The sequence below is a fragment of the Cydia strobilella genome, chromosome 4 (genome assembly GCF_947568885.1).
Source record: "Cydia strobilella chromosome 4, ilCydStro3.1, whole genome shotgun sequence".
In the NCBI taxonomy this organism is placed as follows: domain Eukaryota; kingdom Metazoa; phylum Arthropoda; class Insecta; order Lepidoptera; family Tortricidae; genus Cydia; species Cydia strobilella.
This window is the reverse complement of record NC_086044.1, coordinates 15,662,569-15,734,657: the sequence shown is the minus strand read 5'-3', so window position 1 is coordinate 15,734,657 and position 72,089 is coordinate 15,662,569. Positions and strand designations below refer to the sequence as shown.

At 36.4% G+C, this 72,089-nt stretch overlaps 3 protein-coding genes and 1 long non-coding RNA gene across 4 annotated transcripts in view; 2 read left to right on the top strand and 2 right to left on the bottom strand.

Moving 5' to 3' along the window:
• Positions 1-19,444: 19,444 nt before the first annotated feature.
• On the top strand, positions 19,445-45,235 carry LOC134740671 (zinc transporter ZIP10). The gene is made up of 4 exons (XM_063673220.1): positions 19,445-19,976; positions 38,932-39,070; positions 43,697-43,891; positions 44,027-45,235. Exons 1-4 carry the CDS (start codon positions 19,797-19,799, stop codon positions 44,953-44,955), a joined length of 1,443 nt encoding a protein of 480 aa, XP_063529290.1. The 5' UTR covers positions 19,445-19,796; the 3' UTR covers positions 44,956-45,235.
• A 5,400-nt stretch (positions 45,236-50,635) lies between these two features.
• Positions 50,636-52,331, top strand: LOC134740670 (uncharacterized). Its single transcript, XR_010127829.1, has 4 exons — positions 50,636-50,827; positions 51,393-51,442; positions 51,880-51,953; positions 52,120-52,331. It is a non-coding gene; the product is annotated as an uncharacterized LOC134740670 (long non-coding RNA).
• Positions 52,256-53,074, bottom strand: LOC134740669 (ER membrane protein complex subunit 4). The gene is made up of 2 exons (XM_063673219.1): positions 52,884-53,074; positions 52,256-52,805 (listed from the first exon to the last, which is right to left on the bottom strand). Exons 1-2 carry the CDS (start codon positions 52,937-52,939, stop codon positions 52,343-52,345), a joined length of 519 nt encoding a protein of 172 aa, XP_063529289.1. The 5' UTR covers positions 52,940-53,074; the 3' UTR covers positions 52,256-52,342.
• A 10,417-nt stretch (positions 53,075-63,491) lies between these two features.
• LOC134740668 (tyrosine aminotransferase) overlaps positions 63,492-72,089 on the bottom strand; it is a 14,059-nt gene continuing 5,461 nt past the window's right edge. Inside the window, exons 2-5 of the mRNA XM_063673218.1 lie at positions 66,911-67,239; positions 66,165-66,638; positions 65,624-65,806; positions 63,492-64,617 (exon numbers count right to left, since the gene is read on the bottom strand). Coding sequence (XP_063529288.1) covers positions 64,429-64,617; positions 65,624-65,806; positions 66,165-66,638; positions 66,911-67,239 — 1,175 coding nt within the window. The 3' untranslated portion in view covers positions 63,492-64,428. The remainder of the gene's footprint in view (positions 64,618-65,623; positions 65,807-66,164; positions 66,639-66,910; positions 67,240-72,089) is intronic.

Sequence of the window (72,089 nt, the reverse complement as noted above, 5' to 3'; positions counted from 1 at the left end):
TTGACCTGCGTTGCACCTTTTCAAGTAAAGTTATATCCTTCTGAAAGTATGGACTCCAAATTTGGTAAGCATATTCCAGAAGAGGCCTTATGTACGTCTTATATAGTTTTAGAAACAGTGCTTTATCAATTGTCTTGAAGGTCTTCCGTATAAGGTATACTAGTGAGTTGGCTCTTTTTGTTATTTCCAGAATGTGCTTATCCCACTTCAGGTTGCTTGTTATAGTGACTCCAAGGTCTCTTTGTGAGTTCACTTCTTCTAGGACCTGCGTACCCATGGTATATGCAAGCTGAGGATTTGTGGGCCCAATATGAAGAATGGTACATTTATTCGAATTAAGTGACATGAGCCAGTCCTGTGTCCACCCGCTAATTCGATCTAAGTCTTCCTGAATGATATTATGCGAGATGAGAGGGTTCCCCATTATTTTTGTGTCATCGGCAAACAGTGACAGTTTAGATTTGACAATGGACTTAAGATCGGTGACAAAAATCCCAAAAAGGATTGGACCGAGGACAGATCCTTGTGGGACACCACTAAGAACCTCAATGGGTTCAGACAGCTCCTCCCCTACTCTGATTTTCATTTTTCTTGCACTTAAGAAGTCTTGAATCCAGTTCAGAAGTCTTCCACGGATCCCGTAATGCTCCAGCTTACTAATGAGCCTTTTTATAGGTACCCGGTCGAAGGCTTTCTCGTAATCTAAGTAAACCACGTCCGTTGGGAGGTGTTCGTTCCAGTTCTTAGTCCAGTAATCGAGACAAATCAGTAGATTAGTAACCGTTGACCGTCTAGGAATAAAACCGTGTTGTTCTTCAATTATGATTTGCTCTTCAGATAAAAATTGTCTAATACATTTAGCGATAATTTTTTCCATTACTTTACAGGCAATGCACGTTAGACTTATTGGTCTGTAATTCGCTGCAGTCAGTTTGTCGCCTTTTTTGTATATGGGGGTAACGGTGGCTTCCTTCCAATCATTAGGCAATGTACCCGACGTAAAAGACAATGACATTATATGTGACAGCTGTTCACCTAATACATGACTACATTTCTTCAAGAATATTGCCGGTATACCGTCTGGCCCCATAGCTGTTTCGTCTTTAAAGGTGTTTATCACTTTTTCCACCGCCGCAGGGGTGAATTCAATTTCTTCTAAAGATTTCAGCACTCTTGTAGTACTCACTGCGGGTATTGGTACAGTATCTGGTTCCATAACAAATGATTTCCTGAACTGGTTTGCGAAAATGTTTGCTACTTCTTTACTATCATTCGCGATGACGTTCGCGCTCTCGTCGCGTAATGACGGAGGTACTGAAACCTTTGATGTTAGGCTTTGTCTTATATAGCTGTAAAAGCGCTTAGGGCTGCTTAACACAACATTCCTTTCAAATTCCACCCTTGCTTTTCTCACTTTGTCAACAATTTGATTGTTTAATTTCCTGTAATTCCTGTAATTTTCTTCAGATTTGTCAAGTTGGTATAATTTCCATTTCATCACTTTCTGGTTAGTCAACTTTATAATGTCTTGTCCAATCCATGGTTTATTAATATTCGACTTTTTAAGCTTTCGTTTTGAAGGTACTACCTCTGTTATGATATCGTTAATTCTGTTTTTGAGTTGAGCCCAAGCAGATTGACAATTAGAACAATCCCTGATATTAAAATTTGATTCTGTTAGTAACGAATTTATCTTATCAAAGTCAGCTTTGAAAAAGTCTTTACGTTGCTGTTTCATTGGCATGCTCTGAGAATGGTTGATCTGGAATTGTAATGTGGTTAGCAAAACCATATGGTCACTCTTACCAATCGGCGGATGATGAACTACATTGCTGCAAAGGCTTTCTTCATTGCAAAGAAATAAATCCAAAAGTGATTCTTCATTGTTTCTTTTTCGCGTAGGCTCCGTCACAAGCTGTTCAAGATTAGTATCGACTAAGATTTCTACGAACTTTTCATGTAAAACATTGTAACCGTCAAATTTACATAATGGCCAACTGATGTCCGGTAGATTAAAGTCTCCTACTATGAGAAGCGCTCCTTTACAAGTCGTCGTAGCTTTTTTAATTGTTTCGAATAAGGTTTTATCGCTTTCCTCAAAAGCATAGTGCGTGGGGCGGTAAACACCCGCAAGTAATAACTTAAAGCTACCATATGTAACATTTACCCAAAGTGCTTCAACATTACTCTGATTGTTGTACTCTGAGTGTAATGCTGAAAGAATCGGGATATTATTGTGTTTATCTGCTACGTATATCACTACTCCTCCCCACCCTCTGCCAGTACTCCTGTCATGTCGAAATAAATTATATCCTTGAATGTTTATTAGGCTGCTGTGGATTGACGGTTTCAAATGTGTTTCCGTAATAATGATAAAAGCTGGTTGCAATTTGTCTATCTCTAATAAGAATAGGTCTCGTTTAGCCATTATGGATGCCAGGTTCGTGTAGAAAAGAGGTAACTGTATAAAACCATTGCCTAGTTTTTTCCCGTCTGATTACCTTGATGAGCTTTAACAATGGTAGGTTTGCCATTCAAATATTTAATAATAAGGTCAGACTCACCTGCCTCAATCCTGTTTTCGAGTTCAGTGCGAAGATTCTTAAGGTTTTAAATTTGACAACATTTAAAATATATAACGAATTGCTGTCATCCTGAAAGATAATAAACTAATAAAGTATATTTCACTATATTAGAATGTAAATTATGTTTAGTTTTTGGAATATAAACGAAAGAAAATTTAATATTTTTTGAAATTTCATCAGGGACGTGAACGCTCTGTGATTGGTCAACGCTCGGATGACGTCACACGCGGGTAAACATTCTTGATTGCCTTGAGTGTTTTAACTGTTTTATTTGTATTTAGTTAATTTTAGTTATTGTTCCACAGTTTTCTGATATATTCCGATTTATCCGTATATCTGGTAGCACAATATTCATAAGAATCTCAAAATGGAGACAGACATAGACGCATTAATGGTTGCACTTTTCTTTAAAGATAATCCGGATTACTATGCTGCGGAACTTAGAAATGTAAAAACAGCTGTGTGAGTATACGTAGAAATTGTTTATTTACGAACATTTCGATTTCGATGATACGAATACGACGACGATATATATAGAATACGATGACGAGAATAGTATCTCCATACTGCACTTTAGTTTGAAAGAAAAAGTATGCTACTAACTACCTACTAATGCTGAAAGAGCTATGTTATGAGGTTATGTAATATTAAATACCTAGATCTTGTTTCGTTAAATACAACAAAATCCGCTGCTTTAACTACCATATTTATTTACAGTTAAATATAACTTACATCGAAGTGGTCTTCACACATAAAAACATTTGTATGCGCTAAAATGCTCTTTAAGTCTCTTCGCGCTAGTTTTAACCACATTTTTTTTTTGGGATTCGTTGGAACGGAAACAAACAATTTATCTGGATTTTTTATAGTCGTACTTGAACATTGCGGCACTATACACCATTTATATACCATTTTACAGTGAAATAATCAATTCAATGCACATAAACCATAAGATTTACTAAGGTCATTGACTGAGTTTACTCGCGTGTGACGTCACACGTGTCACGTGATTAGCCCCTTTGCAAAAACAGCGTTTAAGGCGCGTTCAAAATAAATAAACTTTAACATTGTTTTTTATATTTAATACAGGAAATTTCACGGAAATATCAATGTAGTGTAATTATTAAGTCATAAACAATCAATTAAAACCATTTTCAAAAATTAGTCAAATAGCCTATGAAAACCCCGGTTCTTCTGTACTTTTCGGTACTGAAAAGTTAGTAAAATAAACCGCATTAAAAGATAATCCGGATTACTATGCTGCGGAACTTAGAAATGTAAAAACAGCTGTGTGAGTATACGTAGAAATTGTTTATTTACGAACATTTCGATTTCGATGATACGAATACGACGACGATATATATAGAATACGATGACGAGAATAGTATCTCCATACTGCACTTTAGTTTGAAAGAAAAAGTATGCTACTAACTACCTACTAATGCTGAAAGAGCTATGTTATGAGGTTATGTAATATTAAATACCTAGATCTTGTTTCGTTAAATACAACAAAATCCGCTGCTTTAACTACCATATTTATTTACAGTTAAATATAACTTACATCGAAGTGGTCTTCACACATAAAAACATTTGTATGCGCTAAAATGCTCTTTAAGTCTCTTCGCGCTAGTTTTAACCACATTTTTTTTTTGGGATTCGTTGGAACGGAAACAAACAATTTATCTGGATTTTTTATAGTCGTACTTGAACATTGCGGCACTATACACCATTTATATACCATTTTACAGTGAAATAATCAATTCAATGCACATAAACCATAAGATTTACTAAGGTCATTGACTGAGTTTACTCGCGTGTGACGTCACACGTGTCACGTGATTAGCCCCTTTGCAAAAACAGCGTTTAAGGCGCGTTCAAAATAAATAAACTTTAACATTGTTTTTTTTATATTTAATACAGGAAATTTCACGGAAATATCAATGTAGTGTAATTATTAAGTCATAAACAATCAATTAAAACCATTTTCAAAAATTAGTCAAATAGCCTATGAAAACCCCGGTTCTTCTGTACTTTTCGGTACTGAAAAGTTAGTAAAATAAACCGCATTAAATCACTTTAAAATTTGACGCTTAACTTCCGTAGCTCCCAGTAGCACCCGTGTAGTACTCTCAACTACCCAAGGTTTGTCCCGCTCGGTATTTTCCGGCTACGATTTGGGCTTTGGCGCGATAACTACCCAAAGTCCCCAACCGGGACAGTCGGGCTAAAGTAGTCAGATAAACGCATAAGTGGCTCCTCTGGTGTTGCTTATGTCCATGGGCGGCGATGACTGCTTCCCATCAGGCGGCTCGTCTGCTCGTTTGCTTCCTATTACATATTTTTATTTATTTATTGTAGCTTGTAGTTTGATGGTGTTTGCTGAAAGAAGACTTTATGTTATTTTTCATTTCTCATGCTATGAAAGAGGGTCGTTGTTGTTCTAAAAGGTGTGCAGAAAATGATACGTGTCTGCACTAGAGCATTTTACATTCGAAATACGATTTTTTTAATTTTTTTTACAGTACAAGCGATTGAAATTTGAGTTTAAATGGATTTATTATACCATGTTATACAATTTTCAGTCTGATATTTGACTCTCCATTCCATAAATAACGATACTTTTGCCTAAATTGTTAATTGAAAGTACCCTCAAGAAATACTATAAAAATGTATACTGTCATGTTTAAAAAAAAAACACATTTATTTTACTTTCCTCGTATTCGAAATGAAAAGTAAAGTGTTTAACTCGGGTGAAAGGCATCATTTCAGCCTCGGACTATTGGCGCTCTCACTGCGTTCGAGCACCAAAATACCTCGGCAGAAATGAGTGCCTCTCATCCCTTGGTTAACAAACTACTATTTAAAAGTTAGTAATACTGCATTCAAAGATTTTCTAAAAATTACTTGAATCGTCTGGGTATCGAACCGACTTAAATGTGAAACAAAATCATCCGTATTTTTATGATACCAATCGAAAGAATGGACAAAAAATAATAATTTTTCTTAAGTATTAACATAGAAAGGAATAACGTAAAATTTATCATCAAATTAAAAACATACTTGAAACTGCTGAAGTCAATTGAGTATTTTTTGACACTGCAATTGGTTTCAATATTATTTATTCACAAATTAAAACTATACTAGTTTTTGCTCCAGTCATGGGATGTATATATGGCGCCGTTAATTTTAAAACTAACAAAAATCAATGAAAAATAAAACTTAAGCAACTCTATATGGCTCTTGTTTATGGTCAAATGTTGCCAGTGTTTAAGAACTGATGATAACTACATATTATACAGGATTTGTCTATTATAACACCCCGTTATTGGTGCCAGTCCCATTACAGGGGTGTTTACTATATATGTATAATCTAACAGGTTATGAGCCAAGGAAAGAAAGCTAAAAAACTAAATAAATAAGCATTTATTAAAATTTACATTAATTGTATAAAACAAAATTAAGACTACTTATAAAATAAAACGATTAAAACTAAACCTACCTTAAAAAAAAAAACCATAAAAAACCCTGACCTCTTGGCAAAGTGCCCATCACGCAGGCAGCATTCCCGCGCTGTATCGCGATAGCAAGCCTTTGCGCGAGAAAGCTGCCCGCGCGAGGGTCCCCCGTTGCCTCCCTCAACCGCTTTCCGAGCTCCTTGTGGAGCCCGCGTGCACCCCTGCCCCATGGACCGAGTGTCTCGACACCAAAAGCTACGAATTCGTAGTTGGCGCCGAGACAGCCATATTTATTTGCTTTAAAGCGCTCTCGGGCGTCGGCCGCCGCCGCGGCATTTCTGCTGGTTGATGAAATGTAGGACGCTGCCAGCGTATCGGCGCAGGTAGCGTCCCACACCAGTGCACGGCCCATCCTCCATGGGATCAACGACATCCCGTCGGGGCGCTTGCCATCGTCCCGCGCGATCTGGGGCTCCAGAGCAGCGGAGACGCCGGCGCTGACGAGCGCCCTTCTTATGATGTCGTTGAGTGCCGCATGACGAGATAGGCGGCCGGCGCCCGAAGAGCAGGCAAGTCCATGGTGGCCTAGGCGATCAACGTTAGCCCCACAAGAGACGCATTTATTTATTTTTACAAATAATAATATAGAGGAAATAAACGAAACGTGTTTTCATTGTCAGTAGAGCACATTTCATTGGCGCACAAATCGTGACATGGTTTGTACAAATTGTGCTTCCTACGTTATTGTTATGTCAACAACAAAAGAGCTTAAAACCGACATTGTCAACATTAAATGTTGTTCCGACGAGGAAGCTGTTTTCAAATTTATATATTTTACTGGTACTGTCAATTACGTAAACACGTAAGCAATTGTACACCTTACTTCATTGATATAAGTATAAAAAAGTATATAATTATTAGCATACAAGGAAACAAAACCACAAATAAAAAGACAAATTAAACACATACCACTTGTACTTGTTACATTGTATACTTATAGAAAACACCCATGACTCAGGAACAAATATTTGTGTTCATTACACAAATAAATGCCCTTACCGGGATTCGAACCCAGGACCATCGACTTCACAGGCAGGGTCACTACCCATCTAGCCAACCCGCTAGGCCAGACCGGTCGTCAATATGTAGGATTTGTAGCTATGACGCACTGTCTATTTGTTATTTCTTCACAAATATCCTCTCTATTGATTATTGACTAAATATAGATTTAACAATAGGCTTATAATTACACGACTACGAAAATATTTATAGGCAGTTTTCCATTTTTTCGAATTCGATTGTCTTTACAACAATGACTCGTTCTATGTTGTGTCGCCATGTTCGTCCGTCAGTGGCTTAGCTCAGTTAGCTCATGGCTAAAACTGAATAACATTGCATTCTGGAAAGCTGTAAATTATACTAATTTACCAATCACGTTAGTAAAAGAAAAGGTTTTAGGATAGGTATATATATACCTACTTCTTGCAGTCATTGGCCTATAAGCAAAAGCAAAAGGCAAATTTCTTCATTTAAAGCGTACTGGGCCCATAACCTTTTATAGGGTTACCTATATTTAAAAAAGTGAAGTAATTAAATGATCAGCCATTTTTAAAACTGATCTGCAAAAAAAATAGCCATTAAATCATTTGGGCAGCATACAAATATGTTGCCGGCAATAAATAAAAATCGAGCTGCAGCTCTTGTTTAGCAAATAATTCACAAACGGTCAACATTATAACCAATATCCATCTGCTTAATAAATAGTTGAGCTGCAAAATTATTATTTGGTCAGCAAGATTTAAAAATTGGTTGGCAGCTTAATTGAGACGTATGCATTTTAAACAAATGGTAATCTGATATAATAAGATGGGTTACGTTTGATTTGAAAAATCGGCAGGGTTGCAGGCGGAGCGGAATCGTGTGCGTGCATTTCATTCGATGATTATTAGCAGTCACATTGCGGTGTTCTAACGTATTTTTTGGTGATATATCCGTTTTGGTACTTTGAGAGTATTTATAGGTGTAAAATGGAAGATATTAGCTACTAGAAAAGTGGGTTAGGTTAGGTTAGAACTGCGTCCTTCACTTACAACTGCTACTAGAAATATGGGTTAGGTTAGGTTAGAACTGCGACATTTACAGAAACCAACTGCTACTAGAAAAGTGGGTTAGGTTAGGTTAGAACTGCGACCTTTACAGAAACCAACTGCTACTAGAAAAGCGGGTTAGGTTAGGTTAGAACTAATTTTTGCGGATCAGTTAAATTTCCGTTGTAATCCAAAATGAAATAATCCGCTTACCCACTCACTGCTTAACAAAATTTAATTAATGGTGGATCGCTTACTGCCGATCAAATAATTAATTTGCCAACCAAATCAATTTAGAGCAGCTCATTATGACATTAATTGCGAACTGATTTTGAAATACTTGCTAACCTTAAGTTGCTGATCATATACACATTTTGGTTGACCAAATATATATTTTTGTTCATCAAAATAGGAATATTTTGCAGATCGATTAAATAACACCCTTTAAAAATATCATATTTTTATCACTGATAGGTACCTTATACCTACATATCTGCTTACCTACTAGATTTTCTTACGCATAAAAGATAAAAACCTTTTAAGCAGTTTGAAATGATATTAAAAGTATAGTGTATCTTCTAAAATGTACCTACAAGTAGTTTGAGGTGTTACATGTTACATTGTGGTCTTGATCACCAGTTCCGTTTCACCAAATAGCACCGGTAAAATGGAAATGCTTGATTAGTTGATGAAAATAGAAAAATCTCTATAAGGTAGGCGTATAAGACTAGAGGAGTTCCCTCAATGCAAAACGAATGTGCAAAATAAATATATTGTGATGATAGATGGTACGAAAAGTCACGTGACTATTTCCATACATTGTTTAAATTGGCGTTTTCTATCTTGTATTGTCGAGATGAGAATCTTTGCTAGGCCCCCTTGTCTTTACCAGCAGTTTCACTTTAACAAATGGTACTTAGTTGAATGCAAATGCTTGACTTGTTGATGAAAATACAAAAATCGCTATATATATATAGAAGATGGTCTAATATTACGTCGACAAAAATATTTACTGCGGCATATTGTTATTACTTTTAACAAACTTTCGTGTCAAATAGACACCAAAAGTTTGGTGGATGAAACAGGCAATAATTCGGTATTGTACATCGATGACCACCACAAATAGACTGCGAGCCAGGCGCAAATGTCGTCAGTCATCGCCTACCGGGCGAATACTCGTATAGCGGTTAACGGCTACTATGAACCCTCGTGAACGTCAGCTGCCGCTCCGTTGGTGGGTTGAGGAATGGCAGCCACCGAAACGCGAACACGGTCTTTCCACCGCGATACAACCGGCTGACGATTTATTTTATTAACAATAGCATCTAACCTATCATCTGACAAAGTATCAAACGGGAGGCGATGACAAAAAAAAATTATAGACTTTATTTGATGACGCCGATGACTGAAAAGAAATTTCTTTTTTACATGTTCATGTGACCAGCTGACGGTCTTTCCACAGCAATACAATCGGCTGACGATTTTGTTTATTCACAATAGCATCTAAACTATCATCTGACAAAGTATCAAGCGGGAGGCGATGACAAAAAAAAAATTATATACTTTATTTGCTGCCATTCCTCAACCCACCCACGGAGCGGCAGCTGACGTTCAGGAGGGTTCATCATATATAGCCGTTAACCACTATACGAGTTTTCGCCCGGGAGGCGATTGGTCATGGAAATCTGTTGCTGGCTCGCGATCTAAAATAGAAATGAGTTTCAAGAAGTATAATAAAAGGTAAGATGACATTCTAAGATGCGTACAGCTTGTAAAAATATAAATACAGTTGTGACATTGTAGCAGCAACCGAGTGAAGATTGTCAAACAAGTGCGAGTCGAACTCGCCCACCGAGGGTTCCGTGCTTTTTAGTATTTATTGTACTCGCTACGCTCGTGAATCTATTATAGAATCTCTCGCTTGCACAGGACGCAAAATAAACACTCGAAGAAATATTAAACTGCTCTCTTATTGTACAAATAAAATAACTATTACTTTCGTGTAATCCTTCTGATTGCTCCATGTATTTATACTTACCTGCCGGGCTAGCCATGATTGGCGCGAGAGTATCTCGCCGCGACATAGCCTACCCGTCCTCCTTTAATTCATACAGTTAGTAAAATACGGGTAGTCTATCTCGCGGCGAGATACTGTCGCGTCAATCATATGCTCGGCCTACTGGGTATGCTGAGCGTGAGCAATATGCTACGTCCAAACAATTGATTCATATTTTGCTAAATTATGTATACCTGTAATTTACCAAGAAATTCATCTTAAATAGGTATTATGTACATATATCTTAATGCCACATAAATTAAATATTATCACATTAAGCAAACTTCCTGTTCTAATGTTTAACGAATTCTACACTCTATTATCGCATCCGTAGACATATTTGAGTTAAAAGAAAATATCATAGTACGACCTACCATAGAGTAGATAGGTAAGTAAGATATGAAAACGTAGTTATTGACTTGACAATCAGAGTCGGTGGTTGGAAATGTTTGTTTTGGGCGCAGTCGGTAAATACTGCAAACATAAACATAGGTATAAATTGCTTGTCATTTAATGCTTTTATGTAAATTGTAAATAGCCTGACAATAACGTAACGTAAGTATGTAGGTAAATAATTTGTGGAAAAACGAAGATATCGATATCAAATTGGATACATATGCAAACTTTAAAAGTCTTAGCGCCACTTGCACCATCTCACTAACCCGGGGTTAACCAGTTAAACCTGGAGTTCCCATGCTTACCAGTACAAATTTACACTGGGTTAACGGTTTAACCGCTTAACCCCGGGTTAGTGGTATGGTGCAAATGCAAGTGGCACTTAAAATCTTAAGTTATCTTGATATGTAGCATGTAGCTCGTTCGCATTCGCACCTATTATTATTTACCTACTACTGTAGTCAGTGGGCGAGATGCACTACTTAACATATACTACGGATCAATAATAGATTAGGGTTTCTTTTTAGGGTTCCGTAGTCAACAAGGAACCCTTATATATATATATAGTTTCGCCAGGTCCGTCTGTCTGTCTGTCCTAGGCTTGTCCTGTGCTCCGTGATCGTTAGTGCTCGAAAGCTGAAATTTGGCACGGATATATAAATCAACCAATCCGAAAAAGTCGTGAAATAAAATCTAAAAAAAATTTTTTTAGGGTACGTACACCCCATACAAAATTGTTTTCCCCTCACTATTATTTGTCAAAAGTCAAAAGATAATAAAACTTAAAACGCTCATAATATGGTTCGTTCAATATTAGTTATCATTACCTAGTAGGCCTTTGATACCGTCTCAGTGACCATTCTTCTGAGGAAACTGGAGGCCCTTGGAATCCGAGGCTTGGCCCACGATTTGTTCTCTAGTTATCTAACAAGCAGACAACAAGTAGTCAAAATCGGAGAATCCAGAAGCAGCAGGTCAAATATACAGTTTGGTGTCCCGCAGGGAAGTATCCTTGGCCCAACGCTCTTTATTGCGTACATTAACGACTTGCTGCTTCAGGTCATACCCAGCTTCGAAATTTACTGCTATGCTGACGACACCGTTGCTCTCTTTAGCGGCAAAACTTAGGACGATGCGTACCATTCAGCTGAGATGGGTCTTGCTGCGGTGTCGAGGTAGCTGGATTAATTCCAATCTGCTTACTCTTAATATAGACAAAAGCTGCCATATTCCCTTCTTAAAAACAGCTATAGCCTCGGCTCCTACCACTTACAATCTTAAGATGTACTCATGTGGCACTAGAAGACTGACCTGCTCCTGCGATGTCATAAAGGCCATAAAGCGTTGCAGCACCGTGAAGTACCTAGGTTTAATCCTAGATGAAAATCTATCTTTTAAGTGCCATATTACAGCTCTAGCAAAGAAAACAAGAAAAGTTATTTGTTATACAAGGGTGCAAAGTTGTATTTTACCCGCGAGTGTTTCAACACACGAGAAGTAAAATACATTTGCACCCGTGTGTAATAAAACTTTTCGCCTCACTATAGCGAGGAAAGTGCAACATCCACAGGCGTTAGATCATCTATATGCAACATTATTATAAGAAAAACACATATTTCGTATGGAATTTTAAGGTTTAGGACTTAAACTCATTAAATAAAGCTATATTTTGTATTTTTTATTAAATTCTCAAACCATTTATTTAATAAGAATAAGAATAATTTATTATTTTAACAGAAACATAGTATAAGTTGCCCAATTGTTGAGGCTGAGCCTGTATCTTGGGCTTGGGACGCAACAAGTCGGTTTTACATGAACATTTTATCCAATGATATCTACATTAGGAAGTTACATTACAAACAACAAAAAAACAATAAAACACAAACAATAAAATTTAAATATTACATGAAAATGAATCGGAATTATGGATCTACTGATGTCTATTTCATTGAAATTCACTCAATAGTTTAGGCGCTAGAAGTAAAAATATGATTTACTATTCGACGTCCTCTCAAGGCGGCTGTATTGATTTTTCTTTAATTAAACAAGTGTAAACTGGTTTTGAAGGGCAAGAGGAATCTACCGATATGTCATTTTAAAAAATCCGTCCAGTATCCTGAGCTACAGGGTGTACTGATTTTCAGTATTTAAACCCATAACCCTACTTTCTGTTTAAGTCGCAGTCGAGTAAAATGTTGATATTGGGCTAGAACGTGTACAAATGTATAGACATAAGTGGAATTCATGTTCCTCCAAGTTTCATATAGAGAATATCCCCTGAAAGGGTATAAGCGCTAAATCTGGATTCAGCTATTATTTTCTATAACAAGATGTATTTTTTCCGCAAAGATACCTAGGACTTTTTTGTGTAGAATTTAATAAGATTTAATGTTGCCTTACACCATATTTTCATAGAGAACGTATATTTAGAGTAAAACGCAAAATTTCTCCAGGATGGTACACATTTTCCAAGATGGCTGCGATTTCTCGAGGTCCCCAAATGTCAAATAGTGTGGACATGAAAAAGAGACCTTTAGTTAACATACATACCAAATTTCATAACTTTGGAAGGATTTCGAGGTTACACTTAATCCGATTGTGCTAATATATCAATACTTTTATGTACTCTTATAACAGCACTCATTATAAACAATTGCCTGACTCTTAGAATCCCTGTACCTTTGTACAGTTTTTCTGTAGAGAACCGAAAAGGTTTCCTCTTCATAACCTTTAGGACAGCGCGCTAGGCACGTTCAACTTCAATCATTGCCGACTTGCTAGCGCTGCCCCAGACGCTAATACAGTATTGTATTATAGACTGGCACAGCGCTAGGTATACTACCCTTAATACTTCTGGGGGTGAACAGTCCCGCAATCTCTTTACCAAGTAAATAACTTTTTTTCCCTTTAACTCAATAGTGAGGCAAAATGAATAAGGGTCTCCAACAACCATTTTTTGATAAAGTGATTATTTTCGGAAATAATCGCTACGAAACAAAAGAAATAACCCGAGGTTAGGTTAGGTTAATTACAAATTTTGAATTACCTGACAAAATTCCTGATTTGTGAATTTAATTCCATATGGCCGCATTCCTGACAAACGGCCAAAATTCCTGACGTCTGGTAAAAAGAAGTTTGTCCTAAACTCCTAATACGGGAACACCTACACCTAATACTAAACTTACCTTTACTTCGTCTATATATATGTAGAGCATCCCGCTCTTGATTTATCATTTGTCCGTACCCTTGCCCTTGGTTGGAGTACACACACAAAGATACTCCATCGAACTAAAACGACTGAAAAGGGGATTACGTACTCTAATGTAAACTCTAGAGTGGTCTGATTACTTCGAGGAGAGTGGGTGTACATGTATACAATATTAAATACATACCTTTTCCCCTCACTAGCTTGGAAAGCCGTCTATTATCCTTTAAAACAAGCGGAGAAAAACGCATTTTATCCACTAGTGGGGAAAGTAATTTGACCTTGGATGGAGCGTGTTTAAGTAGCTTGACAGATAACAAAACGTAAAACGCTCATGATAATGGTTCGTTCGATATTAATTATCATTAAATAAATAGTTTGAGAATCTAATAAAAAATACCAAATTTAGCTTTATTTAATAATTTTAAGTCATAAACCTTAAAATTCCATAAGAAACGTTAGATTTTTTGTAATGATGTTAAATATAATTCTGAACGCACAAGTTGAGTCGATGCAATTTCAAAACGCATCGTTGACATTTCTGAACGTCAGAACAGAAATGTCAACATTATCAACAAAATTTTTACTGTTCTTCTCACCGACTCACGTAAAAATCGAATTTCTAGTGTTTTCTGTTATAATATCATAAAAAAAATAGTGATTCCAGTGATGAAGATGATCTAACGCCTGTGGATGTTGCACTTTCCTCGCTATAGTGAGGGGAAAAGTTTTGTGTTACACACGGGTGCAAATGTATTTTACTTCTCGTGTGTTGAAACACTCGCGGGTAAAATACAACTTTGCACCTTTGTATAACAAATAACTATTTTAAGGTTCCGTATCTCAAAAAGAAAACCGGAACCCTTATAGGTTGTCAGTTCGTCCGTCTGCCTATCAAGACCCTTTATCTCGGGGTCTACAGTCTCTTTAAGCTGTGAAAAAAAATTTAACTTAAAAACTTACAAAAAAGATATGGCCGTTTATGCCGCAAAAACTCAACGAGAGTGTTAGGGTCGGCAACGCGCATGTAGCTCCTCAGGCGTACATAGGCTACGGAGACTGCTTAACATCAGGCGGGCCGTATGCTTGTTTGCCACCGACGTAGTATAAAAAAAAACAGGGAATTAATCAAAATTATAGGGTACTTTCCGTTGACCTAGATCTATGAGATTTGGCAAGTAATGCCGTCTTATGCTACAAGTATAGGAAAGAATCTGAAAACAATACACTTGTAAATTATTCATAAAAAATATAGTCTTTATTGAAAGTACGTAGGTAGTCAATCATGGAGTTAGTAACGGTATGCGCGGTCATAATTGAATGAATCTTTTAAAAGATTTTTTTTTAACTTTTACAAATTTGTAGTAAGTACAGGGTGCGTAGACAAGATGCTAATCGTTCACGCTCCGTATCGTAGTGTAGTTATCTCTCTCTATCACTCTTCCATATTATTGCGACACAACTGTCTAGCGTTTCGTTCGCTAACGATTAGCATCTTGTCTACGCACTCTGACGAAAAAAATCTGAAAGCCGTATATTTTTATGTACCGAACGAGTGGGCGGTGGTGGGTGGGCGAGTCCGACTCGCACTTGTCCTGTTTTTTTTAGTCTGACTGACTGTGGTCTGGCCTAATTCGCACTGTGGTCTGTGATCGATCGCCTCGGTCTACTATGTTGGTTATAATTTGCTTATTAAAGTTTTCTTAATTTGCGTACCAACACGACCAACTATAAAATCCAGAGCCACTTGAAGGCACTTGCCTACCTATGCGTCATACTTTGCTGTACTTAATCGAAACAAGGTTTTTTTGCCCTGACTGATTAGCAATTGTAGCATTGAAGGCTGACTAGACACTTAATTTTTTGCTACCTTAATAAATTATTGGCAATGGCAACCATTCACTTTCTATATCATTACGTAAACAAAAAAGACATATTAAATAAAAAAACGGTCAAGTGCGAGTTCGTTTAACTCGCGCACCGAGGGTTCCGTACAAACATTCAATTTTCTCATGTAAATAGAATCACGAAAGACTTGGCCAGAAGTATACTAAGCGTAATTGTGTACAGCGCCATCTATCGGCAAATTGGCTAACTAATTTGCCCGACCTGTATGACTATGACCATCTATGACTGTTTTTTTTCAAGGATACTTCATTCTTTATCATGTGAACCGATTGCAACAATTTTTGTTAAATTTCTTGTTGTGTGTAATATTAAGTATTATAATATTAGTATGGATTATCATCCGCCGCTCTGAAGTCAATTTTAAGAAGAAATACCAGCTGAGCCCCTTCTCAGATTTGAGAATTATAGGTAAATATCTACGTCGCGCTGACGATTAGTGCGATAAGGACAACTGCAGCTTGCGTAAAATTCTCTGAAATCGAGGTTTCTTTCTGGACATTTTCCTCCTCCAAAAATTAACCAAACATAACGAAATTTTGGGAACGGAATGAGAAAGAAATTCTGTGTCTGTCCGTATTTATTTATTTAAACTTTGTTGCACAAAACATAAAAAGATTGTACAAATGACGGACTTAATGCCTAATGGCATTCTCTACCAGTCAACCATCGGGCCAAACAGAGAAGTCTAAAAATGGTGAAAGGAGAACAAAGGAAAACAAAATTATTAGAACTATGGTAAACAACAACTAATAATTCTGATAAACTACATACAGAATATACAAATAAAAATACTAGAATAAAACAGAAATAGAACCATAGGTTTTTATAGAATTTTTGCGTTTATTGTTGTCGATTTTGTATGCTAGACCAAGAAAAGTCTGCAGAGATTTTGATAGCATACGCAGTGCACGTGTTATTTTAAACGTCAAACTAAGGATGGTATAGAAAGGATGCCAATCTTTTTTTTTTTTTTTTTTAACATTTATGGCCTGGAGGATGCCAATCTCTTATGGCAGAATTGTTGCAAAAGTGACCGCTTTCAGCTTTAAATAATAGTTCCTAATCTCTCCGGTGGCGCTAGTTAGGCTCTGGGACATGAGTATAACATGAACCATAATATAAGGCAATAAATAACCCGACCAAATTACGTAAGTTGTTTTTGGTAGTATTTCGGTATATGGTGGCGCCGCCTAATTACTGTTTTTTGATGGACACTTTTCATACATAGAGATTTGGCTCCTTTATATAGTCTCCAGGCGTCAAACTTATATGAAATTATGACGTATAAATTACACTTCTTGCCATGGAGACTGTATAAAGGAGCCAAATCTCTATGTATGAAAAGTGTCCATCAAAAAAAAGTAATTAGGCGGCGCCACCATGCACCGAAATACTACCAAAAACAACCTACGTAATTTGGTCGGGTTATTTGTTGCCTTATGTCCCAGAGCCTAACTAGCGCCACCGGAGAGATTAGGAACTTTTTTTTAGAGCTTATTTAAATTATTATTTAAAGCTTAACGCGGTCACTTTTACAACAATTCTGCCATAAGAGATTGCGATCCTTTCTATACCATCCATACTTCTTGCACTGCGTGTGTTATTAAAATCAATGCAAACTTTTCTTGGTCTAACTTTAGGCGTCTGTTTACGGCGGATTTTTTTTTTGCCATTTTTAGCGCTGTTTGAAGTAACCTAGTTCTTATAAAAACCAGAATATTAAGTATAGAAAGCAAAACGCTGACACAGGTAATGGTAATATTGAACTCATAAAAAATATTCATCTATGATCAAAAAAATTCAGAGACGTAAATGTCGAGAACATTTGTATGGAAAAATGACCACTAGGGGCAATGTTTCCCCTTAAGACCTGACGTTTCAACGTGTCACGTACGTCTTTTTCTGTCAGAAAATGTAAATTATTGAAATGACAGGGTCTCCAATCCAATTACAGTCTGGCAAAAAAGAGAGTAGAAATTTAAAAGTGGCAACACTGTAGTGTCGTCCCGTTTTCCTTAGATCGATATGAAAGGGACGACACTACAGTGTTGCCACTTTTTAATTTCTATTCTTTTTTGCCAGACTGTACCTACTTCTACGCGGCGGCCAAATTCGGATAAGGCAATAATACTAGAATTTAATTCAAAATAATATTGGCAGCCTAAAATAGTACCTATCATTTACCTACTGAAACCTAATAAAATAACTGTATCTATGGTTGGCATCAACAACGAAATTTATATAGTCTCCATGAACGAAATACCGGAATTGACTTTAAACTATTTTGTGTTAACGTACCTAATTTAAAGATTAAACATCCCTAATAAGGAAAATAACGCCTATTTTTTCAACGTCGATTTCATCACGCTTTAATGCGAGAAGTAAAGACACATTCGCAGGCGTATTCGAATTTTAGTTATTCGATCTGTTTCCGATGTGTCAGTCTGATCTGATCTGTCAGTGTCAAATGTGACATTTCTTCAACCAAAAACATCACTTTTCACACTTAAAGATCAGTATCATGTCGGAAACAGTTCGAATAAATAAAATTCGAATGCGCCTGTATGCGCTTATGGACGACGGACTGCGGCAATGTAACGATGATTTACAACGGGCTGGATAGGATGTGAGCGAGCGAGCGAGCGAGCGACCTTACGTTGCGTACAAACTTACAAAGAGAATATTTAGGATAGAGGGTAACTGCCATAGTAAATTTTGTAGTCACAGTAAATTTACTGCCGTCTATCGACACACGATTAAAACTAAAAATGAAAATGTATAAAAATACCAAAAATGTATATAATATATATATATGGATAAATGATTTTTTATTTTTTATTTTTACCTATATGATTTTGACCCATGTTCTTTCACTGATAGGTATGTGTTAAAATTGTTCAATGACAAACGAAACCATCAACGCCATCTAGCCGAGAATAGGCCAAAGGTGTAGGCGCCATCTGACCGAGAATCACTTTTTCTTGATTTCCACGTTTTTTCCTTAGATTTTATTCATCTTCGGAGTTACATAGGTCTTTGGTTTCGTACGAGTAGAACAACTCGTTCGCTCGAATTCTGGAATGTCGTAAACCCATTAGTGGACATAGTCTCGTGTCTGGAGGGACTGTTGTTCACAAGTATCACTAAGCGAAGGTGAACAAGTAAGTGTGTCTTCGATTACACGTATTACTCATGTATCTGGAGATCAAGTTATAATATTGAGATTGAACTCGCAATTCAAGACAAAAATGTGTTGTGAATAGGGTAACTGCCCCGTAGTAGGAAACTCACGTGTGCTAGTCCACACGTGAGCTGACTACGTAACGTGGAGCAGGGCATACCAAATAATATGTTAATTTGGTCGATATTATGCAAACATTTTAAGCACAAAGGTATAAGGAAGTCTTTTATTATTTTTTTAATAAGTAGGTACTTATTTCGAAATAATAAACTGGCTTTCCTTAGAAAATATGCATGCTTTGCCAATTTTGCCATGCATAACAGTTACCTGTTAGGCTACTAATAACGTAGTGATATTTTATAGCAGGCCCAGAACTAATATTAATATATTTTCGGTTATTCTGGGCTAGGTATGTTATATAATCAATACCTAATTTATATGCATAAGAGGCAAAACTTATCACTTTCGACTAAATAACCCCCTCGATAGTGTAAGTAAATATGACTCTATTCAATATATAAATAAGGAGCACTCAATTATTTGGCTGCCATCTATTCTATCCATCAGTCTGGGAGGAGCGATCTTGGTCGGCACTGACGTTGTTTTCGCGCACAACCAGCTGCGTCCGCGCAGACCACTACATCACATTATCAGTAACGGTGTTACGACCGGCCTCGGGACTCGAGCGCCAGGAGAAAGTATCCGAGTCTCAGACGCACAACTCACCTCGACTCAACAGCACGCGTTCAATTTCGAGTTTAGCAAGCGCGAATTACCCGAAGTTAGATAAACGCGAGTAAATAAACAATAGGTCGTGCGCGGATCTGTCGGTTACAGCCGGTGCGCAAGCGTCGCGTCATATCACGCCTGACGAGTGCACGTTGGGCGGCTGATAGTGCCGCGAGCGCAGCTCAGTCTCGACCATGCTGACGACGGGTGTCGTCGTAGCGCTGGCGCTGCTGGCCGCCGCCGGCGCCGACGTCGGCGACAACAAGCTGGACCTGAACGGCACGCGGCAAGACCCTCCCGCCGAAGTTGCCGAGAAATACTTCATAAACAAGATCTTCGACAAGTACGGAGACAAGGGTTTAATTACATTCGAGGTGAGTTTTTTTGGCAATTCAATAACATAGAAATATCGATTGGAAACAAGCACTTAAAGGCAGCACAATTTATAATCATTGGAGTTATTATATATGCATTCGATTATGAATAAGTGATGGAAAGTTAGTCAACTTTCTACATGATATTTATAAGCGCACGTAACTTTACGTAAACAAATTCATAAATATAGCTAGTTGGATTGAAGTGACACTTCACGGTAATTAGTACACATTATAGTATTTCAACATCTTGATTGCCAGTGATGTGCCAGCGAGAATATACTCGTTCTCGAAAGTTCCTTCCTCTGGAAATTCTCAATGATTCTCGAGAAATTTCTCTTGGACGGAAATTTCTGAGAAAGTACATATAATCAAAACAGTATCAAATTTCATGGTTTTTGTTTAGTAAGTAAGTAATAACTATGCGTAACGTAAGGTATTGGAATCAATTGGACGATTCTAAAGGCCAAACTCTCTTTGTTCTCGAGAAATTTCCGAGAAATTTATTGGGAACGTTCTCTATAGTTCTCCTTCCAGGAGAAAATTTCCGGATTGGATATTTAAGAAAAAATACTCTTTATTTCGAATATTATCGTTTAGAAGCTCAAATAGTCTGGGTTTATGTTATATACCTACAGTTGTTGGCTTGATAAGTTGGTTTCTTCCAAATGAAATGAACGTTCTAAGCGATATTTTTTTTCCGAGAAATTTCTTGAAATTGTTAAATAAATAAATATTAATAAATAAATAAATATTATAGGACATTCTTACACAGATTGACTTAGTCCAGGTAAACCTAAGGAGGCTTGTGTTATGGGTACTCACACAATGATATATATAATATGTATATAAATACTTAAATACATAGAAAACACCCATGACTCAGGAACAAATATCTGTGCTCATCACACAAATAAATGCCCTTACCGGGATTCGAACCCAGGACCATCGGCTTCACAGGCAGGGTCACTATACCTACTGACTAGGCCAGACCGGTCGTCAATACACATACATTGTTCTCGAATACATTTGGCGTTCATGAAAAACAGCCAATAGTGCAATAAAGACAAATAAAAACATGTTAAAGACAGGGTCCACTGAAAACTGAGTGGATAACAAGTTACAAAACTATGTTATATAGGTATTTAATTATCTGTTAAGATTGTTGTTTCAAATAAATTATTCATTTCAAATTAATAACTATTTTATCCAACTCTAATAACATGGAGTTAATACAAAATGACTCATTTCTATAAATTCTATAATAAAATGAACGATAAATATTACATGAAACGCATTTCAAATATTTGGCAGAGAATCATGATCATGTCATGAACTATCTCAGGTACCTAGTTTATAAAATAAAAGAATGCCCCCAAACGTTTATGTACCCTGTGGATAACGCTTATCGCCAATAATATTCCATTGTTTTATTTGCATGATTTTGTTGTCATTATTTAGGTAATTTATTGAATAGTATGTAGGGAAGGGTACAAATGCTCTCTTTTCTCCCAGTCACATCAATGCTAAGACATTAGGCGGTTGTGACATATTATCCGTGTTAATAAGTTAAAACAAAAAAAGGTAAAGTGTGTGTTTATTTTGTGATGCAGTGTATACATGCAAAATATAACAAGATTTGTACAGTATAATGATACATTGCGAAAAAAGTCCGGTTGTAAAGTAAAACGCGAATTAGGAAAGAAAGAACCTGAATTGATTAATCAGTCTGGTGTTTCTGATGAGCCCTGTGTGGATAGCGTTCCAGTGAATACATTTATTGAGGTAAGCTTTAATATGTGTCTCCAGTAGCTAATACATAATAGTATATAACGATACAAGTGCAAAAGTAGAAAATTCGCAACGAGTGGTGATAAATTAAACCACGACCGAAGGGAATATTTTAAATCGACACAAGTAGCGAATTACCTGTTTAACAAAAATGTGTTTCATTTATTAACTCTTTACCATTTAAATGGTACTGGGTGAACCCGAGGAAGTTTCTCGAGAAGAAATTTCTCGAGAACGAAGAGAATTTTGCTTTTAAAAGTGTAGGAAGAATTAAAATATATTGCGAATACATACAAATTACTAATATCAACACACAAAAACCAAATAATCAAAAATTTTGTATATTTAAAGTACTTTCTCGGAAATTTTCTTTCTCGAGAACTGCCCATGCATGACATGCTTCAGTGATAGCGAATGGGACTGATGTTTCCCTTAACGTTATAAGTGTTACCTAACGGAAGTTCATCAACCTCAGGTACACTGCGATATTTTTATCGTAATCATTTGTCAATATTTAATTTTTCAGTTGATCAGAGTGTAAAATATTGATAGCTCTACGTGATTGGGAACTCGCAGAATCAAATAAACCATCATAGAAGTTATAAACCCATAATACTTTTAGCATTAATTATATATAATAATAATAACATTTCAGCCCATATACGTTCCACTGCTGGGTACAGGCCTCCTCTCATGCGCGAGAGGGTTGGGCTATGGTCCCCGCGCTAGCCCAATGCGGGTTGGGGACTTTACATACACCTTTGAATTTCTTCGCGAATGTATACAGTTTCCTCTCGATGCTTTCCTTCACCGAAAAGCTGATGATATTCCTTACATAAGTTCCAAAAAACTCAAGTTCCAAACTTTGTTGTTCTTATTATACATAAATGACCTTCCACAATCAACATCGCAAAGGTGTATAATTTTTGCAGATGATACTACCTTAATAGTAAAAGGAACTGACGTCAATACTTATGAATTGGACATAAATAAAGCATTAGCAGATGTTAATACATGGATAGAATGTAATGACCTAAATATTAATGTTAATAAAACTCTGTTTACACAATTTCATCATCATAATTCGAATTCAACTGTGAATCTTACTATTAATCTTAATAATCCTCCAATTGTAGAATCTCATAGTGCCAAATTCTTAGGATTAATTATTGATGAACATTTAAACTGGAAACATCATATCGACGCAGTGTGTTCTAAACTAGCGCGGTTTGTTTTTGCCCTGAGAAATCTTAAAAATACAATTTCCACTCAGGCCGCGTTAGCAGCATACCACGGATATGTGTCATCTACCCTTAATTACGGCCTGCTACTGTGGGGTTATTCTGTTGACGTCCAGAGGGCATTTATGATCCAGAAATATTGTATACGAGCATTGGGTGGCGTTAAATTTGATGACACGTGCAGACCTCTTTTTCCAAAAGTTTCACATTCTCCCCCTAGCCTGTATCTACATCTTAAAAGTATGTATTTTTACAATAAACCACCCGGAGTACTTTACAAAGCGCGAGGAAATGTTCGCAAGACAACTCCGGGCTCAGTACCAACATCTACTATACCAGCCAGCCTGTACCTCTGATATATATAGGAGAAATGCTTTTAATATGTGTGTTGTAATTTGTAATATTCAATAACCTCCCTATAGAGCTGAGAATGTTGAAAGGGCACGTATTTAAAATAAAATTGACTGAATGGCTACATGAACATTGCTTTTATAGTGTTAAGGATTATTTAAAATTTAAAACATAACATTTAAAATGACAAACGCCGATTTTTATTTGACATATGTAATTTATTTTATTTTATTTTTGACTAATGTAAAACCTTTCTCTCATTTTTTTTTTCAATTTAATTTCATTGACATTGTTTTATTATGATATTAAATATTTTGCATGTTGATGTTGTGTCGACTGAATACTGTGTCTAACTATTTTATAAGATCTGATTGTTACGTATTCAAGCAAATAAATATATTCTATTCTATTCTATTCATTAATGCGAGCCAGGATTTGAACCCGCGACTTCCGGATTGAAAGTCGGACGTCAGATCCACTCGGCTACCACCGCTTGCCACTTTTAGCATCAAGTATGGAAATTAATTAAATGTAACTGTTTCATACAAAAAATAATATTGACTATCATCTACCTTTTTTGTCAGTTGTTCCTATTATTTTCTATTATTCATTAATTGGCTAATCTAACAAGCTACATTTGCATCTTTATTAATTTAGATGAACAAATATATTAATTAGTTAATATCATTGCACATTATGAGTAAGTATTAAAGGTAGATAATTTTTCTTACCATCTTTAATTTATTATGGTGTAGTAACTTTAATTATAGGTACAGTTTAATACATTTCTTACTCACTGTTAACGGGTGCATTCGAAATATTATTTACAAAAATACAAAAGCGCTATTCCATTCGAGGCTAAAATGGCTTCATTAAAACAGATATTAATGACATCAGCAACAATATACGACTAAACTAATTATTCATATAATTTAGCAACACCCCTCTATACTTAATTATGAATTTACGTGTTAAAATGTACTTACACTCAAAGAATTTAATTTCCGTACCATTTCGTAAGTACCTTGTCACAGTGACAATCAATATGAAAGTCGTTAGAAATCTCATACTGTTGTCACTGTGACAAGGTACGAAATGGTACTGAAATTTAATTCCTTGACCGTACTATGGGTACAAGGCCACGATATATTTTTATTTATTTAAACTTTATTGCACAGTTAAAGTTGTACAAAAGGCGAACTTAATGCCAGAAGGCATTCTCTACCAGTTAACCTTTGGGCCAAACGGAGATCAAATAGTAATAGGTGCGGGAAATATTGACACTAGCTAGGTAGAAGAGAATAAATTAAATACTAAAATAGCGATTTTAAAATATTGGCACAAATTTCTTAGCAAAATTATATTGTAACATTTGTAACGTTTCTTTAATTCTAGGAATGGTAACCAAAAATTTTACATTAACAAGCGTTCAGCCTTTACCTCTCAGTATAGACTAGGTATATCAGTGTGGAATTTTACATTAACAAGCGTTCAGCCTTTACCTATCAGTATAGACTAGGTATATCAGTGTGGAATTTTACATTAACAAGCGTTCAGCCTTTACCTATCAGTATAGACTAGGTATATCAGTGTGGAATTTTACATTAACAAGCGTTCAGCCTTTACCTATCAGTATAGACTAGGTATATCAGTGTGGAATTTTACATTAACAAGCGTTCAGCCTTTACCTATCAGTATAGACTAGGTATATCAGTGTGGAATTTTTTTAATGCAGTTTTGATTCATTTTAAAAATAAAAGAATATTTCCTTTAAGTAAAATGAGCTAACTAACTTAAGTTATCGTATTATTACATAATTATAAAAATCCCAATGTCTACCCTAATAATTTATAAGTAAGTATCAAAAAAACTGATTCCAATCAATCGATATTTCGATCGAATCTACTCAAAGGTTAACTGGAAGAGATCCCTCAAAGGGATAAGTTCGCCTTTGTACTTCTTACTAATTGTATGTTAGTTTTAATGTCTTTTTGTAGAATAAAGAGTTTACTACTACTAATAAAATTTATATTATGAGAATCTCGACAATATTATTCTACCGAAACAAAACAAAAAATTGTTTTTAAATGAATAATCATCCATCTCATCATTACTATTGTGCGATTCGTAGGCACGTCCAACTCTAATTAGGTGCAAGCCCACAAACCAACACAATACACAAACAAGACGATGCATTTTCCATTCTTGCTACTACTCTTACCTAATCCTTACTGAACAATATGACACTCCTCTATTTCTAAGTTAGACGGCAGTTGATTAAGCGCCTAAAAATTACAGTCGGTATTGTTCTCTACAGAAAAGATAAACATGATACACGTCGCCGTCGCCGCAGATGCATTGGCCCGATTTATGAGCAATGACTGAGCAGTGAGCACGGGTTGAAAAAAAAACATTGCTCATTCCATAGTATAATATTGGTAAAAACAGTTACTTACTTAAGTTAAGCGTCACGTTTCGAGCAGCTATTATAGATTTCCGTGTTACAGCTGATTCAATAATGTAAACAAACAAGATACGTACCTATTTATCATTAATTTCATGTTTAAGTAGTTATAACTTGCCCTGAAATTAATAATTTGTAACGGCTTCTGTAAAATTTACATTACCTACCTATACTTACCTATATCAAAAATAAAGCAACATTGTTCTTGCCTTTAAAAATACGGCACACACCTAAATACTTGCACAGAAATATATTGGCTGCACCTGGTTAATGGGGCTAATTTATGCCACATCTTAACACAAAAGTTGTACAAAATTATAATATTTTGCGATATGGCAATTATATATTATAGGTACTTATTTAATGTATTTACATACTTTTTTCCAAGTTTTAAATACATTTATTTACATACAAGATATATACATACTTAGTTATTGGATTCAAATGTTTTGAATCAATTTGCACCACTTTGCAAAATTTTGGTAGGTGGATAGCAACATTAGCAACAATTTGATAAGTATGTGACTATGAAACAAGATGCAAATTTTGGAATTTAAGTTCGGCTTTTTACATGCGAGTTGATGAATGCTCTTGATCCATTAGTTATACCTATGTTACCCACGTAGTATGTTCCCTACACGTAGTATGTTCGACTGAAATTTCTATTTAGGTAAAAAATGTAAAAATGGGACGGACCTTGGTTATCACAACCAAGTATTACTTATATAAGTACCTAATATTAGTAAATAACCAACCTATTAAATAAAACCTGGGCTGACTCAGAAATCTCTTCAAAAATTAAGTTTTTTTTGTAAACTAGACCGCAGGCACTTTACGTTTAGAGAGTCTCAAAACAATCATTAAGGCCGTGCCAGGATAAGCTAAGTGATTCTGCCCCCCTTGAGTTTGGGCTTGTAATTTTTATAGATTGTGTGGCTCTACATTAGTCATTATTGTGCCAAATTTGAGCACCGTAAACGTTATAGTTTTTGTAAAAAAAAACGAAATCTTATTTTTCTTTGATATTTTTTTTCTAGTTAACCAATTTTAACGAGCTTGGCATGTATTGTACATTTAAGCAAGATGATTAAGTGACCATAATTATATTTTCATTATGTTATAGAAAAAAAGTAAAAAAAATCCAATTAAACGTTTCAGTTTTTTTTTCTTTGGATACATCTCTAACAAAGTATCTAATATTTCATTGATTCCATTTTTGTAATTGTTTTTTGTAATTTTTGGTTTTATTATTGCTTGTCTAAATTTGACATGTAAAAGTGCCCCTATTTGCTGAATAAATGTTTGATGATGTTTGATGTTTGACTTGTATGCGCGTGATGTAGTAGAATGTACAATTTTCATTAAAAAAATTGGGTTTTTTTTTTATCATCACAGTTGAAAGAACCCTAAAAAACCGGGATCTGTGAGAATCAGGTTTTCAATATTTATTTTAGAAAACGCCTAAGATATAAATGCAGTACGACTGTACATATGTTCACGATCAGTGGCAAATTGGTCGCACGTCACTCCCCGCTACACAAGGAGCACTTGATTCACCCGTCACCGTACCCGTAGCGAGCGCCTAGGCACACACCACAATATCACCTAAATATTTTCACAATCACTAGCCGGTCAAATGTTTATTGAAACATAGTTTTAAAAATAATCCTTTACTACATGTCAAAATACATTGGGTGTTTATTTAAGACGAGTTCTACGTAAGACTATGAAACGCTCTTAAAACTATTTGGTACCAAAGATTTCAAAAATAAAGATATAATGAATGGCCCGTTGATATAATGCCGACCCAACTCAACATGCGTACCAATGAACATAACATACTGTGCACAAACGCAATTTGATCCACGAACTGGCCCACTTCATAGTGCCCGTAAGGCCCATCTTTACGAAGTAATAATAAGTTAATGTTTGGAACACTTAATGAATATATAAGTAATTAGTTAATTAATTGTGTTTAGTTAACTATTTCATATTGTTATAACAAGTATCGCGTCAAAAGCAACACAAACAATAACTAAGTATTATAAGATATTCTGAATCATCAATTTATTAAAATACAGCAATACATTAACTTCAAGTGTGCGTCCCATTTTATTTTTATTGACTTATTTTTAGAACGCAATAAATCAATTATGTACAAGTTTTTTTTTAATAAACAGCGTCTTAGGCCGCGCTGGGGTTCTATTGTATTGACAACTGACAAGTTCTATTGACTACAATTGATAACTGACAATGAGTGGCATTTACCTACATAATTATCAAATACAAATTTCAACTGATTTATTAGGATTAGTACACCTAAAATATGGCTTATTTGTTTTAGAATATTATGATGAAGCGTTATTCGCTTACATATACGACACTCCCTATAATACCCTACACCCTAACTCTTCTACCCCATATATCCCCAAGAACCCATAGAACCCAAGTACTAACCTAAATCGTAAGGAACCCTAAAAGCAACCCTACTTTAGCTAAGGATGTTATTTATCTCTGTCTTGCATTTAAAATGTTGGCCATAAAATGATGTGATCGTCTAGGAAGTGGTAGGACCCCGTAGCTGTACCAAAGATAGATGCCTCGAAAATCACGAAAATTAGATTCTCGAACAGATGGCGCCACTACCTTTGGCCTACTCTCGTATAGAGGGCGCTGACGGTTTCGTTTGTTATTTAATAAAAATAATAATCATAAAAATAATTAATGCAAATAAAAAAAATCATTTTTTCCATATTTCAATACATTTTATCGTATTTTTATAAATCTTTATTTTTAGTTTTAAAGTGTGTCGATAGATGACAGTGAATTTACTGTGGTTACAAAATTTACTATGACAGTACCACTCTATCCTATTATATCCTCTTTGGCTGTACGTAATAACCCCTTTTACAAAGAGGAGAGTTACAAAACTACAAACCTAGCTAAAAGCACAGTAATAAAATGATATTAACCTGTAGAAATCAAACAGTAGCATACTTAATAAGAAAGGTTGCTAACTAAACCACAGATTATATAATAGTTCTTCTAAACTAAAAATAGGTAAAAAGGAAAAGCAATTAAAGCAAGCAGATAAAGAACATATTTTAATAAATGTCAGATTACAAACATAATGATGAAAATTATTTTGATATAAAAGTATTACAATACTGCTTCCAATTGTTGATGGAGTTCTTGATATTAGTAGATAGCGATGAGAAGTTCTGCCTCGCTGGAGTACTCGCAGTCCATCCAAGCTAGGGTTTCTGCTCGAGATTTCAGGAACTCGAGACATCTCGAGAATTTTGGCTTTATTCGAGGCCAGAAAAAAATGTCCGGAACTCGAGAATTCTCGAGTTCATAACGGTACAAAAAAATTATTTTGTTTCTTTATTTTACCAAAATTGTACCGTTTATACAATAAGACTCGAGACTCGAACTCGAGAATTGGGGCTCGAAAATTCTCGAAACTCGAGAAATAAAAAGGGTTCAGGTAATCGAGAAATAAAGAGAATTCAGAAACCCTAATCCAAGCGCAGTGAATAATAGAATAAATAAATAAATAAAAATATTTTTATGGTAATAACCCCCTACTCCTATTGACCTTCGGGATAAAGGCAGCATTCCTGGGATAAGCCTATTAGTTAGAGCCCTTTGAACATTTAGAAACAACATTATTTTTAGTTGTCTAGTTTCTGTTTTATTCACACTTCTTGCTACCTCTAACGCCAGATGGGGGATTGAACGGCTTCCTGATCCCATCAGTTCAGTCAATGGGGCATCCTAATCCTACCTCCCTAGTCCTAGGAGTTTAGGACTCAACGAAAGGCTAGATAACTACCTAAGTGGTATCTTTTTTTTTTTTTTTTATACCACGTCGGTGGCAATCAAGCATACGGCCCGCCTGATGGTAAGCAGTTACCGTAGCCTATGAACGCCTGCAACACCAGAGATATTGCACGCGCGTTGCCGACCCTTTAAAAACCTGTACACTCCTTTTTTGAAGAACCCCATACTGTAGCCCCTCGGGAAAACCTCGGCAGGGAGCTCATTCCACAGCCGAAGCGTACGCGGGAGGAAATTCCTCTTAAACCGCACAGTACGCGACCATTTAGGTGCTAGGGTGTGAGGATGAACACCCTGCCGATGGCGAGCGGTGCGGTGATAGAAAGCGGCCGTTGGCATCATGTCAAACAATTCTTCAGAGCACAGCCCATTGTACAAGCGGTAGAACACACACAAGGAGGCGAAGTCTAATGAAAACAAACGCCAAGTATTCATCAGCCACTCTACTCTACCTACTTCTTTTCACACTAAACTAAAATCTCTCAGCGTTCGAACATGCGGCGATCGGCGACGTCGGCGTCCACTAGCCGTGGCGTCTATTGTAAAATTATAAGATATGATTACTTGATGACTAGAGAAAAGATGAGCTACTTATGAGTTACAGTGCAGTTTAATCCTGTTTGTATGATACGTGGCAGTCGTCCGCCGCAGACAGCACCGTGACAAGCACACCACCGCGGCGGGCAGCGTATCAGTCGCCTGTCGTGACGTCACGCCACGCTGTCCGTCGCTGGTAAAAATGTAAAATTGATACCTTGTTTTACCTAATAGAAATTACAAGTACCGTAAAATGGGGTGAGTAGGAGCAAAACTGACATTCAATCCTCGATAACGTTTTATTTTTTTACATATGCAAACTGAATGGTATGATATTATAAGTTTTCCGGACGTTTGTATTTTAGTTTTTGTTTTATTTTGGGTAGTTCCATTTCATAGCTTGGACGATAAACAGGAAAACCCACCTCAACCCCTAGTCCCTCGTAATTAGAGTGAGATACTAAAGGTGATTTTGGAACATTGTTGGATCGATTTTTTTTATTATTAGTATTACTATAGCCCCATTTTAAATTGGAACACATTATTTTTGTAGCATTAGCCTTAAAAATCCATCTCACCCCCATTTCAATCCTTCTCTCCCCCCATTCATAACCCAACTCTCCCCGCGAACCCTACTCACCCCATATTACGGTACTGGTTTCTATTAGCAATATTAGCATAGAGTAACTTATACTAGAGCGGTACTGTCATAGTAAATTTTGTAACCCCAGTAAATTCACTGCCATCTGTCGACACACTTTAAAACTAAAAATGAAGATTTATAAAGATACGATAAAATGTATTTAAATATGGATAAATGATTTTTTTTATTTGCATTAATAATTTTTATGATTTTGACCCATGCTCTTTCACTGATATGCGTTAAAATTGTTAAATAACAAACGATGCCGTCAACGCCCTCTATACGACAGGAGGCTAAAGCTAGTAGCGCCCTCTGAACGAGAATCAAATTTTCTTGATTTTCGAGGCACGTTTTTTCCTTAGACTGTATTATATCCATCTATTACGGAGTTATATCTATCTTTGCTATTAGCACGTCTTCTTTCTTGCCCTTTGTGACTAAATTAGTAGGTAATGATTTTTTTTCTGATGGACGTTTAGGTAAACGCGCGTAAAGCACTGATTTTGTCGCTCTTATTTGTAAATTTCGTAAAGTTTGGGCTTAAAATGGTAACGGTACTTATTAGTTATTACACATACCCTGTACTCCATCTTTAATACACTTCATTTTTCTTATTATGACTTTGAAGTAGGTAGTGTAAATAAAAGTTAGACGATATCAATATTCTCCAGAAATTACTTCAAAACAAGTGACAATTTCTATCAAAATCGACTTAATTTTGATACTTAAATAATCTACAACATTAGTGAAACTGTTCTTATACATCATGTTGTATAATTTGCCACTATATAATTTTTTGATAAATTTTTAAAAACTGCCCTTCTTGTCATATATTACCGTTGACGCACGCTCGCGAGTCTCGGTAACTCGTTGTTTCGCACAGGGGTCCGGTTACTGTGTAAAAATTGTTCCTTCGGGCGTTTTCAAATCGTTAGTATTCTTAGCCTTACCCATTTAACAAGCTTCATGCTTAACTTAACTAAGATAATATTATATCTCATATGTATGCTTATAGTGGGAACTTTTTTCACTGTAAGTAGGCATTAGATGCAAATTATTGTTGGTCCGCGCGGTAAATATAACTTTTTTTAACCGACTTCAATTTCATAGTAGGAGGAGGTTCTGTATTAGGTTGTAGCTATTTTTTTAAATGTATGTTTACCGATTACTCCGAGACCCGTGGTCCGATTTGAGTAATTTTTTTTTGTTCGAAAGGAGCTGCTTCCAAGTTGGTCCCATATTAATCTGGTTATGATCTGATGATGGGATCCCTAAGGAATTGAGGGAACTCCTCAATTTTTAAAGGTACATGTATGGTGATTTGGGTATTTTCATAAGCAACTTGAGCATTTTCTCTCGAAAATGACCAATTTGATGAAGTGGACCTGATGATGATGATTGTTTTGATGATAGTGATGATGATTTTTTTAATGTAGGATGTTTAGCGATTACTCCGAGACCCGTGGTCCGACTTGAACAATCCTTTTTTTGTTTGAAAGGAACTACCTCCAAGGTGGTCCCACATTAATCTGGTGCTGTTCTGATGATGGGATCCATGAGGAATTGAGGGAACTCCTCAATTTTTAAAGGCACATGTATGGTGATTTGGGTGTTTTCTTAAGCAACTCCAGCATTTTCTCTCGAAAACCACCAATTTGATGAAGTTAAGCTGATGATGATAATTGTTTTGATGAACATGATTTCAGCGATTACACTCCGGCACCCATGATCCGCTTTCATCCGACATCCGATATCGGATTCGCTTTAACTAATTCTTTTTCTGTTTGAAAGAAGTTACCTCCAAGGTGTTTTCGTAACATTTTTGGTTTTGATCTGATGATGGAATCCGTGAGGAATTGTGGGAACTCCTCAATTTTTAAAGGCACGTGTATGGTGATTTCGGTGTTTTCTAAAGTAACAATCATTTCCTCCAAAAAACCACCAATTTGATGTAGTGCAACTGTAGCCTAACCACGAGTTTGACACTAAATATTCGCAGGAAAATTCTGATTATTTAATAAAGTTTACGAATTTAGAGAAGTCGGTGCCAAGCCAACAATACCATTCAAAAATAATCAACTTTATGTCTATAAATCCGATTACAACTGTACAAATATTATAAACGTGAAAGTAATTCTGTCTGCCTCTTTGTTACCTTTTCATGGCTAAACAACTGAACCGCTTTAGCTGAAATTTGGCATGAAGGTTCCATGAATAGTTTTATATTTTGAAATGTAGTCCTCTAGATAAGCGACAGAATATTAGTCCCAATCCCACACTTGCATGCTATGGACTGTTCATGAATTAGTAAGAAATGCTCTTTAAAAAATACGAGACAAATAAACGGATTAGATTTACACTAATGTGCCGACAAGCATGGTACGAACTGCGCCAAGAAGGTTCAATCGTGTGTTGTGTTCTTAAATATCTACAGAAAGTTTGTTAATTGTCGTCGTGTAACGCTGCGTCTTACATAGGCGAACACTCGCAAACGCGAAGCGAAGCGACGCGGCGCGGCGCGGCCGGCCCAAGGCGTTCGCGTTCGCAACGAGATCGCCCACGTAGGACACTTCTACAGGTATCAAAGGATTACTTAAGGCGCCGTGCCGCGCCGCTTCGCGTTCGCGTGTTGTTCGCCTACGTATTACGGTGCGTTAGGCAATCCAATGTACATACTTATATAGCCGCATCCTTATCGAATTGCACCAAAATCACTATGAATATATGGTTCAAAATTTGGCTTGGCACCGACTTCAAACATATTAGGTGGTAACGCATATACTTAAACACGGAACCCTAAAAAGGATAATATTTTATTTCATCCTTTTTGAAGTCGGTTTATCTTTTTTCTATAAAAGTTTTTTTTGTATACCTAATTAGGTTTAAGAACGTTTTTATTTTAGCATTGTCTTTGCATTATAGGTATCTTATACATATGTATAATCAAAGATAGATATAACCGTAATACTAAGGAAAAAACGTGCCTCGAAAATCACGAAAATTTGATTCTCGATCAGATGGCGCCACTACCTTTGGCCTACTCTCGTATAGAGGGCGTTGACGGTTTCGTTTGTTATTTAACAATTTTAACGCATATCAGTTAAAGAACAAGGGTCAAAAACATATAAAAATATTTTATGCAAATAAAAAAAATCATTTATTCATATTTAAATACATTTTATCATATTTTTATTAATCTTCATTTTTAGTTTTAAAGTGTGTCGATAGATGGCAGTGAATTTACTGTGGTTACAAAATTTAGTATGACAGTACCGCTCTATCCTATTATATCCTCTTTGGTATAATGAATGATTGTAACTTCCTTCAGAATATAATAAATCCAAATCCAACGTAATACTTAGCAATAAATCGATTTGGCATTTCATAAAGCGAATAAAGGATGACTCACGTTAGACCGGGCCGTGACCGGGCCGGAGCTTCCGGCGCTTACTTTTCTATGACATGACAGGTGATCACGTGATGCTTTCCATAGAAAACGAAGCGCCGGAAGCTCCGGCCCGGTCACGGCCCGGTCTAACGTGAGTCATCCTTAAAGCAAAACACGTTAACACAAAAATCATTAGGCAAGTATGTAGGTACTTACTTATCTATTACATACGATAAGTGGATACGATACCTATATACTATCTCATGCTAACAAATTTCAATTTTAATTGTAGTAACATGCTAATAAACTGTACAACTTTACATTACATATACCGGGTGTTTCCTGTAACAGGAGCAATAAATTAAGCTGTAGGCTGTACTCCTCAAACTGACCAACATTAGTTCAGCAACTTTTAAAAATAACTTGTGTTTTGATTTTTATTACACTTTAAAGTTTATTCTAAGACGCAATGTATTGCAAAATTTGTTATGTTTAAAGGGTGACAAGCAACGTCAAACACACAGATAGCAGCGTACATTGAGAATAATATTTAATTAGTATGAAAAAGGTATAATCTAAAAATTTCATAATTTTAAAAAGTTGCTGAACAAATGTTGGTCAGTTTGAGGCGTACAGCCTTCAGTCTAATTTATTGCTCCTGTTACAGGAAACACCGTGTATATCTTCAATTATCCACTGTTGCCGTTAGAGCGTTTTCACATATGCCATATGCCCGATCCGATATCGGATGTCGGATGAAAGTAAAATGTAAGACATGTTGTTTATCATGAATAGCGGCACAAAACAAAACGAAATACCATTCGATTTTAAATTTTACCAGTAAAATATAGAATATTAAATGCAATGGCATTTCATTTTGAGTTGCGCCACTGTTCATGACAAGCAAATATGTCTTTCTGAATTTATTTATTCATTTAATAAATAGTTATTCATGAAATAAAACTATGAAAACGGATTATATCGCGTATATTGAATTTATCCCGACGTTTCGAACCCTTTACAGCGTTCGTGGTCAACGGGTGACTGAGGAAAAATTACAAAGTGCAAAAATACCCACATACTAAAATAATGAACAATCATAGACTACAAACTTTAAGGCTGGTTGTACATGCAAAATCGGTTCATAAGGCTAGTTATACAGTACAATTATTTTCAAGTAAAGATATATATATACGCGATCAAAAATATAAAATAGTTATTACTAAAAAACTATAGATTACGCAAAAAAAGGCGGGCATGGTGTCATATGGCACTCTCCTGCAGCCGTTTTTCTCATATAATAGGCGCCTTCCGACATCCGATATCGGAAAGGCGCTTCCGATAAATTCAGCCATGTTGGAGCCCCCGGTCAGCTGTCGGACCGATAATGCTTGTTGTAGTGTGCGTGACCGCTAAAGATGGAGCCTGGGCGCGCCCCCTCGACCTGACTACGGGGATGTAGGATCTTACATCGGACTTGGAATGTGAAAACGCTCTTAGATACCACATTTTTTATCTACTTAGGAAAAGTGATGTTATCCGATTATGAAACATTTATTTATTTTTACATTATCGTACTACTGAAGTTGTGAAATTCGGTCAGTGGGTATAAAATTCGTTTGATACTTTGAATCCTGATGTTTACATAGTTAACGGGGTTTTGCTTCTATCAAAGATAGATATAACTCCGTAATAGATGGATACAGTCTAAGGAAAAAACGTGCCTCGAAAATCACGAAAATTTGATTCTCGATCAGATGGCGCCACTAGTTTTGGCCTACACTCGTATAGAGGGCGTTGACTGTTTCGTTTGTTATTTATAATTTTAACGCAAACCAGTGAAAGAACATGGGTCAAAATCATATAAAAATAATTAATGCAAAAAAAAAAAATCATTTATCCATATTTAAATACATTTTATCGTATTTTTATAAATCTTCATTTTTAGTTTTGAAGTGTGTCGACAGATGGCAGTGAATTTACTGGGGTTACAAAGTTTACTATGACAGTACCGCTCTAGTATAAGTTACTCTATGCTTCTATACAATATTAGGTTTTCCTACAAGATATTACCTATATCATCATTGACTATGATAACGCCTTACTTAGCCACTTGTTATTACTAAAATTATGTCTAATCCCGCCGCACCTAATTGTTATCTAATCTTATTTCATAAACTACTTACTAAATATTAAATAATCCTAAACGTTTTTGTTTTATTATTGCTTCGTTCACGTATTCGTGTTATGCACAGAGTAGTTTATATACATGACCAGTATGTAATTACATTGTCAAGAGGGCGCTGTTAGTCTCATGCATAGGGTGACAGTTCAGTATAGTATGAAAATATTAGTTCCAGTTAAATTCCGCAACATGGCGTGTGATCATATATTCCTGGTCAGGCTTTAATTAGTTTTCTGTTCCTGCCAGGAAAGGATACCTATTGAGTAGTCCTGAATAGGGGGTATTATTGCAAATACTGCGATGTTCTATCACCAGAGTGCAGCATAAACCTCTTTAGTAAACCATAGAGTAACTTATACATACTGTGCCTTTAACAGTTATTTGACAAGTTTTCAGATGTAATAAATATGACATTGATGCATCAAGGCGGTTTGTTGACAAATGACCTACCGGGAAAAGGTAATCCGAAATTTCGCTATCTGCCTCTTTATCGCTCGCATATGCAAGAATACCAGAGATGTTAGATAACGAAATTTCGATTTTCTTGTTTCGCGATAGACCCTCAGATTGTGGTAGTGGCGCCCCCAACGCAATTTCGCGTAATATTCCCTATTTGAATAGGTCAAATATGCAAAAAAAACAATGGCGGTATCTTTCATGGATAAACTGGCATGATAGGACGACACTTTAGCTATGTTGTCATTCGTTTGTTCTTGTAAGTCCTCAATATACCTACCTATTTTACAATTCGTGAATGATTTGGTGTAATCCGATGCTTATCGCTTATCAAAAATCGGCAATCACAATTCATTGCGCTTTGACCTTCAACTTGACTTCCTAGTTTCCGTTTGAAACCTTTACTTGTAAATATTTTTGCACGCTTTTTACGATGGCCTGATATGATAGCATATTGTAAGGATAGGATATTTACCTGTTTTCGACTAAGTTAATCATTTAAGAGTTCCCGGCAAGCTCGGCCGAATTTCACCTTCCCATACAAACGGAGTTTAATTCTTATTTTAAAACTACGTGTTGGACTATTGTAACGAAACTTTGCATATACAATGACATGAGGTATGTCTAAGTCTGTAATTAGTTTATATAGCTCCAGTTTATAAAACAAACGAATTAGAGCAAAAACAAGTTTGGTATGAAAAACTTAAATTCGCTGTATTTTTTTTAACTATGGTATCTGAAGCTACATAAACTAATTACAGAGATTTACTTACAATAAAGATGATGATGATGAAGATTAAAGCTGTAGTTTCCATCAATATCTTACCTTCTAGGTGAATAATATTTCAATAGTTCCCTCGATGAACATAACTGTGACGACCTTATATTATACCAATAAAAAGAAATCCAAATGGGTCTAACCATCTCGCGTATTCGAGAAATCAGGGCACGTAAAAAAACTATAGGTACCTAATTAAGAAAATCCTCCTTTTTGAAGTTAGTTGAAAAGTCTTCGTGACGGTTCGAAACCGGTTCTTTCAGCTACGTTAGGAATTTGGTGACAAAACATTACTATTATTAAATTGTTTATGAAACTTATTCTCAAATACCTATAGGCAAATAGATGTGAAATTAGTAGTTATATAAAGATAAATATATATCAAGTAATACTTGATATTACTTAAAGTTTTATTTTGACAACAAATAAAACTTCAATGACCTTTCTAGAAATACAGTTACTTGACTTGACAAGAAATCATGGGCGCCATTCATTTATTACGTAAGACGATTGTTGCCTGTTTTGACCCCCTCCCATCCCTATGTAAGAAAAAAATAAGAATAGGCGACCCCCTCCCCCCTATATTACGTACTCGTATTTAAATGAATGGCGCCATTGTCAGTAGATGAGATGGTGGTTAGATGTGTTGAAATTATTATCTTTTAGCATATAGCTCAATTAATTTTGAATTATGAAATAAAACTATGGAATCGGATTATATCGCGTATATTGAATTTATGATACATCCCGACGTTTCGAACCCTTTACAGTGTTCGTGATCAAAGGGTGACTGAGGAAAAACTACAATGTGCAAAACTACCCCATACAAAAATAAAGAACCATATATAATAGACTTTAAGGCTGGTTATACATGTAAAATCGGTTCATAAGTCTAGTTGTACATTACAACAATTTTCAAGTAAAGATACAGGTACGCGATAAAGCTACGCCGGCTCTAACCCTACCTAGCTTTATCGCGTATATCTTTACTTGAAAATTGTTGTAATGTATAACTAGACTTATGAACCGATTTTACATGTATCATGTATGCCTTAAAGTTTATATGTAGTTTTTTATGGTTGTTTGTTTTTGTTTGTGGGTAGTTTTTCACATTGTAGTTTTTCCTCAGTCACCCGTTAACCACGAACGCTGTAAAGGGTTCGAAACATCGGGATGTATCGTAAATTCAATATACGGGATATAATCCGATTTGATAGTTTTATTTCATGAGTAAGTATCGCGGTAACCGAAGGCAATATTAACTTTTAATTCTCACAGGGTTTCGAGCACCTGCTGGACAGCTTAGGTCTGGGCGGCCGCGTATTCTCCTCGCCGCACGCACTGGCCGACCACCGCGTCAACGGCACCTTCACGCTGATGCACGACACGCAGCATCGCCACCGGCGCTCCCTTTCCAGTGAGTACTGACTTGCAGCCGGACAGCTAGAGCTGGGCGGGCTGTTGTACTGAGCTGGTACCCCCGTGTTAACTGACCACAGCGTCAAGGGCACCTTCACGCTGCTACACGATATAAAGCACCACCACCGGTGCTCCCCCTCTGGTGAATACTGACTTGCAGTTTGACAGCTAGAGCTGGGCGGGCTGTTGTACTGCATATCACATATTATAAGACAGAAGAAAGTAAAACTTATTTAAGTACCTACCGTTAATTCTATGTTGGATAGGCTTCCAGAGGTAGATTATCTATAGTAGGTTAACCAAAGGTTAAACACCACTTTTCATAAAGAATGCGAGGAAACCAAAAACAAGACAAGGCAATTTTGCTAAATCAGTAATTAAAGTACCTAATAGACCTACGGCCATGTTTTTTTTCCTTAGGACTTACTTGCAATCGGAGACTAAATGTGTTACCTAGAGTCCGATACGTTACGATAAAGGCCAGTCCAGACGGTATAATCAAATCGACCTATTTGATCAGAAAATAAATTGGCGTCAATCTCCAATTTTAGATTTATGGTGATATTTGAGCGCTCTAAATTAAAAACATACTACCTAGCGTCACAAATTGGTATTCTTGTGTCCGCACCTCCGTTTTAGGGTTCCGTACCCAAAGGGTAAAAACGGGACCCTATTACTTAGACTCCGTTGTCCGTATGTCCGTCTGTCTGTCACCAGGCTGTTTCTCATGAACCGTAATACTAGCTAGTTGAAATTTTCACAGATTATGTATTTCTGTTGCCGCTATAACAACAAATACTAAAAAGTACGGAACCCTCGGTGCGCGAGTCCGACTCGCTCTTGGCCGTTTTTTATTATAGTTTTTAGGGTTCCGTACCCAAAGGGTAAAAACGGGACCCTATTACTAAGACTTCGCTGTCTGTCTGTCTGTCTGTCCGTCTGTCACCAGGCTGTATCTCATGAACCGTGATAGCTAGACAGTTGAAATTTTCACAGATGATGTATTTCTGTTGCCGCTATAACAACAAATACTAAAAACAGAATAAAATTAATATTTAAGTGGGGCTCCCATACAACAAACGTGATTTTTTTGCCGTTTTTTTGCGTAATGGTACGGAACCCTTCGCACGCGAGTCCGACCCGCACTTGGCCGGTTTTTATCGGTCACAATCAGCGGTCGAAATCAGCGAGCCTAATTGGCGTTTGCGTCCGCACCACCTTATTTGATCAGACAATTTAATCAGATTGGCGAAAAATTGTTCCCGTCTGGACTGGCCTTAAGTTTGCACATTCTTGGAACTCTTGGAAGTGACAATGTATGGCCCCACCATATTTGACTTAAAACTTGGCTGGGCTGGCGACTTAGCGTATAGGTAGAATAGATAAGTACTCTAAAGGAATGATTACCGCATGGGAGCGTAAATATTTGTGACGTTTTCAACCAAAAGGTACCACATTGTCGCTTGTTGATAAAGTTGATTTCAAATTAAAGCTATATGGAAATAGCGCCTTATCGACAACCAACAATAAGTACCCTTTTGATTGAGAATGGCACATTTATTCAGTAAATATTATGTATTTTGGAGTGGTCAAATGTTTGATGCCAAACTGTCAATCGTTAATTTTCGCTCTAGATTCTAGAGGTATAAATAAAAAACCGGTCAAGTGCGAGTTCGTTTAACTCGCGCACCGAGGGTTCCGTACAAACTTTCAATTTTCTCATGTAAATAGAATCACGAAAGACTTTTCACCAGAAGTATATTAAGCGTAATTCTGTACAGCGCCATCTATCGACAAATTGGCTAACTAATTTGCGCGACCTGTTTGTATGTTGGTTTTGCAGGGATAATTCCTTATCATGTGAACCGATTGCAGCAATTTTTCTATTATTTGAAAGAAGGTGTTTTTATTGTAATCTCATAGACATTTCAAGTATAACATACACCCGCAAATGGGCTTAAATTGAAAATTAAATTAGAAAATGTTTTATGGTAATTAAAAAATTACATTACTTACGGATAAAAAAGGTCAGTTTTATAATTAAGACTAGTATTTTTAACTATATTTACTAACGTTTTTCATTTTGCTTAAATCATCTATCAAGTCTTGATAGATATTTGATGGATTTTTAGTTTTTACTACAGAGCAAAGATCGACGGTTTTACGCTGAAAAGAGAAAAAACACGAATAATTAGTCTAAGACTAGGTCAAGTTCGGTAAATGACTTTTGGCCTTGAATTTAGAACTGTCGCTAAAATCGTTTACATTTGTAAATAGACGCTACCGGGTTGATAACTGTCGACCTTCGCGGTGTTAAATACTATTCAACCGTTATTCAAGCCATAGGTATGACTAAGTGCCGTTGCACCATCCGCACTTGACAGATTGATCAACGTGACCCGGCGCGCCGCGGCGGTTTACTATGAAACTTTCCATACAATAAAATTTAGCGAACTCTTTAACGGTGACAAACAGTTTGGTGCAACCGACCCTAAGACTTATAGCGCTAAGTATATATGATTTGATCTCACGGTGTATTTACATTCAGAAAATACATACACATATCATTGATGATAAAGCCCCTTGAAACCTTCATAAACAGCTGCGATAGCGGAAGAACTATAATTTTATTTACCTTAGACTCATAGACACAGACAGTATATAGAAAATAGGTATGTAAATAATTTATCACGGAAAAGGAGACACGTGCCAAATCTTGATACCGGTATATTCTAAGAATACTTAACAAATTATTCCTTTTGCAAACATAATCAAGTCCGCGATTAATTTCCTTATTTTGCTCGGTCGCACTCGAATGAACTCACGTTGTCGCATACCCACAAAAAAACCAATTCCAGACACCGTTTCGTATCAACTACGCGCCAAACACGCTATGACTATGACCAAACGATAATAATGGGCACCAATCCGTTTTTCGACGGCCTTTTCAAAGCTGTGACCAATCCGGCTAGATTGGCGTTTGTCAATGCATTTTTCAGGCTACCGTGAGGAAACTACATTAGTGGAAGCAATTCTTCCTGATCATTGTTATTATACCTATGAAAAACCTAAACTTGTCCTGTCATTTGACCTTCTGAATGCCTTTCAAACCTTCATAAACTTATTCCTGCAATTATATAATTTGCTCGGTGCAAAGGGTCAAGGGTAACACTCGCTCAACGTGCCGCTGGTAGTGTATGATGGGGAAAGCTTAACACCTGGTACACCTGGAGTGCTGCTGGGTGCAAAGAGTGTAGGCAGGTTAAGTTCTCCAAGACCTGGAACACCTGGAGGGCTGCTAGATGAAGCAGGGGCCTGACCAGAGCTAAGCACCACACGTCTAACGTGCAGTGCGAGAGAGTGCTAAACTGCAGGTGATTTCCCACGCGTCCCTCGGCACCTACAAGATTTTGCTGAACAAGTTTTTTGCTGGAAACGCTACTGATGGGAGATCAGGGCTACCACAAGCTGAATTTTCAGCAGGTAAAATTTAGGGGGAGAAAAGGAGGTGAACGTTTGTATGGGGAAACAATAAATAGCTCATTGGTAAAAAAATAAGCTACCCAAATTACTGATTCCACGCAGACGAAGTCGCGGGCAAATCTAGTAGTAGGTAATAAATAACAAAAAATCTAAGTATTTGTAGGTAATTCAAATATTGTATAATAACTAGCTACCGTATAACTTTATTTTTCATCATAATCACAGGCAAGACGTCACACGCGTTACTGGTGTAGTTGTTACAAATTAGCATACTTAGGTCCGGTGTAACATGTCCCGCGCTGATTTCAATAGAAAGCGATACGGACTCTTCGCGCTGCTTTCTTTTGTCCGGATTCCCTTCGGCTCAATACGATTTGTTGTAATGCAAGCGTTGATACTGAAAAATTGTTAAATTTTGCTATTCGAGATCACGGAAGCACTACACTATATTCAACTACTTCTTTTCTGAGTCCTGGATAGTTATGTATTGAGCCCTAGACCTAGAATGATTCTTAATAGCCATATCTGAACTAGAACTGTTGGGAACTCTCAATTACGTGTTTGCGTCTTAGTATTATTACTCAACAGCCTTGTTCGTCAAGTTAGGCCATAATACTGATAAGATGAAAAATAGCTAGTCCCGGTCACTCCTGTCTCACTGCCTGTTTGCGTGAATGGTACATCAGTGAGCTAAACAAAATGCATCCGGACCTTTCGTCTCAGCGAACCAGCTAAATTGTGACCTCTAGAATTCTAGATACATTACAACTCAACTGTGCGCGATGACAGATCACACGTGTGCGTTTGCCTGAGAGAGGTGCTCGGTGAGGTTTGGAAATAACAGCCCTGTGTATGTGTATGTACTCATGCGGACGGATAGTGTCATTGTTATTTTATAGCCCGCGATTATCCTATTAGGGATCTGGCTCTTGCCCGCTCGCGTAAATACTAAATTCGATCAAGTATGCTCCTCAATAGGGTCATAGCCGGACATAAGTCGTTGTTCTTCACATGCACGTTCATTGTGCAGCAATAAGTGACTTTTTGAGCCATAATCATATAAAGTTGTAATTATTATGAGATTATGACCAACCACTTTCCTGTTTTTTATTATCTTACTAGTTTTTTTTATGCTTTTCAGCGGAACCAATACTAAAAAAGTCATGCCTGTCGCCGAAGGACATATTAGAAGTGTACGGCATAGAGAGCGAGCCCGGTGTGATCACCATCAGTCCTCAGACGTTCATGGACATGTGCCCGGCGCTGGTGTACCAGCTGGACCAGCGCTCCTGTTACAAGACAGACGCGCCACCCACCAAATTGGAAAAACAATGGAGTAAGTACCTATAGTAGAAACTTGTAATAAGTCTCATCACGTTAGATGCGAATATACTTCGTGTATTGATAAAAAAATTGTGGGTATTAATCTTATCCGATTTCTCACGATTTATTTTCTGTCTTCTAATTATAGCTTGGATATACGCATCACTGAGCATACTCGTGATCAGCGCTACCGGTTTACTTGGAGTAGCTGTGGTACCGCTGCTGAAGTCAGCTATCTTCAGCCAAGTTCTGCACTTCCTCGTGGCCGTAGCAGTAGGGACGCTATGTGGAGACGCCCTGCTACATCTTCTGCCACATGCTCTTAAATCACATGGCCCTTCATCTGAACCGCAGGAAGAAACTGAAGTTATTCTCAAATGCAGTGTCACATTTATCACTATTTTACTTTTCTACGCCGTCGAAGCGATTATGCAGACATTACAAGGAGGACACGCTCATTCTCATGATGTTGTTCATGCACCAACTGTGGAAGAAATTAAAACAGAGAGTGCTAAACAAATAGAGCCTGTACCTATAGAATTAGGTGCCATGATGCCGGGGTCACCGACGCCGCCCGCCGAGCGCCCGATGACGTCGACGGCGTTAATGGTGATCGTGGGCGACGGCCTGCACAACCTGACCGACGGGCTGGCCATAGGCGCCGCCTTCGCGGGAGACCCGGTAACCGGCTTCGCCACTGCCCTTGCGGTATTCTGCCACGAGCTTCCGCATGAGCTAGGCGACTTCGCTGTGCTGCTGCGTTCCGGTATGAGCATCAGGCGTGCGCTGTACTACAATCTGCTTTCGTCTGTGCTCAGTTTTATGGGCATGGCAGGCGGAATTTGGCTGGCAGAAGACCATGAATCTGCATCTCAGTGGATATACGCCGCGACAGCGGGTACTTTCTTTTACATAGCGTTGGCGGATTTAGTACCCGAGATAAACGAGAACAATCTCGGAAAAAGTATGAATTTATTGTTAGCTGTACTCGGAATTCTCACGGGAGGAATAATTATGTTGCTCATTGCTCTTCACGAAGACTCTATACAATATTTGTTTAGAAATTCGGAACAATGAGACTCCTAAGTTGTAGAGTAAATAATTATAATGTGATAATTGTACTCACGGTTGTTCAAATTGTTAATAGATAGTAGGACGAGTAATGTCATTAGCTGAATAAATAGGAGTGTAAGTAAAGGCCCTGAATCCGTCTTGTATTAGTAAAAAATAGGCCATTACATTTATAGGTATTTTAAATATCTATTCTTATAACGATTATTATACGTAAATACCTTTTGTAAGTGTACCTAACTGTAGGTAGTAAGCGTAAAATTAGATATTTAATAAAATGAAGGCTTTTATATTTAATAAATATTTCCGTATTCTGATGGTCTAAATGTACATAAGTCAAAATAAGTATAGTGTAATGTAATGTAATATAGTTAATATTGTAATTGTAATAACTCATATACCTACATAAAATGTGTATTTTAATAGTTACATACCTATACTTAATACTTAAGTAAGTACCTAGTAGTGTTTTTTTTTCAATCGTCATCATTTAAATTTTTATATATTTTATCAATTTTATGTAGGTGAGTAAGAGAAGTTGATTAATTACTCCAAACGTATGCCCGTAATTAAAAATAAGTAAATGTAAAAGCACCATACAACATACAATACGCATTTGCATGATTGACTATGATGAATATGAAAAGGTAACTAAGGTAAGTAGGTAGACTAGGTAGGTACTCGTAACTATTAGCTGACGATTAGATAAAGCTGGCCTTTACCATTGATTAAATATTTATTCCTTGACTTCCATGTTTTTGTTTGACAACAGGTACCTAGTTAGTGCTCTATGTAGTGTAGGTACTGTCAAATGGGGTAACTTGTGTTAACAAGGGTGTCATGAGAGCTGACATTGGATAAGGAAATTACTGCCCAATTCCTACTAATTTACATAGGAATTTGACATTTTTCCGTTTATGATGACACTTCCACTGAAAAGTTTAAGCAAAGTTAGCTTGGTCCGACTCAATATAGCTCGTTGGATATTCACGGGGTCTATTTGACTCGAGAAAGTGTCAGTAGCCATGGCTACATATTTAATTGTGATTATGACGAAGTAGCAATACACTCAGCCGAACGTCCGAAAAATGTAAGACGACTGACTGACTTACCAAGTAGGTACCTATATTATATCTGTACAACAGCTATATTTTTTTATTGTTTCATGTCAATCAAACAGACCCGCGCAATCTCATGGCGCCATCTCTGCAAACCTTTGACAGTTGCCAACCCCATTCGATGGCGAAGCGCAAGCGATTGTCACCTTGACTATAGGCCGCACATGGCCGCACTGTATCATCACAGGCAATCAGCTATGGATGGTATAAAAAAGGATGTCAATCTCTATATATATGAAAAGTGTCCATCAAAAAACAGTAAATAGGCGGCGCCACCATACATTGAAGTACCTAGACCATACACCTAATATTTTATATAGATGTGCACCCGTGCGACCGTGAGGGACAGAGCATACGCAATGCGACGAAATTAAAAGCACGTTTTAACATTCCTGACAACATACCAGAAACAACCTACGTAATTTGTTCGGGTTATTTCCTGCCCCTCCCCCATTTCATCCCTACATTATTATACCTCTATGGTTTATGTCATAGAGTCTCCTATATAATACAATACTCTTTGGTCTCAGAGCCTACCTAACACCACCGGAGAGATTAGGAACTATTATTTACTATTTATTTGGTCACTTTTGAAACAATTCTGCCATAAGAGATTGACATCCTCTCTATACCATGCATACAATCAGCCTTAGTAGGTACGGTAGGTAGGATTAATGTTAAATTATTATTATTTATTAGCTAATATTTCTACACTCACTATTTTAAACCCTGTAAATAGTCTATCAAATACCTAATATATCTTGTAGAATACCTGTTCGTTACTTCCCTGGACATTTATACTTAACTAACAGAAAAGTTCCTACATTCCAACCTGATGATTCCAAATTAAACTGAAGGAAGGTACTCTACCTACATATGTATATTATAAGTCAGTTAACTTGCGGAGACTATTTTATTACATTTGGAGAAAAGAATCGTAGCAGAAGAAGTCAGTTAAATACAACTTTTATCTGGTTTGTTGTATAAGTTTTTTTATAATTTTTGACTAACTTCAGCTGCTTGGACTTTACTTTGTTCTTCAAGGAAATATCCTAAACAGAACAAATTTCAGGCGGTTTCCCTGTAGATCTTCTAATCTTTCGAATTTACCCTCGGTCTCCCACTTTAAAAACACCCTGTATAAAGTTATGTGTGAGTAGTGTACCGATTAATGACTGTAGGTAGTGTATTTGAGATTTCAATTATACCAAGTTTACGCAAAGAATGATTAATTTTCTCGATATCGAGGTAGTTACTGACTAGTTATATGTACGTATTAAATTAATTGAGTGAAAAGAACAAAATTTAAAAAAACGTTTGAAATACTTGCCGTTTTATTTTTAGGATTAGAAAAATCAGTAGATATTTCCACTGTATAGCAAAGGTACTGGCTATGTAGGTTCAGAAGGTTTTGTAGTTAGTATCTTGAAGTAAAACACTTGTCTATGTACAAGAATTGAATGAATTTTATTTACAAAGTGTCAATCGATGTATTATTTATGTAATGTGTTCCCACAACTGCATTGGCCTTGTTACATGACTGTGGCAAACACCAAACAGCAAAGATAGGACGCAGTTATTCAGTGGAATGAGATGCATCCTAATGCATGTGGTTTCGACGATCGAGATATTTGGCGTCTGCCACCGTTAACTGAAGCATCACAAGTAAGCGCAGCCCTTTGTTAAGCGCGCTCCAGACTACGCGGCTTCGCGCCGCGATTCGCGCATGAGTGTGGAGGGAGCTTGATATCAACGTAGGCCAATCTAATCACTATTTTTATGTACGTAGGGTTAACTCAAGTCGAGTGGCCTGCACTTTACATTCATCTCATTGACAGAATGACCTGGAATTAATAACTGCCAGTTTCTATTGTTAAACCAAAGGGCCTACCGCCCGCCAGCATCGGAAAAACCGGTAAACGTTATCTGCCTCTCTTCGCTCTTGCATATTCGAGCGATAGAGAACCAGATAAAGAAATTTATAATTTCGTTTTTCGCGGTAGTAGGGCCTGAGGATCATTAAAATAGTGTCGTATGCATAATTATTAGAACGCAGCTTGATTCGCAGCAAAAGGTCTACTGCGAAGCTTCGAGTGATTTGAGTGACCCTACACACGAGCGCTTTTTCAACGCGCGTTAAAAAAGCGCAAAATTTATAAAAGTGAAAGAGAAAAAATTCTATGCTGCCCAAATTTTATATGAATATTCTTTCTCTTACCCCCGATCGCTCGGTGGCGCGTCTATAACTACTTGTATATACTATGTCTATGATAGTACCACTTCGGGTCGTTGCGGCACAGCACAGCAGTAAGTAAGTAAGTAATATCGATCATAATCGGCGATCGAAATCAGCGAGCCAAATTGGTGTTTTTGTCCGCACCACCTGATTTGATCAGATTGGCGAAAAATTGTTCTCGTCTGGACTCTGGACTGGCCTTTACGATTACGACTATAGTTGGTCAAGCAAATTTTGTCAGTAAATAGAAACAAAAAAAAACTATACTCATGCTTTTCTTTTGGGTGCTAGTACTAGTGTAAGACAAAGATAGTATGATTCTCTCTATATTTAAAAAGAGACAGTCCTTTGACAAACTATAGCAAACCAATTTGTCAATAGAAAAAGGTGTGACATTCAAATTTTGTTTAGGATGGAAAACCCTCGCGCCCCTACATTTTTACATATGCCGCCTTTTTCTACTGATAAAATTGATTTGCTAGACTATAGCCTGTCTAACCATATCTGTCAGTAGAAAAAAACGGCAAATTTAAAAAATGTACAGTCTGGCAAAAAAGAGTAGAAATTAAAAAGTGGCAACACTGTAGAGGGTCATCCCTTTCAAATCAACGACACTACAGTGTTGCCAATTTTTAATTCTACTCTTTTTTGCCAGAGTGTAGGCGCGAAGGGTTATCGTCTCAAGGGCCCTCCACACTCCTGCGCGAATCGCGGCGCGAAGCCGCGAACGCGAGTGTGGAGTCTAGTTCGCTAATCAGCGAAATCGACTCCACGCTCGCGTTCGCGGCTTCGCGCCGCGTAGTCTGGAGCGCGCTTCATAGAAAATTAGAATTTTGCGCCTTTTTCTACTGAAAATTTTGTTTGACAGACTATATACAACTCCGCGGTTACACCATACTATACTCTGGTTACACCTATAGGGCCCTCCAATCGTCCACACTAGTACGCGAAGGCGCGAACGCGAGTGTGGAGTCTAATTCGCTAATCAGCTAAATCGACTCCACACTCGCGTTCGCGGCTTCGCGCCGCGTAGTCTGGAGCGAGCTAGATACCCAAACAGAAAAAATATGATTTAAAAAACAAACATAGGTACAATTCGGACATCTATCTTATAGCAGACCCGCAGACCATGTAGAGAAGACCCATGATAATGCTTCCTCCACACTCTTGCGCGAATCGCGGCGCGAACCCGCGAACACGAGTGTGGAGTCTAGGTCGCTAATCAGCTTCGCGCCGCGTAGTCTGGAGCGAGCTATAGACTAGTCTTTTACCGGATTAAACTGACTGAAAAGAAAAATTGCTACTTATGACAAGGCAGTATGGCTTAAAGCTTTAGCCTATACAGATGGACGAAAAAAAATAAGACCAAATGTCAAAAGTACTGTCAATGTCATGTCATCAGTGATCTTGTCTTCATTCATAAGCAGGTTGATTTCAGCTGCAAAATATTATTAAGTATAAGTCAATATTCACCACTGATCATGCTGAGAGGGCTGGTAAGATATCTATGATTATATTGACACATTTGACGAGAATTAATTAATGTTTTGACTGTATTTTTCAAAAGTACATAGAAGTAGGTACGTAACTCCTAAACATGACAAAATCATCAAATACTTTACCCATAATTTGTATTACCGAACAAAGAAAACGTATCAATGATTAGCAAATTATAATCACTATGCTAATTTAGTCACAGCTTATAATTATTGTTACACAGTATCTCGAATTTTTTGTTTTGTAAAGGCATAGTGAAAGCACCAAATATCTGTTTTTAACGTTTTTTTCTTATGTAAGAGTAATATAAGAACTACGCATCATAACTAATTTTATCCACATTCTAAAGCAGTATAATATTCTTTGTGTTTATAAATATCTTCAAGTAGAACAGCCAAATAAATTTATAGATACTGTTTACTTTCCTTGAACTAGTGTATCAGATTCACTCTTCAGAATCCTCTCACTCACCAGGCAGCAAATTCACAGTATTTCTATGAAAATATGACATTGATAATATGACATTGATAATAAGTATAATGACAATTCCACACTTTATTCTACCGTCAAAGTTGGTGCAGAGTTAGCTTATGCCGAGTCCACATATTGGACCAACGTAAGCCAATCTAAGGGACGCAGCTATGCGGTAGAATGAGATAGCAATACCACTTGCTCCCTCTAACGCATAAATGCGTCCCTTATATTGGCCTATGTTGGCCCAAGGCCCAATATGTGGACTCTGCATTAGATGGAGATAGCAGTATTGGTGCAGTTAGATTAGATGGACTCTATGCATTATGGACTCATTGCAATAGATTAAGTAAAAAAATTTTGAAATTGGAATGTCATAATGACAAATTGCAGTTATGAAAAGTCATAAATACTCATGAACACTAATCAAATAATAAATATTGGACAGTAAAATGTGGTTAACTGGTTTATTTTTATAGAATTCAAGAGAAAATTATCTAATGAGGAAAGTTTTTTGTCATGGGTTTTTGTGGTTTTCTTATTAAAAATGGGGTAAGTTACATTAACTGTCAGGATTCTGGAAATAATTAGAGTTAAGTTCAGAAAATTGCAACTACTCTAATACATGAAGTGAGTTTAGAGCTAGCCATTTATAACATGGGTGAAGAGAGATCTTATGACTGGCAAAAGTGTGCCATAAATACAAGTGGCTCTAGCTCACTTCTTGTATTTGTAGAGTAGTTTCATTTGCGCCATATTTGTAATTGCCCTGCTGACCATATTTGTAAATTATATTCCCTGTCATTTATAAATTAGACACAGGACTTTAATGAGCTCACACATGAGTCGCTTAACTACAAACTCTGGTAAATCCATCTGTCAGATTATGCGATATGGTATTAAGAAAAGCTTATAATAGGGTAGATATTTACTGAGAGGGTCGAATGGATTTACCCGAGTTTGAAGTTAAGCGACAAACATATGAAATACATTTCCATAGGAAAACATGTTGGTTGTAAGATAGATTAATGAACAATCTGGGAATATTTTAATTTTTGTTGCCATTTTATTTTTAATATAATATTACAGTATGAAATTATGGTAATATTTCTTACAGATAGTTTTTGGAGCTGGAATGTATGCAGGAGTGTATGTAGCTCAAAATTATCAGGTAAAATCCTTACTTACTGCATTATAACCTTGTCTGATTGTTAGCTTTTCACAGCTAAACTATTGAACTAATTTTGATTAAATTTAGCCTTGGGGACAGCTAGTATAAAATAATTGCAAAGGAGGCTATGCCACCATGCTAATAATTGTTCATGTTTTAATAATCAATCTTATGCATCTAGAATGTTTCCTGGTATTACTTGTATAGCCTCTTTTGTGGCTATGATATAACCATGTCAGGCTAATAAATAATTAAATTATATCTGATTGACCTGTTATCAAGTGTCTCTAATTAGTACCAAAACTAGACAGAGAAATTGCAAAATTAAAAATGTACATTTTGTTGAATTGCTAATAGGTCATTCAGTTATTAAGGAATAATGTATTTATTCGTTTAGTTATTATATCTCATAACCAGGGTTATTTTTCTTGATACAGGGTGCTCTTGTATATTTCTGTGAGAAAACAAGTAAAGCTTGTGACGAAGCATTGGATGATTATAAAAAGCGATGGTTGGTTTTTCTTAACTTTATTTGTTTTTTACTTGAATCATTATGTAAGCCAGGAACCATTCTGTCAATATCATAAAGTTTAACTGTATGTAATTTAATAACTATAATTTAATTATACAAATATTTTCCTACAAAAATCTCTAATGATATATTTTTCACCTTACAGATAGATAAAGTGGAAGACCCAAAGGTGTTATTTAACAAAGTCTATGACTCAATTAAAGAGAAAATTGACGAAATAAAAAATCCTAAAGATAAATGAAACTGAATATGGAGATGTAGCTGAAGAAAATATGCATTCAATTTTGTAAATATGATTTACTTTAGTTATGGTTATACAAAGATAATTTAAATAGTAATAAATAATATTTACTGAAATGTGTATTAATTTATAGCATTGATAGTCCCCCCCCAATATGTTCTACTCTTGTCTGAGGTTCCTCAAATGCTAGCCAGTCACTAGAATGTGTGGGCAACAGCCCCATGCTCTGACATTTGTACAAGGCAAGAAGAATATTCACAATGTTTCCAATGATAAAGACTAGCTTTTGCCCGGCTGCTTGTGTCCCTTCCACCATCTTGAAGGTACTTTGTGTGAGAAACAGGGACTTGACGGGCCGCACAATCAACATACCCACCATCATTATTGGGAATATGGATATGGAGTTACCAGCCATGTACATGATAAACAGGTTCATAGGCACCTGCTTTAAGGGCCCCAGTGCGACATCCCACAACTTCTTGATCAGTAGATGGTTGGAATCCGTATCCTTTGATGATTCTGTGTGACTTGCGCTGGCAGACTGGCTGTAACCAGGAGGAGATGGCAATTCCACTGACTGGGATTTGTTCCTGTAAATTAAATGCGCCAGGTTATAGGAGAACACCACATTTATAAAAATAATAACTGCGACTACGACCATCCCTTACTTTGGGTTGAAATCCAAAGCCCACTTGAACTTTTTGTTTGTCTTGAGTTGTGACATGATTATTGATTTAGAACAAAGCGTTTATTGAAGTATTCGTAAAATATATCCGTATCCTTGTCACCGAATTACTAGTTTACTCTTGATTAATTTGTTTAATTAATTCAGCTACTCATGAAAATTCACTCAGTGATCAGTGACGACCTGTGACGACAGTGACAGCAGATAATGACAGGAGGGTGTTTTTTTTTTCTGACGAGGATGAACCATAATACAGATAATGTATATAAGCTGTTTACATTCGAGTGCGAGTCATGAGCCGAGCGGCAGTCTGAAAGCTCAGAATAATGACTAAAGCATAGAAGTCGGGCAAAAATGCTTCGCAAATATGTATACCCGTACTTTACTTCCTTACGAATTAGATAATGTGCCGAAAAGAGATGCATATATGCTTGTTATTTCTCATTTACGTACGGTGTCATAAGTTTGATAATTTGCTAGGGATGTAACTGTGTCGACTTTTTATATCGATAAATTATGCATAAGTTTATGTGCCGTGTAAAATAATAATCACGAAATTGGCAAATTGATAATAGTCTGGCTAATGAAAGTTGAACCTGAAAAAACGCGGCAATTTTAAGAAATCTGTAGCAGGCGGCTCGTTGAAATGAAATGAAATGAAATGCGTGGAATACAAGGATTGCATAACATTTACACTTTTTATAATTTTCATATTCTAAAAATCATTAAAAAGTATAAAAATTATGCAATCCTTGGAATCAAAGAGCCGCCTGATATGAGGATTAATGCATGTACCTAATATAGCTTTTATCTCATTTGCAGTCTACCACTCAGAACCGTCTAACTGTAACTCTCGTTTTTTTATCATTAGAAAGAAGGCGAGCGATCTTAACGTGTCGTTTTATCGAAAAACACTTTGAAAATAAGTCACAACAAATATAATATACGATCATTTACATACTTTTGCTTTCATAAGTAAAATATTGTTATATTTATAAAAAAACTTGTCAATAAAAAGACACGTGGAAATGGTTTACCGTTTTTTCTAATGCTAAAAGACTAAGTATAGTTTCTAGTCATGTACAGTCAGCTGCAGAGAAAAGGCACCCCCCTGCATACAAAGTTCTGTAAATTAGTATGGACGTGGGGTACCTTTTCTCTGCAGCTGACTGTACCAAATAGGAAATAAATAAAAAAAACGTTCGTGTAATATTTTTTTATTATTTAATAATAGGGAATATTACGCGAAACTCGGCGTAGGTGGCGCCACTATCACAATCTGAGGGTCTATCGCGAAACAAGAAAATCGAACTTTCGTTATCTAACATCTCTGTCACTCTTGCGTATTCGAGCGATAAAGAGGCAGCTAGATAACGAAATTTCGGATTATTGTCAAAAACCTGTTAAAGGTACAGTATGAATAAGTTACTCTACGGTGCACTAAAAAAGCTAGTGCTGCACTGGTGGCAGAACATTGCAGTAATATCCCCTATTCCTCGTCCTTTCGAAATCTGAAATAAAAAGTTGAGTTTTGTGACCAACAATATTAATAAAAGGAACATTCATCAATGATCATTAATGTCTTTTTTATTAGGGTTCCGTACCCAAAGGGTAAAAACGGGACCCTATTACTAATACTTCGCTGTCCGTCTGTCTGTCACCAGGCTGTATCTCATGAACCGTGATAGCTAGACAGTTGAAATTTTCACAGATGATGTATTTCTGTTGCCGCTATAACAACAAATACTAAAAAGTACGATCCCCTTGGTGCGCGCGTCCGACCCGCACTTGACCGGTTTTTAGTATTAAACTATAGTCTGGCAAACACAATCTGTCAGTAAGTAAGAACAAAGAAAACTATAGGTACAGTCGAAGGCAAAAATATCGATCCAGACAAATGGCTTAAAAATATGTGAACACGATTTTATTGTCTGAGCGTACACATATTTTTGAGACTTTGGGAATGTATATATATTTATGCCCTTGACTGTACTCATCAATTAAAATGAGACAGTCCTGGGCCAAACTATAAGAAAGCTGTAAATGTCGATAGGTTATTGATCTGAGGTCGATACATCACTATGCCAAAAATATAACCTTTCATACTTAGCAGAAAAGTTCGAAAATATATGCAAAAATCTATATAGACTTGAATGCAAGTAATAATTACATAAACAACATATCGATTTCTATGTTTAGGGTCAAGTCCTATAAATAAATTTCTTCAAAATTGAACAAAACTCACCGATTAAAGGTTATCGGTTCGTGCGTATTTTCTTTTCTTCCTGTATGCGATTTACAGCCCTCGATCACACAAGACATTATCACAAAGGGAACTTCAAACCATTACAAATAAAAACTCAGCACGTTTTCCAACAATCTTTCAGGAATAGCAAAAATATAATTAAAATAAACCAAGATGACCGCTGAAACATCCCGAAATATTTCAACTAAAATAATACGACTATGTCAAGTTGTTACAGTTGACACCTACCTGTGAAATAACGAACATATATTTTATTTGGCTGGATTATATTATAGAACCACATAGGACCATTTGACATTTCCCTCAGTTTATCTTATGACAATACTTGAAAAAACGAAAGAACTTGCGGATTGTTGTCTCACTCACTCATAGACAAAAAGTAATAATGTGTTGTGAATACGATATCTTTTACCAAGCTTTTATTTTTGCCCGGCTTCTTTGCTTTAGTCATTATTCTGAGTCTGAAAGTATGATCGCACCGTTTTAACGGTTCGTTACGATAGTGTGGAAGCCCACGCCAGTACTAAGTACCTATTATTAATACTATAGTTGGTCAAACCAAATTGGCAGTAAATAAGCACAGAAAAAACTATACTCATCCTTTTTTTTGGGTGCTAGTACTAGTGTAAGACAAAGATAGTATGAGACTATCTGTTTATGCTTGAAATGAGACAGTCCTTTGACAAACTATAGATTCATGATATACTGTATTGCCATTATTCATTTACAATCGAATGATAACGATAACGATTTTCCATCGCCGGGCAGGGGCGCCCGAGCGCCCGATGACTCTTGCAAGCTTGGAGGATATAACCAAACGCAGTAGCCATTAACAGGTGTTCCCCTCTGTCGAAACTCTATAGCGCGCTCCAGACTACGCGGCGCGAAGCCACGAACCCGAGTGTGGAGTCGATTTCGCTGATTAGCGAACTCGACTCCACACTAGTGTTCGCCACTGTTCGCAGCTTCGCGCACGAGTGTGGAGGAAGCTTATATTATACACAAATTGTATGGACTGACGTTTATCTGACATGGCTATTTTTACGTTGTTACTATGGATGGTATAGAAAGGATGCCAATCTCTTATAGCAGAATTGTTGCAAAAGTGACCGCTTTCAGCTTTAAATAATAGTTCCTAATCTCTCCGGTGGCGCTAGTTAGGCTCTGGGACATGAGTATAACATGAACCATATAAGGCAACAAATAACCCGACCAATTTACGTAGGTTGTTTTTAGTAGTATTTCGGTGTATGGTGGCGCCGCCTAATTACTGTTTTTTGATGGACACTTTTCGTACATAAAGATTTGGCTCCTTTATATAGTCTCCATGGTTGTAACCTACACTTTTGACGTGCCCCTCTCTGAAGTGGGCCAGTTCGTTGGTGCGCAAATGGCGTTTGTGCACGTTTTCGTTGGTGCGCATGTTCGCTCGGCATTATATGAAAGGGCCTATCTTTACTTTTGAAATCTTTGACCTATAAGCCTATTATGTATGGATGGTATAGAAAGGATGCCAATCTCTTATGGCAGAATTGTTGCAAAAGTGACCGCTTTCAGCTTTAAATAAAACATTTATTTACATACAAGATATATACAGTGGTACTACGTAAACGAAATTAATAACTAGCTTAAATCTAAAATAGGCCCTTGAGGCATTGTACCAAGGATGCTGGCGGCATTTCCCCGCTGTATCGCAATGCTGATACGTTGTGCGAGAAAGCCGCCAGCTCTTCGGTCACCAGTTACGTCAACCAGACGCTTCGCGATTTCTGCAAACAACTTATGCGCGCTGGGACCCCATGGACCTAGAGTTTCAACTCCAAATGGAATGAAATGATACTCTCTACCGAGGCTTTAAATAATAGTTCCTAATCTCTCCGGTGGCGCTAGTTAGGCTCTGGGACATGAGTATAACATGAACCATATCAGACAACAAATAACCCGATCAAATTACGTAGGTTGTTTTTGGTAGTATTTCGGTGTATGGTGGCGCCGCCTAATTACTGTTTTTTGATGGACACTTTTCATACATAGAGATTTAATTCCTTTATATAGTTAGTCTCCATGCTATTATGGATTATGTCTCGTTCTGCTGGCTGATCATGAAATCAGTTACTTAAGGTATATTTTCTTGAACAACCCGAAAGGAAGACAATATGGTGAGTGAACTGTTTTATTGACTATATAAGTAGCTACTGTGGATGCTCCATGGTCTTGGTGAATGAACGCACACAGATGAATGAAAATTGAAAAACCACAGAACCTCTTTGGAAAGTGTTGAAATAAGGTTGCAAGCTACAGGCCACTTAGAACATATTTCAAATATATAATATAGAATTGAACTGTCAAGTCAATGGATTGTCATTCGATAAAAACAGTCTGTGCTGTTATTATTAATATTATATTTAGATTAATTGTGGTAACTAATTTACTAAATATATTCATTGAAGATTCATCCGTTGTGCTCTATTCATAACATTGCCCTCTGCTTAGCCTCACCCCATCAGAAAGCAACAGATTCGGCGTAATCTAGGCCGCCGATCGACTCATAAAAGATAACGACTTGAACTTCGCCATCCAGGGCTAGTCACTAACTATAAGCACTAAAAGACAAATGTTTTGTCTCATGACAAGCGTCCATAGTTGAAAATTAGAAGAACCTATATGTAGTTAATAATATGAAGTAGCGTAGCAGGCTAGTCTGATTTTAGTTTAGTTAAGGCCGTTCCAGTGGTTTGCCGATTGCCGCTATCACTGTCACATTTCGCAAGGAAGAACGGGAAAGACCATGCGCGCCAAGTGTCAATTTTGATCGAATTTTCTCTATTTTTATTTAGTCTAAAAACGTTGCCTTACAATATCGAAATTCGAAAGCGGTCAAATTACTATTTAAGTTAAGATTGTTTTTTTCTTCTTTTTTTTGTTTAGTGTCACAATAAATAACCGAGTAAAGTTGGATTAAAAGTCCTAGTTAGAGTTAGAGGTTACTTTGGGAATTAATTATATCGAGCGAAGTGTCATAATTAGTGTATCGGAAACTTATAAATTAAAGATTTTCTCTATCAAGAACTACATATATTTTTTCTACGTCTACGAATATCAACGTCTCTTAGAAAAATATGATCATATAAGGAGATTTTTCGCCTTCTGGCTCAGGGAACCGCCTTAAGGGCCACTTGCGTCATCCAGGGTTAGCCACATATATTATTATACTCTTTGGTTAGCCACTAACTCGGGGTTAACGCGTTAACCCGGAGCTATTAGTACAATTTAACCCAGTGTTCACGGTTTACTCCGAGTTAGGTAGTGGCTAACCCTGGTCGCGTAGCCAACATGACAATCGCTTACGCTCCGTAGCGATCGAAACGCAACTCCCAACTAGCAAATTATGTCGTTAAAAAAGCCACTGGAAAGGTCCCTCCACACTCGTGCGCGAATCGCGGCGCGAAGCCTCGAACGCGAGTGTGGAGTCTAGTTCGCTAATCAGCGAAATCGATTCCACACTAACATTTTTCCCCTCACTAGCTCGGAAAGTTGTCGTTTATCCTTCAATACAAGCGGGGAAAAACGCTATTTATCCACTAGTGGGGAAAGTAATTTGACCTTGGATGGAGCGTGTTTAAGTAGCTTGACAGATAACAAAACGTAAAACGATCATGATAATGGTTCGTTCGATATTAATTATCATTAAATAAATGGTTTGAGAATCTAATAAAAAATACCAAATTTAGCTTTATTTAATGATTATTAGTCATAAACCTTAAAATTCCATAAGAAACGTTTGTTTTTTTATAATGATGTTAAATATAATTCTGAACGCACAAGTTGAGTCGATGCAATTTCAAAACGCATCGTTGACATTTCATACCTCAGAATAATGACTAAAGCAAAGAAGCCGGGCAAAAATAAAAGCTTGGTAAAAGATATCGTATTCACAACACGTTATTACTTTTTGTCTATGAGTGAGTGAGACAACAATCCGCAAGTTCTTTCGTTTTTTCAAGTATTGTCATAAGATAAACTGAGGGAAATGTCAAATGGTCCTATGTGGTTCTATAATATAATCCAGCCAAATAAAATATATGTTCGTTATTTCACAGGTAGGTGTCAACTGTAACAACTTGACATAGTCGTATTATTTTAGTTGAAATATTTCGGGATGTTTCAGCGGTCATCTTGGTTTATTTTAATTATATTTTTGCTATTCCTGAAAGATTGTTGGAAAACGTGCTGAGTTTTTATTTGTAATGGTTTGAAGTTCCCTTTGTGATAATGTCTTGTGTGATCGAGGGCTGTAAATCGCATACAGGAAGAAAAGAAAATACGCACGAACCGATAACCTTTAATCGGTGAGTTTTGTTCAATTTTGAAGAAATTTATTTATAGGACTTGACCCTAAACATAGAAATCGATATGTTGTTTATGTAATTATTACTTGCATTCAAGTCTATATAGATTTTTGCATATATTTTCGAACTTTTCTGCTAAGTATGAAAGGTTATATTTTTGGCATAGTGATGTATCGACCTCAGATCAATAACCTATCGACATTTACAGCTTTCTTATAGTTTGGCCCAGGACTGTCTCATTTTAATTGATGAGTACAGTCAAGGGCATAAATATATATACATTCCCAAAGTCTCAAAAATATGTGTACGCTCAGACAATAAAATCGTGTTCACATATTTTTAAGCCATTTGTCTGGATCGATATTTTTGCCTTCGACTGTACCTATAGTTTTCTTTGTTCTTACTTACTGACAGATTGTGTTTGCCAGACTATAGTTTAATACTAAAAACCGGTCAAGTGCGGGTCGGACGCGCGCACCAAGGGGATCGTACTTTTTAGTATTTGTTGTTATAGCGGCAACAGAAATACATCATCTGTGAAAATTTCAACTGTCTAGCTATCACGGTTCATGAGATACAGCCTGGTGACAGACAGACGGACAGCGAAGTATTAGTAATAGGGTCCCGTTTTTACCCTTTGGGTACGGAACCCTAATAAAAAAGACATTAATGATCATTGATGAATGTTCCTTTTATTAATATTGTTGGTCACAAAACTCAACTTTTTATTTCAGATTTCGAAAGGACGAGGAATAGGGGATATTACTGCAATGTTCTGCCACCAGTGCAGCACTAGCTTTTTTAGTGCACCGTAGAGTAACTTATTCATACTGTACCTTTAACAGGTTTTTGACAATAATCCGAAATTTCGTTATCTAGCTGCCTCTTTATCGCTCGAATACGCAAGAGTGACAGAGATGTTAGATAACGAAAGTTCGATTTTCTTGTTTCGCGATAGACCCTCAGATTGTGATAGTGGCGCCACCTACGCCGAGTTTCGCGTAATATTCCCTATTATTAAATAATAAAAAAATATTACACGAACGTTTTTTTTATTTATTTCCTATTTGGTACAGTCAGCTGCAGAGAAAAGGTACCCCACGTCCATACTAATTTACAGAACTTTGTATGCAGGGGGGTGCCTTTTCTCTGCAGCTGACTGTACATGACTAGAAACTATACTTAGTCTTTTAGCATTAGAAAAAACGGTAAACCATTTCCACGTGTCTTTTTATTGACAAGTTTTTTTATAAATATAACAATATTTTACTTATGAAAGCAAAAGTATGTAAATGATCGTATATTATATTTGTTGTGACTTATTTTCAAAGTGTTTTTCGATAAAACGACACGTTAAGATCGCTCGCCTTCTTTCTAATGATAAAAAAACGAGAGTTACAGTTAGACGGTTCTGAGTGGTAGACTGCAAATGAGATAAAAGCTATATTAGGTACATGCATTAATCCTCATATCAGGCGGCTCTTTGATTCCAAGGATTGCATAATTTTTATACTTTTTAATGATTTTTAGAATATGAAAATTATAAAAAGTGTAAAAGTGATGCAATCCTTGTATTCCACGCATTTCATTTCATTTCATTTCAACGAGCCGCCTGCTACAGATTTCTTGAAATTGCCGCGTTTTTTCAGGTTCAACTTTCATTAGCCAGACTATTATCAATTTGCCAATTTCGTGATTATTATTTTACACGGCACATAAACTTATGCATAATTTATCGATATAAAAAGTCGACACAGTTACATCCCTAGCAAATTATCAAACTTATGACACCGTACGTAAATGAGAAATAACAAGCATATATGCATCTCTTTTCGGCACATTATCTAATTCGTAAGGAAGTAAAGTACGGGTATACATATTTGCGAAGCATTTTTGCCCGACTTCTATGCTTTAGTCATTATTCTGAGTTTCATACATCAGAAATGTCAACATTGTCAACAAATTTTTTACTTAACCCTTAGGTGCATACGGTATCAAAAATGATACCTTATCTTTTTTCCACGCCAACATTCATATTTTTTTTATCATCACGTTCTATTGACCGAAGTTAGATACCTTTGCTCCAATACTAATTTTTAAAAAACTGGCAACCACATAGTGCGTCCATTTTTAAACTTAACCTCAAAAGTGTCACTTTGTGCGGTTACTTTTTCCGACAGTAAAATTTGTAAGTTTTAATTATTATTTATGTGGTGAATCCCGTGATATTTTGAATAGGAAAAAACTGTAAAGGTAAGGTTGGTATTCATATATATCTTACATAATATGCATTTTTGTTTGATTTGTATTCTTTGAAATATTTTTTTGAGTTTTAAGTTGGTATCAAAAACGATACTCCATGTGATAACGTCTTTTTTCGTGGTATCAAAAACGATACTCCATGCAGTCTGCTCTATTTTTCTACTTGCACGGCTTGTGACATTTTTTTGTGTTTGTTTGTATTTTACTAATATTTGGCATGTAGTTTTGGTGTGTATATGAGTTTTTATTTTTTCTACAGCAAGGTTCGTCATAGAGCATTATAAGATAAGGACATAGAAGAATTATTTGGCACAGTTAGAAGGTGGAGAAATATCGGAAGACGATGCCGAGTCTGACGGAGATGATCTTGAGTTTTATCCAACTCTCGAAGAACTGCAAGCATCTCTTGAGGAAGATGAAGAAGGAACGTGACGAAGAAACATTCTACAACATATGCCTTCACGCGATATACAGTTTGACGGAATTAGGCACATTCAAATAAAGGGGGATAAGGGGATGAAATGTCGAAAGGGTTTCAAACTACTCAGCAGTGTACAGTGCAATAAGTGTAAGTGTTTTTATGCTCAAAGAAGAATTCTGATGACTAATGACTTCCATTTGTAGTTAACGTTTTTCTGATTGTTTAAATTTTTTATTTAAAGTTGATTATTAAAATATCTAAGTTTTTTTTAAGTTCTTACTCCATGGAGTATCAAATATGATACCAAGGGATTTTTTATAAAAAAAAAATTAAAATATGACTATGTTTTTTATACTATTTTTCCCATCATTGACGTACATTTTCTAATCACATATATTTTTTTGCAAAAAAATATTAAATCATGCACCTAAGGGTTAAAACCTTTTCTCACCGGCTCGCGTAAAAATACACAACTTCCAGAGTTTTCTGTTATAATATCGTAAAGAAATGAGTGATTCCAGTGATGAAGATGATCTAACGCCTGTGGGTGTTGCACTTTCCTCGCTATAGTGAGGCGAAAAGTTTTGTGTTACACACGGGCGCAAATGTGTTTTACTTCTCGTGTGTTGAAACACTCGCGGGTAAAATACAACTTTGCACCCTTGTATAACAAATAACTATTACGCTTTAGTGTTGATCTCAATCGCCTCCATATAGTACCAGCCTATAAGGATTTCCAAACGTAGTAATTTATCAATACAATTAGTAGAGATAGAGACAGAGACGCTACTAATATGGCCACAATGAAACAACAATACCTACCTTTGTTTTATAAAGTTCGTAATCGTAATGCTGAATAAAAATAACAAGAAACTTACAAAATTTAAAAAAGCCTACTAATTATTTTTAAAATGGCTCTATAGTTACCTACCTGCCATTAAAATATATGCAGTGTATAAAAATCACATTAAGAGCAAAGTGGGTGACCGATTCTCCATACAAACGTAGTCACGCTTGTAACGAAGGGGCACAGTTGTGGTTTAATATACATATCATCAATTGTGTAATAGTTCATTTCGATGCTAGTGCGGAAAGTATGTCATTACTCCACGAGTACCGAGATATCTTGCCACGAGCCGTAGGCGAGTGGCAAGACTCGGGACGAGTGAATAATGACATATCCGCACGTGTATCGAACGACGTTTTTTAATACAGTTGCGAAAAAATAAGAAAAGCAACAAGTATTAAGGAATGAAATTCGAAACTTTTTATATTATTAATTCTGTGACATCATTGACATTGACATTATGAAGAGGTGTTTTTCTAGCTTTTATTCGACTAGAATAGATTTTGTTATTATTATTGAACCCACTTCAATTAAAGTTTTTTTTTTTCAAATGCATGTTCTATAAAACAGAAACAATTGTAAATATTAAAACATTGTACTATTATTACCTAAATATCGTTATTTGCGATTATTTGTGTATCGTATATTTATAAAAACAATATCGAATGTTGCCTTTGGAAACTTAAAACATCCTGCAGTAAGAAAATACGCCTCTTCTTTGACAGGCGTTCCGTTCCATTCAGACAACTTATTAAGAACGGTTTTTCAACATTAACAAATAAACGTGTTATAATGATGAAGAGGTAAGTAATAAAATATGAAATATGCATATAATTTTTTTTTTTTTCATTTCATTTTTTTATTGCAATCATGTTTATTTCATACAGGTGGTAAATAAAATATAGTCGGTACATGATACCCTGTTAGGGCACAGCAAAATTGTCTTAAAAACTAAATTAACAAAACAATTTTTTTTTATTTTATAAGTTACATATTACATTCTGATAGAAAATGACATAATTACTAAGATATTATATTTTTCGTATTCTTACATTAACAGTAGGTTTTTATGTTGATTACGACGTTTAAAGGAAACTAATATACACTCATCATGTCATGAACAGTAGTCATGAATTGGAACAAGTATACATTTAAAAAAATTGGAAAAGTAAAAAGCACTAGTTCGCGAAAACCAACTTTCCGCACGCTAAACAGCCACGAAAAGTAGCACTTTTTGAGCAATCGTATTAAAAAAATATTTTCCATCATGTCGATATCCAGAGAGTAAAATAATAAACTACGTTTGTATGGAGAAGCGGTCGTCAATTATTCTCTCAAATCAAACACCAGTACAAGTGCTTTCATAGTGAGTTTCGAAAATCATTATGGTTCATGTTCACAGATGACGTCGCTGACAGGCTCCACTGAAACGGAATTAGTATCGACTTCCTTCAGGTTATCTCTGGAGGCAACATGCTCTCGGCAGAATATCGTTATACGATCGCATGCTTCGCCCATGATGTCCTCCGGTACTGTCAGAACAATCCGCATGTAGTTTGGGTACTCGAAACACTGTAAACAAACCCAAACTTCAAGAGAGATCACTTTTAAACATTCATGTTTGTGGACACCAACCAGTATGGGTGAGAACTGTAAGTTATTGGAACTTTTTTTTGAAGTCTTAACACTTATACGAGTATCAGAGATTGCGGCTTAAACAAACTGGACCCTAATAATAGATTATACACCGAGGGGATAGGGATAAAGCACTGTTTTATGTCAGAGTAAATGAGGGACTCTAGATTTAACTCCCGAGCGTAGCGAGTTAATTCCTGAGCGAAGCGACGGAATTAAAACGGACTCCTAAGTGCAGCGAGGGATTCAAGCTCGCCCAAGACGAAAACAGCTTTATCCCTAAAGAGAATACTCTACTTTTCTCAGCTTTTGCGAGACAATAAAAAGCAAGGCTACTTACTAGAAACAACGTTTTATTAAAACTTAAAGTACCTTATTTAAAAAAAACGTACAAATTATTATTATATATACATCTTCCAACTTCAACCTCCTGCTGCAGCGTTTAATCTGTGTTTTGCAACACTCGCGGCTTTTGTTTTATTTTCTTTGTTTTGCGTTTGCGTATATGGCTTGTATAGTGGCCGGTTCGATTTTCAAATAATAAAGTTCTAATTTCGCCGGGTTGTATATACTAAACCTCATTATAACCCGCCGGGTCATAATCAACGATTGATAGGTCATAGTATGGTACTGAATCTCATTATAACCCGCTGGTTAATAATGAGATTTGAATTCGTACCAAAAATTGTTCTGTAGATACCTACAGCAATAATGACTTACTTTAGGTGAGGTTTCAGAGGTTTGCATGATATATAATTGAGCAATGTCGAGCATATGGTGTGAAAAATTATATTAATATTAATTATATATAAAGCTCCTAAGTTAATTATTAATTAACAAATAATTTTGGTCCCTAAGTATTTATTAACTCTATAGCCAAACTACTGAATCGCCAAATAAAATTGGTGAGCATTTCATTTTAAATTGAAATTTGTTTACTGACCTTTCCAGGTAGACAAAATACAGATTGTTCTAAAACAAGTCTCTCGACAAATTGAAGCTCGTTGTCGAATTGGGGAAATAGTGACATCTTTATTTGAATCATCATATACATGGCCCCTTGAGGCATCACGGGCCGCAATCCGGGGGCTCGGCGCAGTGCTTCGTAAGCCAGCTTAGCTTGGCTCTGTAAACATTAAACAAAATACTAGATAAAATGAAGGTTGAGCAAATAAAAATTCATTCATTCATTCATAATTTAGGTAACCTGGTAAATACTCGCATCCTGAGGAAAGGGTAACACAGTAATTAGTAAATATTCTTAATTTTTGTTTTCTAAAAAGAAACCAGTGCATATAAAAAGAAACCAAATATATATTATCATATCAACCATAAACAAACGGAATCTTGATAACCGCAGAGCAGCCGTGGAATTAACCATATACCTCTCACTTAATCTATTCAAATTTCTTCATTCTCATTAAAATACTACACCGGCGCCTACTAACCGATAAGCACGTGGGCGACCAGAAACTTCCACTCACCTCTAGAAACATTAACACATCGTCGAAAAAGCTCTGGGGCGTGAGTTGCAGTATAGCGGGTAAGGCACGCTGAATTAGAGTATTAGGGCCAAGTATCCTAGTAGTCATATTATTCAAACCTCTGCGAACTTCTTTCCCAAATATATTCTGACGATCATGTATTATCACCCAGCCCATCCTCCAACCCGGCACCAAAAACCTCTTAGTCAGTCCACCACAAGAGAGCACAGGAACATCAATTGAAAGCGAGGAAAGAGCATGGTACTGATTGCCAGAAAACACCATATGCTCGTATATCTCATCTGCTATTATGGGAACACGATTTCTCGACGCAATATCTAATATTTCAGTCAAATGCTCTTTACTGTACACGGAACCGCAAGGATTCGACGGATTTATAACAACTATTGCCGCAGTCTTGTCATCTATTTGTCCCTCGAGATCGTCTAGATCAACTTTCCATTGCTGATCAGGCTGTAAATGATGAAACAATGAAGTGAAGTAAGCTTCTAAAATTCCCTTAACATATACCTACGCAGTAACCAAGAAGATCATGCGTAAATTATCAATATGCAAACTAGTCTACAATCAAATGAAAACTTGTTATGCCTCTAGAAACTTGAATGCCATCGACTCTTGTTTATCTACTTCCACATTTCAATAAACGAGGCTACTTTGCAAATTTTATTTATAACTGTAAACAAGCTATTAGGTTTATATTTTTCCATGCAGATAATTATGCCTACCAACAAATTGTAGTATTTTATTTGAATTCCTAAGCCTTCGGATAAGGTTCTGTATATCAAGAACCCCGGTCGCGGCACCAGAATGTTCTGGCCGGCATCAGCCAGCACGGTGACGGCCATCTCGATGGCGTGAGAGCAGCCGCTGCAGAGAATGACGTCCTCGGCTGTGACCAGTCCCTGGTGGGCACAGTACTCTGCCACCGCTTCCCTGACATCTTGGTGTCCTTTACCTGGACCGTAACTTCTAGAGCTAAGCAATTCGATGCTGTCCCGCACAGCCTGTAGGACTTGGTCTGGTGGATTGAGGTTTCCAAATGTAGTCGGGTCACCTAAAAATATATTTAGTTACCATTAACGGTATAATCTGCAAATAATCTTGTTATGACACCGATATAGTACATTATGATACAAGTGTGCTAAGTTGGTAGTACACACGAGGCGATATTGTGCGCGCGAGCTGTAAGCGAGCGCGCAATAAGAAAGCCGATGTGTGTAATGACCAATGCACACGCGTTTCATACGACGTTTTTCAACACACTTGCGAGAAAAAAAAGAAACTTTCATATTAATCAAATTTTAATAGTTAAAACAGTTAGTATTGTGTGTTTCAGTTAGCTTCTTAACTCAGTCGGATAATATAATGAAAAAGCACGAGTGGAATAATACACTGAAAGAGCACGCGTGTTTAATATCTAGGATTATGAGCCAAAAATCGGTGGAATAAAAACGTCGTTTTGAGCAAGTGTGTTGAAAAATATATTATTGTGCAATAATTAAATATATTATCCATTTCCCTCTAGATATTCCGGCTTTGAAATTTTGGCGAATTAGAATGCCAACCTTGTTAACCTTGACTTAATTGGTACTCCTTTAATTCTTACAAAAATCACGTTTTTTTGCTAGTCACCTTTATTATAGCATTTTAAAATTCATGATCATGATAGGTAAAATAAATCTAAAGTTAACATTTAAAGCACCTAAGGTTTCAAGATTAAGGATACTTATTGAATATAGAATGGAATAAAAATAAGTTATTCGTGAGCACAAACACACAATAGAAAATTATACAAAACAGAGAAAAATAAAAAGGAGAAAGTGCCACGAAATGGTCTCACCTCAGCATGTAATTGCTAAAATTGCTTTTCCTTTTTTTCCTGGAGACAAACTCTACTTGACCAATTTTTATTTGTTGTACAATATTATTTTCTTTATTATCACACCAAGTTTGAGGTTTGTGTGTTTCTCCATTACAGACATAAATACAAACGAATGAAGCTGATTGCCAAACAAAAACAACAAGCACAAGCTTTTAAATTTTTGTTTCGCCGATTGTATTTTTGTTTTTACACTCATCGAGACCACTCTAATAAACCCAAACTCAATGAGGTATGTACAGTACCTACAGAGGGCCTGCCGTGAACACCGAAGTTCGTAAATTGCTGGCATCTTTCTTTTTTACTCCAATTAAGACGTCATAGAGTGTCAGAGAAAGATGCCCGCAATTTACGAATTTCGGTATTCGCGGTAGGCCCTCTGACGTCACCAATAATTAAACAAAAATAAGCGCCGAGAGTTCTGGTACTTATCGAACTTCGCTTAGTGCGAATTGCGTGGTGGGGAACTCAAGGAAATCGCGCTCGATGTGGCTAAAATGTAAACTTTCGAGAGCTGCTGTACAGCTACCACCAATTTGGCACTGACATAAAACGCTAGCGTGAACGTGAACCAATGAACTATGGATGGTATAGAAAGGATGCCAATTAGACCAGCGGTGGAACAAAAATGGGTTTTGATAATATTAAAGTTTTTTCTTTTTCGATATGTCATTGTTAGCATGTTAAATAAGGCTTTCGTAAAAAGTTAGAAATTTTTAGGGTGAGCGTTCGGATATATTGAAATATTTTAATTTCTGCTAATAACTTTGTAAATATAGAATTAAAGTTACAAAAAACTTTAACATATTCAATACCACTTTAATTTATACACAATATTCGGTTTTTAGAAATCTGGAACATGTGCTTTCTGGTGAACTTAAAAACATGAATTATTTTGTAAATAAAGAATTAGAGTAGCTGATATTGCAAAATTACGATATTATGGATCAGCTTATTATACTTGTAAAAAATTAGAAATGTAGACAATGTGCTTCTCTAGATATTGATTTCTGGTTAAGCAGTATAGCCAATATTGAATTAAAGTTTGTAGAGTTAATATTAAACGGTTATGACAATGATCTTAGTTCCCACACAAAAGATTAGAAATATAAAATCTGTGCGTCACTAAATACTGATACGTATGCATTCCGTGCTTATATTTACGTTACATTTCAAACGCGCGGCATGCTCGCGCGCGCCGCGCTGTGCGCCGCCGAGGCAGCGATCAAACGGTATTGATATATAGGTAGATCAACGGTATATAGATCAACGGGCTAGCGGGTAACCTAACCTTGCTAGACGCGTGCAAAATAATATTTCACAAAATTCAAAAAAATGTTCTAAAAGCAATCTGTATTTTTAACAGGTTAAAATTAAGTATCTAAATAGTCATAAAAATAATAAACCAGAACATTTGGTCGTGTCGTGTCTTTAACCTTGCCAGGCGATCTAAAAAGTATGGCACTTACTTGCACGCAAAATTAAGTTTGTTTACTATACAAATTGTATGCATTACAAAGTTATCTTTGCACACAAAATTAAGTTTCTCTACTATACAAAGCGTATGCATCGCAGTTATTTTTGCACGCAAAATTATGTTTGTCTACTAAACAAAGTGTATGCATTACAAAGTTATTTTTGTAGTAAATTAAAGACAATTTCTCCTTGAGCTTAGGATCGACTGACTCGCGAGCAACTACTGTTCACGCGAAACCCTTCTCCACGTCAGTCCTCCAGGGCCTCGCTGGAGTATTTGCTAGGTAGGATGTACAGTCAGCAATACTATTCGCTTAGCACCTTTGCATACAAACCTATACAGGGGTGGTATCTTTTCTCTGCAGCTAACTGTACAATGTGATTGTAACTATGAGGATGGTGTATATTTATGATGTATGAGGATATTTCTATTAAAAGTTATGTTAGATTTTGAAATTTTTATATTGAGTATATCTACTTATATAAAAAATTTAATTTTTGTTTATGGAATTTTATATTATATAACATACAAAAAAAAAACAAAAATAAAAAATATATATATAGGGCTGTATCTCCTAAACCGTCCGTCGCAGCGCAAAAATAAAAAAAAAATTCGTTCCCTCTTTCAATATACAAAAAACACAATAAATAAATAAATAAATATTATATGACATTCTTACACAGATTGACTAAGTCCCACAGTAAGCTCAAGAAGGCTTGTGTTATGGGTACTCAGACAACGATATATATAATATACAAATACATAGAAAACATCCATGACTCAGGAACAAATATCTGTGTTCATCACACAAATAAATGCCCTTACCGGAATTCGAACCCAGGACCATCGGCTTCACAGGCAGGGTCACCCACTAGGCCAGACCGGTCGTACAATGAAACACAAAAAGAAAAAAAAATCTTTGTACGGCTGTATCTCCTAAACCGCGCGTCGTAGCACAAAAACAATCATCAAATTTTCGATCCACTTTAAGAAACCCTCAATTAATATTTAAAAAAAAAAAAAAAACAAAAAAAAACGAAAAAATCTTTATAAGGCTGTATCTCCTGAACCGTGCGTCGTAGCGCAAAATAATAAAATTTTCGTTCAACTGCAGTGGACCCTTAATTAACATTAAAAAAAAAGAAAAAAGGAAAAAAAATCTTTAGAGGGCTGTATCTCCTAAACCGTGCGTTGTAGAGCAAAAATAATCTAGTTTTCGTTCCCCTTTGAGAAACCCCTAATTAACATACAAAAAACACAATGAAAAACAAAGAAAAAATCTTTATAGGGTTGAATCTCCTAAATCGTGCGACGGAGCGCAAAAATAATCAAATTTTCGTTCCACTTTAAGAAACCTTTAATTAATATAGGTATAAAAAAAACACAAAAAATCCGTATAAGGCTGAATCTCCTAAACCGTGCGCCGTAGCGCAAAATAATAACATTTTCGTCCGCCTGCAGTGGACCCTTAATAAACATTTAAAATTTAAATTAAAAAAAAACAGAAAAAATATTTACAGGGCTGTATCTCCTAAACCCTTCGTTATAGCGCAAAAATAATCAAATTTTCGTTCCCCTATCAGAAGCCCCTAAGTAACATACAAAAAACACAATGAAAACATAAAAGAAAAAACAAAGAAAACAATCTTTTTATAGGACTGTATCTCCTAAACCGTGCGTCGGAGCGCAAAAAAAGTAAAATGTTCGTTTCCCTCTAAGAAACTCTTTTTTAATATGAGAAAAAACATTTTTTTCGTTTTTTTTTTGTTTTTTCGAAAAAACAAACAAAAACAGACAGACAGACAAAAACATTTTTTTCGTTTTTTTTTTTGTTTTTTCTCATATTAAAAAAGAGTTTCTTAGAGGGAAACGAACATTTTACTTTTTTTGCGCTCCGACGCACGGTTTAGGAGATACAGTCCTATAAAAAGATTGTTTTCTTTGTTTTTTTCTTTTATGTTTTCATTGTGTTTTTTGTATGTTACTTAGGGGCTTCTGATAGGGGAACGAAAATTTGATTATTTTTGCGCTATAACGAAGGGTTTAGGAGATACAGCCCTGTAAATATTTTTTCTGTTTTTTTTAAATTTAAATTTTAAATGTTTATTAAGGGTCCACTGCAGGCGGACGAAAATGTTATTATTTTGCGCTACGGCGCACGGTTTAGGAGATTCAGCCTTATACGGATTTTTTGTGTTTTTTTTATACCTATATTAATTAAAGGTTTCTTAAAGTGGAACGAAAATTTGATTATTTTTGCGCTCCGTCGCACGATTTAGGAGATTCAACCCTATAAAGATTTTTTCTTTGTTTTTCATTGTGTTTTTTGTATGTTAATTAGGGGTTTCTCAAAGGGGAACGAAAACTAGATTATTTTTGCTCTACAACGCACGGTTTAGGAGATACAGCCCTCTAAAGATTTTTTTTCCTTTTTTCTTTTTTTTTAATGTTAATTAAGGGTCCACTGCAGTTGAACGAAAATTTTATTATTTTGCGCTACGACGCACGGTTCAGGAGATACAGCCTTATAAAGATTTTTTCGTTTTTT

Bases quoted from the DNA above. Each gene is read 5' to 3' on its own strand.
- LOC134740671 (XM_063673220.1), top strand. From the start codon at position 19,797: ATGCTGACGACGGGTGTCGTCGTAGCGCTGGCGCTGCTGGCCGCCGCC. The intron at 19,977-38,931 runs GTGAGTTTTTTT...TAATTCTCACAG, and splicing joins AGGGTTTAATTACATTCGAG to GGTTTCGAGCACCTGCTGGA. The intron at 43,892-44,026 runs GTAAGTACCTAT...TTCTAATTATAG, and splicing joins CAAATTGGAAAAACAATGGA to CTTGGATATACGCATCACTG.
- LOC134740669 (XM_063673219.1), bottom strand. From the start codon at position 52,939: ATGTCACAACTCAAGACAAACAAAAAGTTCAAGTGGGCTTTGGATTTC. The intron at 52,806-52,883 runs GTAAGGGATGGT...TTTAATTTACAG, and splicing joins GCTTTGGATTTCAACCCAAA to GAACAAATCCCAGTCAGTGG.